This window comes from Rattus rattus, chromosome 1 (genome assembly GCF_011064425.1).
Source record: "Rattus rattus isolate New Zealand chromosome 1, Rrattus_CSIRO_v1, whole genome shotgun sequence".
NCBI classification, from domain to species: domain Eukaryota; kingdom Metazoa; phylum Chordata; class Mammalia; order Rodentia; family Muridae; genus Rattus; species Rattus rattus.
The window spans coordinates 178,437,013-178,500,241 of record NC_046154.1 but is presented as its reverse complement, the minus strand read 5'-3'; the positions used below and the strand labels follow the sequence as shown (position 1 = coordinate 178,500,241).

The 63,229-nt window shown below is 41.5% G+C and overlaps 1 protein-coding gene and 2 pseudogenes across 1 annotated transcript; 2 read left to right on the top strand and 1 right to left on the bottom strand.

Moving 5' to 3' along the window:
• Positions 1-6,678: 6,678 nt before the first annotated feature.
• Positions 6,679-20,188, bottom strand: LOC116913573 (annotated as a pseudogene).
• Positions 20,189-33,195: 13,007 nt separating this feature from the next.
• Positions 33,196-34,107, top strand: LOC116908585 (annotated as a pseudogene).
• Positions 34,108-34,133: 26 nt separating this feature from the next.
• On the top strand, positions 34,134-34,622 carry LOC116913484 (tubulin alpha chain-like). The gene has a single exon (XM_032917720.1). It carries the CDS (start codon positions 34,134-34,136, stop codon positions 34,620-34,622), a length of 489 nt encoding a protein of 162 aa, XP_032773611.1.
• Positions 34,623-63,229: the final 28,607 nt, after the last annotated feature.

Genomic DNA, 63,229 nt, shown 5'->3' with positions numbered 1-63,229 from the left:
CTTATTCTTTAGTGCAGGGCTTAATCTCCCACAAGAGTCTGCTTCCTCTGTTGTAGAACGGAGCTAATAATAGTCCTTCGCTGGCAGAATCCCGGTGCGGACGAAGTTAGATGACGCACTTCAGTGACACCCCACACGATGCTGGGCCCCTAGACCGTAGTGCTTCTCATCCACTCAGACATCTTCCCACAAATTAAAAACCCTGAAGACATAAGCCTGGGGCAACGGAGAAGGTGGAAGTGTAGGCAGCTGAGAGCAGTGTATAAGAACGCGCATGACCGGGTTGGGGATTTAGCTCAGTGGTAGAGCGCATGCCTAGGAAGGGCAAGGCCCTGGGCTCGGACCCCAGCTCCGAAAAAAAGAACCAAAAAAAAAAAAAACAAAAACAAAAACCGCGCATGATTAGTCCAAGCGAACTAAAGCTAACTAACGAGCATAAAACAGAAAAGGCCTCAGACATAGGTCAGAGCACCTCGGCTGCCTTTGCTCAGTGAGATGGACACAGAATACGACTGGGTGACAGCACGAAGGACTTACATTGTACAGAAGGAAGAGATAGCAGGCAGCGGAAGTCGTGGACAATAATGAATCATGTTCAGAGGAAGAACTTAAACCAGAAAGATCGCTTGAGATTATTAATGTATTTACTGCATTACTCTCTTCCTCCCCTCCCTCCAATCCTCCCATACACCCTTCCTTGCTCACTTTCAAGCTTACGGCCTCATTTTCCATTATTTGTTATTGCCTTCATATACATCCCTACGCAGATTCCTGATAAACAGTGTTCGTGAAGGAATGTTCTTTCACGATGCCAGGTTATCCCCGATTTTTTCTGCACATCAACCAACTTTGAGCTAACACACCAAAGAAAAGTGTGAAACTTTAACACCAGGCCAGGGCAGAGCTGCAGACTGAGTATGTAACTTCTTTTGCTGAGTATCTTAGAGATTATCAAGGAAAAGAATCTTTATTATTTGTTACTCCTACTGGGGGTGTTCAGAGGGTGAGGGGTATAAAAACGTCAGAAGCACAAAGACTGAGCTCTAACACTAGCTTATCTCCCTACCACATGAACATGACAATCTCGGCTACATGGTTCATCATTGGCGCCCAATGTATATAGAAGCATCAGCAAAACTCCCGGGAAGGCTGCTGATTCTCTGAATATTACTCTGTCCTCCCGATTGCTCACCTAACCCTATGCAGGTTTGTAGAAACTTAAATGACAAGGACACAGTACATCAGTGGCTAGGATCCATCCAATGGAAGGAGTTTACTCCTCTATCCTGAACAAAGCTGCAGTTTTGTTTTATCTCCAAGTAAAAAATTCACTGACGAAGAAATTCAGTGGATGAAGGGGAGCATGGCCCACTGAGTGCAGAAGGCTCTTACGTAGCTCTCTGCTCAGCAGCCAAGCTAGGAATGTTTGTCCTGTTCGGGTATTCTCTAGAAGGAAACCTCATTTTTGGCTATAAAACTTTCTTACAACTCATCTCGGCACTTGGAAGGTAGAGGAAGGCCCATCTCTTGAGTTTGAGGGCGTCCTGGTCTCTAGAGTGAGTTCCTGGACAGCCAGGACCACACAGAGAAACCTTGCTTTCAAAAACCAAAAACCAAACCAAACAAAACAAAAAAATAAAATAAAATAAAATAAAATAAAATAAAATAAGGACTTCCTTACAACTTCTACAAATTTCTCTTCTTCACTTAGTTATGAACAATTTGAAATGGTTTTTGAACATCCTAGCAAGCTCTATAATTAGGATAAGGCTCACAGACGTAACAAAAAGACCCAAAACACAGAATCTACAATCAAACAAAAATGACTGCTTTTTCATTTCAGTATTTGAGGAATTGATAGGACAGTATGGTAATCCACAAAATATGGCTCCCACCCTAGGATATAGGCAAGTCCATCCAGTAAGAAGGGTGGAAAGTCTAGAAGGACAGCTATACAACCCATAACACTCACACATGCTTTAAATTTCAACCCATTAGCCAAATTTAGTCACACTGCCATATTAGTTACAAGGGAGATTGGGAAATGTAGTGTTGCGCTGGAAAGTCGTCTAGCAGAAGCTCAGAACATGAAACGTGATGGGAGGATGTAGGAGACACTAGCAATGTCTGTGTCACAGAACTGAAGTGGGGAGTGACCTCAATGCCATACAGGTAGCATAGCTCAGAATCTGAAACTTGGTGTGGCATTTACAAATATTACTCAGTGAGTAAAGACCCTGGCAGCATAATTCGAGGCAGCAAAACAAACCTTCTTGTTGACATAAGAGAAATCCAAGTCACTGCGTGGTACTGGGGCCAAGCTACATCTACAAAGATGTTAATATGCTGACCTAGAAGAGTTGGAGTGCAGCTATGTTGGAGGCAGACAGCACTTGGCATCATTCATTTAAAAATTCAAAAGTCATGGGGAGAGTACTCTTAACAAGCCTGAACTAGCCTAAAGAAGAGAGAGGCCCACTATGATTCAGAGTTCATAGCTTATGAAACACCAGGCCAGATGAAGTGATAACACCTCCATTTGACTTCGAGAAACTATTTCTAGGGCCAAAGAATAAGTATTCCTACTTCCTGCCAAGAATGTGTTTACCAGACGCCATCTTGTAACGTCTTACGGAAATCTTTTTCAACCTATTTGAGGAAATGCATTACTTTATTTTATTGTCTTGGCTTCAGATTCTTTATACAAATTCTCTGGATTCAGGGAATCCAGAATGTTTTCTCAGGAAGCAATCACTCGTTCATTAACTTGAAAACATTTACCTTAATCTCAATGTTTTTGTGAATAGTTGGTTCTCTTCTCTAACTGCCTACCTGGAAGGAACTTCTACACTACAAAGCAAAGAAAGGTTCCCCCAGAACAAGAGACTACACCATAATTTCTAGTTCGTTCATGAGCAAGAGGGAAAAAAACAGACACCAAAATACAGAGCTACCAAAGATAAGCCTCAATCATTTGCTTAAAATCAATATAAACAAAAATATTCCCCTTGAACAGCCTCACAGGACAACTGAGAAAACCTGTTACATTAAGCAAGGCACTGTCGACTATAAAAATTCTTGGGAAGGAAAAAAATCTTGATTTTCTGATGCAACAAACTTACACAGACACACACACAAACATATACACTCACTTATACACAGATACACACATACAAACACCCACTTGCACACAGAAACACCGGCTCACACATACACACAAACACACACATATACTCACTCATACACAGACACACCTACTCACACACAGACACATCTATTCACAGACACAAACTCACACTCATACACTCATTAATACAGAGACACACAAATATACACATGTACACTCACACACAGAAACACCCGCTAACACACACACTGAAATGCACACATGCACTCCCTCATACACACAGACACACCTACTCACACACAGACACACAAATATACACACATAGACTCACTCACACACAGATACACAAATATATACACATAGACTCACACATACACACAGTTACACACAAATATACAAACACACATTCATCCACAGATACACACGAACACAAATACACCCAGACACACATACTCACAGACACAGAATCGGAAATGTCAACCCTGTTTCTAGATATGCCCCTTTCCTTACCGCAGAGATGTGGATAAATTCTTTATCTTTGAATTTCAATTTTCTCATTTTTAAAAGAAGGTAAGTTGAAAATACTATTTCGATTAATCAGATCTTTCTCCTTTTAACCATCCATGAGTTTTCAAAACTGATACTAAACAAAATTTTTGTTACAATATCATGAAGAGCACAGAACCATATTTAAAAGATTTCCTACTTCCCATCGAATTTAGTAAATGACATTCTCCCCAACAGTTCAAGAAAGATTCAGGTTCTAAATATCCTTTGCAAAATTAAATTTTATGAAGAATATGGATGAAGCCTCAGGCCTGAGCTCTATCCCATGGGAAGGAGGGGAGGAGTGGGGGAGGACAAAACTAGGTTCTAAGGGACTTTCTGTTTTCATCTTCATCTTCTTTCCACACGCATATGTCACTTTATGGGTTCCTATTCCCTCCAAAGTGACTTTATTTATGATTCATATCCTGCTGACAGTAAAATGTTTATAGCAGATGATCCCACCACTAACGTTAGCTTCAAAGGATTAAAGTCAATTACGGCACTTAGGCTAACTTAGATTTGCTCTAGAACGATACGCCATGAACCCGATGGCTCTAACAGGCCGTGAGATTTCCACGTAGGAACCAAGGATCTTGCTAATGCTCAACTTCCGCCGCTCCACCAGCTCCTGAATGCAGATAAGCTCTGATGCGAGGTTTTGCATGTCCTAGATCCAATACCTAGTAAGTCAGTCCCAGATCTCTTAGTAAAGGAAGAAAAATTCAGTGCACATTCCCAACAGGTCTATCTCTCGTCAGGGATGGTTTCTGAGGCTAGACTGAAAACACAAACAGAAACGATGAGGAAGAAAAATAGTGCCACGTTTCTAGGGAACTCACCTCTGATGACACATTAGATTTCAGGCAACTGTGTAGCAGCCTGGGCTTTCTCCCCCAATTTGCCCCCATCCCACCACCGTCCCTAAGTCCTACATACTCCTTCCTTGTCTCTCCTTACTGTCAGCCTTATAAAACTTGAGCATCTTAAAGTGTTGACTCTTATCTTACCTTCGCCCTCTTCTCCAACTCCCACAGCACATTTTCTCCCCTCTGAGCACATGGTACCCATCCTCACCTCTGTAGCATCCTGTGCTATGACAGGATTCATATCCCCTATTGCATTTTTATTGCCTTGGTTTGAGGGGAATGGGTTTTATGCATATAGCCTCTTTGTGTGAGAAAGTCATCGTTATCTCTACCCTGGTCACGTAGGACAAGGTTCTGTCTCTCTTAACCTGCTTAAAGGAATGTTTGTTTGGTTAGTGTTGAAGTGGTTATAACACTTAAAATCTCTTAACACCAGAAGTTGGTTCGTACCCAACTACATCTCAAAAAGTAAAGATATCCATTTACCTAATTTATTTTTAAAATTAAAGTTTTCCATTTTAAAAGCATAAGGTGTGATATAATTAGTTTGTAAACATTGTGTTATACTCTCTTCCTGTAAATTTCTCTAGTCCTACGTGCTCAAAAGCCTCAGTTTCCCCATAGATCATTATGAAATGAAGAACTGATGTCTACTGACGGAGAAAAATTCAGGTCTGGATCCTGGATGGGGAGTGGTGAGAAAAATCTGTTCTTTTGGGGAGAAGTCATTAGTTTTTAGAGAAAAGGGAGTCCCTGTTTCCAGAGACCATCAATCTAAAGGGACATGAGTCATCTCCTACCATTTATTGAAAACCAAGAATCCGTCAAGGACAGTCTAGCTACATAGCCTAGGCTGGGTACGTGCATAACTGGTCTTCCTAGTGACTTTCAAGCCAGTCAGAGCTACAAAGGAAGGAAAGAAGGGAAAATAAAAGGGAGGGGAGGGAAGGAAAGAGGAGGGGAGAGGAAGTAAGGGAGACTGCATGACTTACGTCTGACGTTTTTAGGCTCTTCTGTAGTGGTACTACAGGACCTATTTTTAGGATTCTTGTAAAGGCTAAATGAGGAAATGTTCATAGCAGAGCCCATACTATACTTCAAATAATTATTGGCTAATATTTATCTCTTAGTTATTAACTACATACGTATTGAGTATTGATTTTGCTGTAATTTTTAAAAGCCTACAAAATAGACCCTATTATATAGCCCTGAAAGCAATTTGAGATTTAAAGAGTTCAAGACTGTTTGTACTATTTGTATGTCAGAACTCCCTGGACAAAACAGAACTAATAGAATGTGTACACGGTTATGAGACTTACTAGATTGGCTTATAAGGGTCAGAGGCTACCTCGTCCCCTAGCCGTCTTTGATGGCTGCTCTTAGTTGTCACCTTGATTGGAGTAAAAGATGTCTAGAACTGATAAAACACATCTGTGTGCCTTGGAGGACATTTTCAGAGAAGATTGACAGGTGAGTCAGAGCCGTGGAGGATGGGGAGTACCCATTCCCCGGGTGAGTAGCCCTGCTCCACAAGCAGCCAGCATGCAAAACAAATGCGAGAGCATATCACTGTGCACTTCTGGCAAGCGCTTCTTTCTGAGTGTGTCTCTTGCCTCTGCTGAGATCCTCTGCTGACACTCCAGCCTCTTCTGCCTAGCAACACGAATTCCATGCCAGTAACCTTGTAGGCTATCAGTGCTGGACTGAGAATGTGGAGTTTCCTGGACTGGGCAATTTCTGGTTTCTCTGCTGCTCCAAATACAGAAAAACATTGTTAGATTACCCAAGTCCTGTCATGTAAGCCATTCTAAATTCCCTCTTTTTTTTTCTCTCATTAAACTTGATTTAATGGGTCTCAAAATTCTATGACAGATTTTTGTTTCTATTAAAAAGTACTGATTTTGAAAACTAATAACTTAAAACTGTCACACACACACACACACACACACACACACACACACACACACACACACACAAATGGTCCACAAAACATTCTTTCGTGCTGAAGGTTTTACAATGCATTGTCATCAATAGTCTTTTACTATTAAACTTAAATGGCCAATTGAGACAAACAGTTCTGAGACCATTCTTCCCCCCATGGATTAAGACTGGGGTGGCAGGTGTTAGGGATAATATTCATTTATATTCATTTAGCCTCTGAGCTTTCTGGGCAGACTTGGTGACTTTGCCACCTCCTGCAGCCTTCTTGTCCACAGCTTTGATGACACCAACAGCACTGTCTGCCTCATGTCACAAACAACCAAACGACCAAGTAGAGGATAGTCAGAGATGCTTTCAGCACACGTGGGTTTGCCAGGGACCATATGGCAGCATCGCCAGACTTCAAAAATTTGGGGCCAGCTTCCAGCTTCTTACCAGAAGGACGATCGATCTTTTCTTTAAGCTCAGCAAACTTGTATGCTATGCAGGCCGTGTGACAATCCAGAACATGAGCATAGCAAACACTAATTTAGCCTGGATGGTTCAGGATAATCACCTGAGCAGTGAAGCCAGCTGCTTCCATTGGTGCGTCATTTTTGCTGTCACCAGCTACATTGCTACGTCTAACGCCTTTGACTGACACATTCTTTACATTGAAGCCCACATCGTCCCCAGGAAGAGCTTCACTCCCATGGTGCATTTCAACAGACTTGACTTCAGTTGTTACATTGACTGGAGCAAAGGTAAACCACCATGCCAGGTTTGAGAACAAGAGTTTCCACTCAGCCCACAGGGACAGTGCCAATGCCTAAATTAGAAATGTTTTGTATAAATAGAGGTCTTATAATACATGAGACATAATTAGTTAAGTCTTACACTTCAAAGAAATTCACTTCAACATTCTACTTAATGTTCTACTTACCCCAATTTTATAGACATCCTGGAGGGGCAGTCTCAGAGACTTGTCAGTTGGAAGAGTTGGTGGCAGGATACAGTCCAAAGCTTCCAACATCATGGTGTCACTGGCACTGCCACCTTTGTGGGTGACTTTCCACCCCTTAAACCATGACATATTAGCACTTGGCTCCAGCATGTTGTCACCGTTTCAACCAGAAATTGGTACAAATGCTACTGTGTCAAGGTTGAAGCCAATTTTCTTAATGTAGATGGTGACTTCCTTAACGATTTCCTCGTATCCCTTCTGACTGTATGGTGGCTCAGTGGAATCCATTTTGTTGACACCATCCATTAGCTGTTTCACACCCAGGATGTAAGCCAGAAGAGCATCCTCATAGGTCTGCCCGTTCTTGGAGATACCAGCTTCAAATTCATCAACACCAGCAGCCACAATAAGGACAACTCAGTCAGCCTGAGAGGTGCCTGTAATCATATTTTTGATGAAGTCTCTGTGTCCTGGGGCATCAATGAGAGTCACATAGTATTTGCTGGTCTCAAATTTCCACAGGGAGATGTCAGTAGTGACACCACACTCACGCTCAGCTTTCAGTTTGTCCAAGACCCAGAAACTCTTGAAGGAGACTTTTCCCATCTCAGCAGTCTCCTTTTCAATGGTTTTTTTGTTGATTCCACCACATTTGTAGATCAGGGGACCGGTGGTGGTGGACTTGCCAGGATCTACGTGTACAATTATTACAATGTTGATGTCTTTTCCTTTCCCATTTTTGCTTTGAATTAGCAGTGGCTTTCACAACACCTGCATTTTGACAGCAAACCCGTTGCAAAAAAGCTAAATTCCCTTTTATAAAATACACGAATACACAAACATAGACGCAAACATACAAACACATACACAGACACATATATACATATATCACACACATCTAGACATATCACATATATAGATATACACATATATACATATAAATATATACACAAATAACACACACATTCTATTTGTTCTGTTCCTCCACAATACGGCTTCTTAAACTTTTTCCACATGTATCCCATCTTGCCTAAAAATATTTTACACAACTTCAAGTGTATAGGTATATGGAATAGGTATTTAAATCAAATATTGACTGATAAGAAATTTGCTTTAAAGCATGTACTTAGTATACATATACATTTGCCATGTATTAAAGAGAAAAGCAAATTCACATGTCAGTGAGATGGATAAACTTATTTTTGTATAAAGAATTAAATCTTAGGTGAATATTTGCTGACTGAAAACTTAAGTTTATAATCAAGACTGCTAAGAAAGCTGCTTCACACACACACACACACACACACACACACACTCACACATACACAGTACATAAGGGAAGAAGTATATTTAGAGCTGTTTGAGACATTGTTGAGATTTCTGTTCTAATCCTAAACCATGGCTTACTTAGTGACTTTTTTTTTTATTGAGCTCAAGTCAGCAACTCAGACAGCAAATTTTTAAATTTAGGATTCGAATGCAATGTAAATGTGTATAATTCGGGCTAAAGAATGGTGGCAGAGGAATGCTAAGTCTTTGTTTTATGTAAATAAATGATTACATTTCAATAACAGCAGAGAACTTTGTATGCACAATAAAATCCCAGAAATTCGTGACACAATAGACTGGACTCTGAACCACTGTATCTCAGTATTTATTACACTGTATAGCATGATGCCACATGTGTGTAATATAAAGTACACACACTGTACATTCAGAACTAAGACTACAATGACGCCATGTAACACAGGTGTCTTAGTTAGGGTCTTATTGCTGTGAACAGACACCATGACCAATGTAAGTCTTATAAAGGGCAACATTTAATTGGGGCTGGCTTACAGGTTCAGAGGTTTGGTCCATTATCATCAAGGCAGGAGCATGGCAGCATCCAGGCAGGCATGGTGCAGGAGGAGCTGAGTTCTACGTCTTCTCCCGAGGGAAGCCAGGAACAGACTGTGCATTCTCAGGAGGGTCTCCAAGCCCACCCCCACAGTAACACACTTCCTCCAATAAGGCCACATCTCCTAATAGTGCCACTCCCTGGGCCAAGCATATGCAAACCGTCACAAGAGGCAAGTACTAAAGATTCATTACCTGTTTGATTTTGAATGAAATTTTGGCTGCTGTACATTCAGAAGACTTTTACCATTGCCAATTTTTTTTATGACTCCTCCTGGCACACTCAGAGTTACATGAGCCCATACGGAATGCCAACCCACAGTTGAAGAAGCTAGGCTCTGGAGAACCATGTGCATTCCAATGGCCATCTACAGGAAGCTAGATGAACCAGTAGCTGTTCAGCCCAAGAAGTTGAGAGCCTCAGAACAAAGGGACCAAATGGTGCAAACCTATCTGAAGTTGAAGGCCTAGCTCTCCAGACAGTTGATGGTGTGAGCCCTTATTCATTGCCTGGGGAAGACGGCGTGTGGGATCTGTGGATTATAGATAGCAGCAGAAACAGAAAACACATTTGCTCAAGAAGAATCAAGCTTGTATATTTTGCTACCTCCCGCTTCTTCTGAAGTTTAGTTACATCGGTGCCCCCACCTTATTGGTCATCACTTTCCACTCTACATTCCCAACAAGCCCAAGTCTCTGAAAACACTCTCACCGACACAGCCAAAATTGTGCTTTACCAATTCCCTAGGCATCTCTCATGGTAGTCAAGCTGGCCCAGGATTGGCCATCTCTCTGTTCCCGTGAATGCCGATAGCTATTCCTCTGGAGCTGAAGCAAGTGGGAAAGGTTTCAGACAGCATGTAAGAGCAGATTTTCCTATTTGTAGAAAAGAGTTCTATTGTCTTCTTATCTTTAGTCCCCCTTATTTTATCATCATTATCCAAAATGATAAGTCTCAAGAATTACCCGGCCCAAAGATACTCCTGTAGCCCTGAATCCTTCCCAATTAAAAGCAATTATGGAATATGAGTATAATTCTAGAATATATCCTTTAAAAGGAAAAGATATATTATTCCTTATTTCTTTTTGTGGTGGCTTGGATATGCTTGGCTCAGGAAGAGGAGTTATTAGGAGGTGTGGCCTTGTTGGAATAGGTGTTGGAATAGGTGTGAAATGTTAACAAGCCCCAGAAAGACCACCAAAGAGCCAATTCTAATGCAATCACATTAGGGTCTCTTCATTTAAGCTGGAGCTTGGGCTCCCCCACCAACCCTGACACAGGAGGAAGGTGGAGAAGCCTTGAACCCTCAGCAGGACAGGGAACAAGTGAGGGGTGCCCAGCCTGGCAAGTATCTAATAGAATGACTATTGTAAGCTGACAAGTGGGTGCTCTGAAGCAAGACCATATACAATCAAAAACAGTCTGAAAATACATCTGAAACAATCAGACTAATCTTTGATTAACTATCGCTAGGAAGTAGCTAGGCAGTAACTCTGGCCAAGGACAAGCCACGGGGTCCTTCCTGGTACTTGGGTATAGCTTGGATTTAGCTGTAGGTGAAGATCTCAGTGCCCCCCTTTTTAAGATGGAGGCCAATCCCAAGATGGAGTAGGTTTGGTTTCTCAAAAGGAAGTAGTCATTATGGGGGTAGGCAATGAGACTCTCCTCCTAACCAGGTGGGAGTCAGTCTTCTGTTGGCCTTCAGAACAAGATGTAGAACTCTCAGCTCCTCCAGTACCATGCACGTCTGCCTTCCTGGACACTGCCATCCTTTCTTCTACGATTACAATGGACTGAACCTCTGAACCTGTATGGTAGCCTTAATTTAATGTTGTCCTTTATAAGAGTTGCCTTGGCCATAGTGTCTCTTCAGAGCAATGGAAACCCTAACTATGACTCCTTGGAATAGAAAAGTGATGTCTGCAACACCAAGTGGAGACACAGCAATGAAAGGCACATCCACGAAACAGTACAGGAGAAGGTTAGAGGCATCCACGTCCCAAATACAAGGAGCAGAGGCCCACCATATCAGCTCTGACTTGCCAACTGCTGGGCTTTCCACGGAGGCAGAAAGAACACTCCTACTTTAAGAAACTGTGAGTCCTATCCCTTCTAAAGTGTAGCACTAGCATCTAAGTGAGGCGTCAAGAGGCAAGCATACACATCCAGGCCAGCAATCTGGAGCCCCGTGTTATATACTAGAACATGTATACTCCCCACACCAACCCAATCTTTGTACCTAGGTCACATGTCATAACAATCGAGCAGGTTGGTTCTTATCCTTCTTCGTCAAGACTTGTGAAAGAGTAGCTGCTTGTGCATCTACTCACTTTCCGAGATGACACTGGACACAGTCTGCTCAGGGCTGCAGCCCACATTCTTGGAGCAGGGTATTACATCTGGAGACTTTCAAGGATGAAAAACTGCTCATTTTCCTTTGCTCTTGCACCGAGCTCTTTATAAAAAGCTTAGCAAGAGAGACATCCCACTTCTACCTTCTGTCTTATGATTTACATGCAGAGTAGGCTCGGGTAAAATCATTTCTGCGAGATGATCCTATCCAAGCCTATTGTGTGCACAGCAGAAGGGTAATTTTGAGGGTTGAACTGTTCCCGTCCTCATTCATGACCATACCTGTGATAAATAACATTGATTGTCAATGTGGAAGGATCTAGATTGCTCGGGGCTTGTGCGTGAAGCAGTTTCTAGACTGTGTCAACTGAGTTAGGAAGCCCCACCCAGAGGAACTGACGCTTTTCCATGGACTTGGGTCCCAGGCTGTATCGAAGACAGAAAGTGTGTGAAACACCGAATTCTTCTCCTTCTGCTTTCTAAATGCAGACACAGTGGGACCAGCTCCCTCACACTCCTGCCATCATGACATCCTCAGCCATGCATCATGCACTCGAACTATAAGCCCCTCCTTCCTAAAATAAACCCTTCCTTCCTTCCTTATATTGCTCTTGCCACGTGTTTTGTCACTGCACTGAGAAGAGTAACTAACACCATGGTATAGCATCTGTATCTCAGAAGGGGACTGGATTTTGAATTAGTGTTTTAAAGATGCAATGAAGTTCAAATGAGGCCACAGGGTAGACCCTCATCCAACATGACTGGTGTTAAAGGAGAAGAAACCAAGTCACAGGCAAACATAGAGTGAAGACGATTTGAACGCCCAGGGAGACATTGGTTTCTACAAGCCAAGAAGCAAAAGCTCAGAGAAAACCTGCAGGCACCTTCATCTTAAATGTCTAAAGAATCTGGGACTCAATGGAAAGAAATCACTGTCTAAGCAGCCTGGTGGACTGATCTTTGTAGGGAAGCTAACACAGTGAGACAAAATGGCAAGCCCAGCTCAAAGAACAAGGATCAGAAAGGGGAAAATCAAAGCCTTAACAGGCACGCACACACACACACACACACACACACACACACACACAGAGAGAGAGACAGAGACAGAGACAGAGACAGAGACACAGAGAGACAGAGACACAGAGACAGAGATAGAGACAGAGAGACAGAGAGAGGCTACCATTGACTTTGTGTGTCAGAGGCACACTCACCAGAAACAAATACATCACATTTATTAATTTGGGGTAGGAATTGAAACAACAAGCCTGGCCTTTCAAAGTCTGTGACCATTCAAGCCCTAAGGCAACCCCTGGAACCCAAATCTTCCACCTACCCAAAAGAGCCTGGGAAAGCAGGCAGTTGCCCAGGACCTGCTTTAGATGTGACCAGAATGGCTAATGCAAGAAGACAGCTCTTCCTTGAAGGTAACATCAACTGCTTCCAGATGCTAAGCAGGAGAGTCTCTCCTCTCCCAGGGACCAGACTTCTTCCTTAATTCTGCTCCAGCAGGACTTGGTGACCGCCAGAGCCCAGCGACTGGACAGACTTTCCCTTGGCTCTTTTTCCAAATGAGAATTTCCCTGGCAGTTATTATGTTGCCGCTGCACTGGAGCATGCTGGGTAACATAGGGCCGGAAGATTACTGAATGGAACAGAACTCTATTCTGACAGAGAACATGCCTCGCATCCAGATGGGGATCATGTTCTCCCTTTTAAGTATGGGAAGAAGGCACAGATATGTTTTCACCTGAATGGAACCTCGTAGAGACTGTTGGGTTATTCTAAATGTCTTTCCCCCTTCTCCTTCCTTATTAGAACTCAAAAATTTAGTCAACTACTCAGCTGCCCAAATTAGAGTCCTACTACAGCCTCTTCTGAAGCCCAGGATGGCCAGCATCATGAGCAGACAAGAGGTAGACTTCTTGAAGGGAGGATATATACCACACCCCCTATTCCTCTCATTTTTTCCCTTAAGGCTAGAGCCTCACTTATCAGGACAAAGGTTCCTCAATAACACAGAAACTTAGAGCTGGGCATCATGGCACATCCTTCTAATACTTGGGAAGTAGAGGCAGGAAAATGAGGAGTTCAAGACTAGCCTTAATACCAGAGTGAGTTCCGGGGTAACTTGAGCTACAAAAGATCCACATCTCAAAAAAAAAAATAATTTTTATAAAGAAAGATAAAAAAAAGTTAAAGGCAACCATGTTCCAAATGGCTGAAAAGCCACAATATGAATGTTTTATATGAAAGAGAAGCAAATATATGTCTTAAGTAAACAAAGGATATTTTTAGATCCCTATTTTTCTCATCGGGACTTGTCTTCTGAGTGAAGACTGGTCTATGTTTCCTTGTATCTGTAAATGTGAAAGAAAAGACTAAGAATAAAGCCAGAAGCACTGAGCAGTGGCCCTCAGGAGAGGAAGAGGCAGGTAGATCTCTGTGAGTTTGAGGCCATCCTGGTCTACAGAGTGAGTTCTAGAACAGCCGAGACTACAGAGAAAACCTGTCATAAAAATAAATAAATATTTATTTCCGGGCAGAAAACTATCATATGATTCTTAATTCTGTTTGGTTTAGGAAATGTGTCCCTTTATATTCCACCCTACCTGTGTTATAAAAGAGCCTCTAAAAAGTAAAGGATACGGAGAGAGAGACAAGAAGGAAGTTGAAAGCAGGAATGGAAGCGATGTCCAATGGCTAGTTGGTGAATGCTGAGAGGCAGACGAGGCTGACGAGGCCTCTCTCAGTGCTGCCAGTGCTGCGCTGACAGAGAGTCAAGAGAAAAGATAACAAAAGATCTGTAGCCTAACATGGCTGCGTGGGTCGTCTTCTCCCTGATCCAGGCTTCATCCATCCATACTCTCAGAGTGCAATGATCAACTGCATAAATTCTCACCTTGGCTCAGGGATAAAGGAAAGAAGAATGGAGTCTTTTCTCAGTGTGTTTTGTACAGACACGCTCACCAAGAGGACAAGATTCTCACCTGCACCGTTCACTCTTCTGCTGATAAGAAGTGATAAAACCCAGGCACCGTATTGCATGTTCTGTGTCTGTGTGTGCATAGGTGTGTGTGCATGCTCACATATTAGGTACACACATGTGTAGATGTGTATGTGTAGTTGGTTTTTCATACGTGAGTGCACGCACGCGCACATGCGCACGCGCATGCGCATGCATGAGGAAACCAAAGGACAACCTCAGGTGTTTGTCCACCATAGCTTGTTTTTAAATGTTTTTGTCTTCAGACGGTGCCTCTCCCAGGCCTGTAGTTTGTGGCTAAGGCTAGGCTGGTTTCAAACCATCCCCAAGGATCTGCCTATCTCTGCCTCCCCAGTGTTAGGACAAGCACTCACCAGCACACCCATCATGTTTTCACAGTGGTTCTAGGGATTGAACCCACATTGCTTTGCTTCCATGGTAAGCACCTTACCAACTAAGCTATAAACTGTGTTATTGAGCGTGTGACCTGGCACAAGGCTTAGAAATCTCTCTTAGGGTCACAATACTGGTGGTACCATCAAAGAATATATGTCCTCATCTAAATTGGACTATACAATCATATACGACAATCCCACCTCCCACCAGTAGGCAAAGCTTTTTCAGTGTTTCATTTGTTAATAGTAACTGAGCCAAGTCAATGTGTGCTTGGCTGTGAATTTAGGGAGTTATACATACAAAGGAAAGAAGTACATATTACTTAAGGGAACTAACTGAATTCAACTAGAAGTCACTCCAGTAGCCCAAATGAATATAATTCTTATTCTAGCCTACTGCATTAACCACAATACTCTCTACCTCTAGCTATAAAGTGGCTTACATCAATATTTAAATCCCTTACATGTACTTCTCTAGTGACTCAACTAAAGAGCGTATGGTTTCAGTCACCTGCTAAACATACGGCATGAGGTATGAATTCACTTATTTGAACCGTAATATTAAAGGATTTTCTTGAATTTCAATCATTCAATACCAGGTTACAATTTCAATCCAAAGCAGACATGCCCTGGAAACTTAAGAGGCCTTTTCAAAGACAAAGAAGGCTTCTAACCTGCTCACAATTAGCCATTACATGCTACTAGGAGCTGTTTAATTGGGACTGCCAGTCTCAATTAACCAACAAGAAGGGAATGAAGACTGCATACGCCAAATGAGGTACACATGTTACCAATTATTCCCATTAAGATTGTAATGAAATTGTGTGCTGCTTTGGTTTTTCTTTCTTTTCTGGGTCCAAGAACTTACATAAATTAAACTAGCGGGGGCGGGAGTGGGGGGATGCTAGGCGTAAGTTTTTCTTTCCAAAGGGTGAAAGAACTTCTTGCATCCAAACTCCTGCTGCCGTAGCAATGGCTTCCACTCCCAACCTCAGCAGTTTATCTGCAGTGAAACTGATCCAAATGCCAATGAGGCTCTCAAGAGATCCAGGTGGGCCTTTGTGAGGTAGCCTGGGCTCACTCCTCTTTTCTTCACTGAGTAATAATGGACAATCCCCCCCATTTTTCGCTTGGAAACAAGGGTACTTGATTCTTGATTTCTTTGCTGTGCTTTGCTAGGTTTCTGGCTGGTGGTCTTTAAAGACTTCATCGTTGGTGCAATGAAAGGAGAAAGAAGAGAATGTCACAGACTTCTTTAAGCCATTGATTCTCAGCCTGTGGGTAGAGGCCCCCATAGGGAGGCAAGTCAAAAGATGGCTTCTTTTTTCTTTCTATCTTTCTTTTTTTTTTTTCTTCAATTTTCTCGTCTCTTGCGTACTATATCCTTATCCCAGTTTTCCCTCCCTCCACTCTTCCCAGTTCTCCCCCCACCTCCGTTTCCCTCAGATCCCCCTCCTCAGGTTTGCCTCAGAGAAGGGCAGGCCTCCCAGAGATATGGATCAAACACTCCATAACAAGATGGAATAAGACTAGGCCCAAACCATATATATATATATATAGAGAGAGATATAGATATAGATAGATAGATAGATAGATAGATAGATAGATACATACATACATACATACATACATACATACATACATACATACATACATATATCAACGCTGGACTAGACAACCCAGTAGGAGGAAAAGGGTTCCAAGAGCAGGCAAAAGAGTCAGAGACACCTCCACTCCCACTGTTAGGAGTCCCACAAAAATACCAAACTACAAAACCATAACATATATGTAGAGGACCTAGCACAGATCCATGCAGGCTCTGTGAATGCCACTTCTGTCTCTGTCAGTGCCTTTGAGCTCTGCTTAGTTGATTCTATGGCTGTGTTCCTCTGGTGTCCTAGACTCCCCCTGGCTTCTATAATCCTTTCTTCCTCTCTTCAGCAGGAGTCCCCAGGCTCACAGGAGTCACCTAAGACCACATACATGTCAGTTACATTATATTCATAACGGTGGCAAAATTAGAGTTGTGAAGTAATAACATGCATAGTTTTATGTCCGGGGGTCCCCACAAAGGAGGAACCGTTTTAAAGGGTCTCAGCATTGGGAAGATTGAGAACCATTGCTTTAAGCTAAAGGATCTGCCACTTCTGTCTGCTCTTGGAGCCAGTCTTATTAGCCATCCTCCAGAATTCCACTTCGCACTTGAATTTCCTGGATCTGACAGCTTTAAATTTTATATTTAGATGTGGGTTTAAATATACACATCTAGACGTGCATCTGTTTAAATATAGGCTATTTTTAAATTTTTACATGGCACCAAGCTTTTGATATAAATTGGTCAGAATCCAAAGCGGACTACAAGGGGAGTACGATCTTGAATGTGTCTCGATGACACTAATCATTAACATATTTGATAATTTCCCTCTGAAGTGAAAGAACTTCAGAAATGCACATGTATCTGGAAATCATAAGCTCTATTCTTGCAAATGTCTCCGCTCCCTCCAGACACCACTAGGACAGCAATGCTCTTTAGGCAGTGTGTCCGCTTGGCTTTAACAGCCTAAAAGAAAAGCCGAGAACCTGTTGGACCTTGCTCACAGAACATGGAAATACTCACATAGGCAGCTGACTTGAAATTCAATAACTTCTACAACTCATCCGTATCAAGAGCACTGTTGAGTTTGAGTCTATGAGCCTAAATGTTTTCTCCTGAGAGCCAGACCTAAAATATATTATTAGGGTTTGTGACACTTGAGGTCACTGGTTGCAACCCTGCCTGTGTGGTGAAAGCAGCCTTGGGCAATAAGTAAGCAAATGAGACTGGCTGTGTTTCAATAAAACAAACTAGGAGTCCAGATTTAGCCTAAGGGGTCACAGTTTGCCCACCCCAACCCCCATCACCCTAAAACTGCCCATTCCTTTTGATCTTCTATTTCACCATCCCAGAAAATGCTTTGATGGGAAGCGACACAAGTTTAGGATTGAATGAAATGATCTGGAAGCATTTGAAGAACTTGATAAAAACATTGATTTGCGTGCCCTTTACCCCGAAGCTTAATTTCGTCCATCGTAGTTTCCAGGAATGTGATTTACTTTCCTCTAAATTTTCCCCCTGATGGATTTTAATTCAAAGATTTGTGATTTCCTCTTGTAGATAATGAGGCCAATTTCTCCAATAGTTTTATAACATCTAGTTATATCGGCTATCTAAATCAGAGTCATAGTGCTAGCTGCTGAGATACTGAACCCTAAATCTCAGGGGCTCAACTCAGTCAGAACTGTGTTTCGGTTTCACATGACTCACCCTCCTGTATTTTATACCTACAACTTCGAGACTCTTGAACAGCAAATGGGGGTGGCATACCCTCTCTCGTTGCCTCTCCTTGCAAAAGAGTGATATGAGGTACTTCTGCAAGGCTTTCATTGGCTGAATAAAATGTGTGAATGTTTCCAACCTAATTGCAAGGGAGACTAGGAAAAGAGAAGGCATGTGATCTGACATATTTGTCAATCAAGACCATGGCTCTCCCTGAGACTCCACAACAAAGCAGATGCCCAAACTGTTTTGGTCATCAGTTAAAGTCAACACTATGTGGAAATAGCTTAATGTCCAAAATTATTACTTACACCTTGCTTTTTGGAAAGGTTAGATCCTTTGAATTATAAAATGTAACAGATTTTCCAAGTTAAATTAGATCTTTTCTGAAAATTAATCAGAAATTATCAGTTTGGTGTGGTGGTACACTCCCCTTTAATCCCAGTACTCAGGGGGCAGAGGCATGCAGATCTCTGAGTTCCAGGCTAGCCTGGTCTACAAAGCAAGTTCCAGGACAACCAAGACTTATTACACAGAGAAACTCTGTCTTATGGGAAAAAAATTAACCAGAGAGTTGTTGCGTAAAGTAAAGGCTGTTGTGATCTTTGGTTTCTAAATTAGATACACACAGATAGGCGTCATGGCAAAAGAAAACAGGGCTGGGTAGATTCACAAATTGTCTTCATGATTGCAGTTGCCAAGGTTGAATGTTAGTTTGTTTATGAAATATTGTGTGTCACCATGACACACCACTTTAGAAGGGCAATCAGAAATATAGAAGTTACTAGTTCTAACTTAGTATAATAAAAATCCACTCCTGAATCTCAGAGGAAGGGATAAGCAGATGAATGTGAGGTGTCTTCTTGAATAGTTAAGAGACATGGACAGCATTTCAAATATTATGACAGTGAAAATTTTAAAAAGAAGGGAGTAGAAACATTTCTGTTGTGGTATTATAGATTTTAAAGTACATATGAGAGAATACACACATACATAGCAGGGAAGAATAATTTTAAAATGATACATTACTTACTTTAAAATAACTGAGAGATAGGATTTAGATGTATTTACTACAAATGATAGACATTTAAGGTGGTAGATATATGAATAGCCTGAGTTCAAATCCCTCTATATATACACGTGTAAAACACCATACTTTATCATGTATATCTATAGATCTTATATCAATAAAAAAAGAAAAAATACCAAGAAGAGGTTTCTACTAAAGCAGAACAGATATTAAGTAGATACTGGGAGAGGTCCTAAATATTTAGGGAGCATGTCTTGTATGGAAACTAGATATCATATAAAACTATTGATTTAGAAAGACTTAAGTTCTGGCAGGCACAAAAAGAGGTACTTACGAAGTCCATAATTTTATTTAGTATTGAAAGGAATGATCTAGAAGGGTAACCTATACTCTATAATTGTCCATATACATTATGATTTTTCAAAGTAAAAAGGTAAAAATAAAAAGGAAATGCCGGTTGACATAGAGTGCTGTCCTTCCATGAGTAGGCCTTGTTTATGACGAGCTATGACCGGAAGCGTTGCACAAGAGTGCATCTCTGATAGACGTGTGTGTGGGTTCCATGTCAAGTTGCTGTTTAAACCCTGCCTCTCAACCTTTCATCTCAGGGCCTGTATCCAACCCCTTTATTTGTTAGCCTGATAGAACTCTCAGCCTACAGCTTACCTTTCCGGGTACTGATCCACTAAACACTTGCTCATCCACTACGCTACTATTCGGCTGTTTCACCATCTCACGGGAGGGATCTGACTTATAGACAACTATAGTTGTGACAAAGCTGACCATTTAACGTCGGCCTCACTATCATAATGCTGAGACTTTTTCAGAACTCTGCAAAGCCACAAAACCTAACCATCAAATAAACCACATTTTTAATATGAAAGGAGTTATTTCTGATCCATTTGCCAAGGAGCTATATCACAAATAACTCTTGCACTGCTATAGTACTATATATAATATAAATATATACTATAGTATATATTTAGTGAGTCCTCGGCATTTCCAGTGCCTTTAAAGAAAACATAAGGATATTTCCAGAGTATTAGTTCAGAAGATTTTTATTTTATTTTATTTTATTTTATTTTTTACCGTTGGGGATGGTGAGGATATTGATGATGATGATGTTGTTGATTATAGTGATGATAATATTCCTTAATTATATATAGATGGTCATTTTACCCCACCCAGAAAATGCTTTCTTTAATAACGGTGACATTTTGAAAGGAAAGGGAATTTTGTTAGACTATTTTTATGTCTATAGACTTTGTATTTCACAGTGACAGAAAGCTTTTGTGTAAGATTGATCCAAAAGAAAATAGGTCAATACTTTACCCTATATAAGTCATTGAAAATGTTAGCAATGATCTAATAGAAGTTCATCAAATTGCTGTTTTTGAATAGTTTATGTGCATATGAAAAGAAAGCAGACATATCAAAGAGCCTCCTTCAAGCATCTCATTATTAGGTGGTTTAGTGCTATTATATTCGTTGATTAAAGCATATTACAAACAACTGACCTTTCACCCAATCATTAGCAAAACACTGGGTGAGATTTTACTACATCGGGGCCTCTAGGTTCACAGGTCACAAACACTGAGAATGGAAGTGATCTGACCTTGAGGGAATCATAAAAAAATTTTTTTAAAAAATTTAAATAAAAAAAAAAAGGCTTTGTTAAATGGATGGCCAGAAAAAGGAAAGAAAATTTGAGACAAGTTTTTCCCAGGGTCTCTTCCTACACCCTCTGTTTCTAGCTGCACAGAAATGGCAAAGGCTGCTCATCCTTGTGTTCTTGGAAGAACTGGGAAGACATTTGAATGATAGACATTCCCAAGGGATGCATGGGTTGTTGGCTTTGAAATGGCATAATTGCTCCTCACAAGAACTGCACAACAACTTTTTGTTCATCTGTTGAACTTTAGTTACCATAAAAATAACCTGTTTCCACATGTCTTTAACTCATGCTTGTTGACAATAGCAGATGACTCATTGAGAAATGAATTTCGGCAGCTTCCGGATTGCCTGGTGGATTTTTATGACTGCCTTTTTACAGGGTCAAGGATCAGCCATGTGTAACCCGTTGGGGCCATTACTGGGTTTAAACTCTGTGGCAATTGCACTTGCTACATCAGTCATTTAATTGGTTCAAGAAAAATGCCAAGGAGACGAAAGTCAACAACTACATTCTCAGTGTGCCTCATCCCTAGCAGTAAAAACAAATGAGGAGGGGCTGGCAAGGGAGGGCACGCAGATAGATGAGCGGTAGAAAGCATTACCAGTGTTATTGCACAGTCCTCAGAACACAAGGGACCTTCCCTTTCATAGCCACTTCTCAAAGCCTGCCTGTGCACTTAAATAAAAAGCTGGAAAATAGATTTATTTGCATCATAACATTGCAGAAGCCAAATGTGTTACTTTCCTGGGAAAAGAAAACCAGGCGGGAAATCACGTGAGCAGTTATCAGATGTCAAAGGAGAGAATCTACTTCTTCAGATACCTAACCTAACAAGCCTTTCCTTGCACTGTTCTCCATCGGACACCTGAAATGGGTCTTCAGAAGATCTTTTATGATGGAGACACTAAATTTCTAGTTGTATTTCCCTCCATTCTTGAGCATTCTCGGGTAAACATACTAGCATAACATCTTTTTCTCTTCACTAAAACAAACAAACAAACAAACAAAAAATTATCATACAGCAGAGCATCAAGACACTGCCATGCTCTGTCATATAAATAATGCCTGAGCCAAAATAGAAATCATTTTTAGACTGGGCTTACAAAGGATGCCCATTTAATTTCATTTTATGTTTTAAAGTTGCTCCCATGGTGATTACATTTTGATTTTTTTTATAATCTTATGCTCCTACTTTGAGAACGATTATGGGGTCTCTCTAAGGAAAAAAAAAAAAAAAAAAAGGAGGGTTTGAGTTTAAGATTACCCTTGAGGTAAAAAGGAAAAGCAACAAGATCAAAGGCAAAATCAGTCCTGAGGGTTTCAGGGTCTCTGAAAAATTTGTTCTCTTCCCCAAACATCAGGTAGAATAAATCTACAGAACAGATCTTTACTTAGCTTGATGCAGTCAAAACAGTGCGAGCGATCACGGATGAGTAGGGATGCTCTGTTCAAACACAGGCTCAAAGGATTCCTTTTTAAAAGGTCCTTAGAACTTCTGTAAGTAAACTTTCAACTTTTCATTTAAAGAAAGCAAGAAGTTAACGCTAGTGTAAGACAATTGTCTACCAAGTCACTCTCCTGGTGGAAAAAATTTTTACATTATTTTTATTTCTTTTTTTTTCCCCCTGGAGCTGGGGACTGAACCTAGGGTCTTGCGCTTGCTAGGCAAGCGCTCTACCACTGAGCTAAATCCCCAACCCCATTTTTATTTCTTTATTCTAGAATTATGCATGTGCTGATCAACAACCTTCCCAACACTGAAAAGATGAACAGAAGGGAGTGTTCTCTTCCAGATAATTACAACACATATGAAACCAAAAGGGGGGTGGACCATATGATCAGGAGGGCTTTAGGTATCTATAGAATTTAAGACGGTCCCAATTAAATATATTACTGAGTCACTTATTGGGCAGGGGAAGAAAGACAGCCTTGTGAAAAGATATGGTTCCTTTGGCTTTATATTGTTAAGAATCACAAAAATGCAAATGAAGCTACACAATGAAAGATTATCCAGACTGCTGAGCTGAACTTACCAAGAAATATATAAGGCAGCAATGGTGGCACATGCCTTTAATCCCAACACGTAGGAGGCAGAAGCAGAGGGATTTCTGTGAGTTCCAGGCCAGCCAGAGTTACATAGTGAGGCCCTGTGTCCAAACAAACAAACAAAAACAAATGCAAACAAACAAAACTAAGACAAACAAACAAAAAAAGTATGACTGCTGGCAAAGATACAAAGAGGTTGACCAGTTGTCCAGTTAGTTACTGTGTTCTTCCTTCAACATTACAATTTCTTCCAAAAGAAAAGAAAACTGACTTTTAGTTAGACATTACTACATGCTATGATAGAGACTCTCCCAACTACAAGCAGCACTTTCAAAACTCAGCACAAGCCTATCATGTATAATTCTCCCCCGTTTTTTTTTTGGGGGGGTGGGGGGTTGTTTTGCTTTTGGTTTTTGGTTGGTTGGTTGGTTTTAGTTTTTCAAGACAGGGTTTCTCTGTCTTATGGACTGTGCCTCCCAGATAGGATTAAAGGTGTGTCTTACTACACCTGGAGAATTCTCCTAGAGAGGAAAAGGGAAACAAGCAAACAATGAATCATCTATGATGTTTCTCATCCAACGTGTAAACATGGGCTAGTTGTTTAAGAATAACCAAAGCTAGGAGACTTTAAAATACCATATTCATGTAAAACCAAAGCAACAATTCTAGTGTATCCTAGGACATTAGGACAAAGAATACCAAAGATAAATTCAACTCCCCAGCTAAATCATCAGTGATTATTGACCATTCATAACCAGTTGTTATGTTTGCATAAAATCATCCAGCATTCTGCACTGTCTGTTACAACCATAGCAATATATAGTAAGTAGTTTACATTTAAAGTTGTGAACACTTCAATAAAATGAAAACTTCACTTCTCCAGTCACAGTGCCTAGATGTTCAGCAGCCCAAGGCCAAATCCACAGTGGCCACAGAGCTGGACAGTAAAGATACTGACCTGTCCATCTTTTCAGATAGCTACTGGGTACTGATGCTGGGTTCCCAACAACCTAAAGTTAACAACAATAACAACAAAAATAAAAACCTTATTTCATAATATTTTGCAAATTAGTACTTTACATTTGTAAAGCCCTTCATGACTTTCCTCCATGATTTTTCCAGCAATTCAAAAAATGTACCTCATTTTTAAGTTAAAACTGTCCCTCTAGTTTGAGGGGAAAAGGTGAAATCTACGAGTTAGGTGACAGAACGATCATGAATTAGCCCCAAAGGTAATAAGAACTCTCCCAGTCTCCAGGCTCAGCATTTTAGGGTACAGCACAAAGGCATACTTAGAAGTCAAAGAGAGCAGCAACCCAACTCTGATCTGTATCACTCAGGATGTGGAACACGTATTTCAGCCTTCGGTTTCATTGTCTAAAAAACTGGGGTGATCATGGCAACCCTACAAAAGTAACACTCAACACCTGACAACACTCAGGTATGAGAACAGCCCTCCTCAATATGGAGCAGGATTCCCATCTATTCCTTTTCATCTTAATTTGAAAAGCAAAGTTTTTTTATTTCAATGTTATTTTCTACAAATAGAATCAACAGACGTGGTTCATAATTTAGGAAGCCGATTTTGAATACGTTGGCATTTTAACTGTTATATACACTCTAGTCCCAGCTGCTATATTTGTGCTACCTCAGAATTTTCAGGATTAAATGGAAATTTAAATAGCATCTAAAATCTGACATGTAGATGTACAATGAATTCAAGCTCTCTCCATCCTTTCTTCTATAACCCAATGCCTTCTAAGTCTCCTTGATGTGTATGTATGGCAAGTCCTGGTCCATCAAGCCTGAATCCTGTTCTAGAATAGGTGACTTAGCAAAATTTATAATGCTACAATGATATGTAATTGCTATAGGACAACTGCTTATAGATTCCAATGGAGAGGAGTACGAAAATAAGATTAGATATTCAGATATTTACTTTACAGGAAGCATCAGCTATAATTGTTTCAATTATTGATTACCTGGCTAATGCAAATGTATATTCTATGCTTTCTTCTATATTATTTAAAAGATCATTACAGGAAGATCTTGAAACAGACTTACTTTCAGAATTATGTTGGATCCAAGATATTAAACTTAATCTACATGCCCTCAGCATATGATTTATAAACTTAGGATGGATCAGAATCTTGGAGGCAATACTATTTTAATTTATTATTATGATTTACAAACATATTTGCATTGTGTTGATCCTCAAAAGAGTTCTGAAAGGAAGAAATGATTAAATAATAACCTCAGAAATGTGGATGCTTTCCCCACCCTCCTCATGGTACTGATTAGCCTAAGAATAAGCTGCAAATGTGAACCTGAAAATGCCAATGCTTTTACCTAAACAGGTAAGTTCAGAGCTTTGTCTACAGGACTTCACCTAAAAGATTCCACTGGAGTCTGATGCAAACACTGTAAGGCCTGAAAGTATGACAGGTATTATATCTCACTTTTTACCACGTGAAAAAATGTGAAATTCCAAGAGATTACAGAACACAGATAATTGTGAAACCAGGACGACAACTCAAGTACCTTTAGCCAGTGACTTTTCTATTACCCAAGCTTACCAAGAGCAAGTGAAGCTCTTATTACAATAGCATCGAAGGTCTCATTTAATATCTTCCACCTATTAAATCAAAGGCAGTATATAAAGCAATGGCTACCAGAAAGCCAGCCACAGAGTACGGAAGCTATCAGAGGGGTTTAAAGGCAGCAAGAAGACAAGTTAGCTACGGTTATCCAGAGCACTACTGCTGAGCTGTGGGATCGCTTGCTACCTTGTGCAGGTTCATCAGTCAGTGGGAATCCAGAAAGAAGTCATACTGAGTTTGCAGATGGCACAAATTAGGGAGGAATGGCAAGAACACTGGGGAACAAAATGAGGATTCAAAGACACTCATTAAGCCCTAAGTCACATCTAACAAAAAGAGCGGATTGATGATATAAATACAACATCCTTGTATTATGGGCTCAAAATTCATATATTGAGGAGTTGAAGTATAACCCCATAAAAGAATACATGCTTGTTTAATATGCAAGAGATACTAAATTCAAGACTCAAACCCTGTACACACACACACACAAACACACACACACACACACACACACACACACACACACACACTGTCTACATGTTAAAGAATTAGCATTAACTCTCAGTCTCTGAGAATGTGACAGCATCTAGTGATTGGCTGCTTGTTCTAGTTTCATTTCTGTGGCTGTGATGAAACATAACAGAATGCAGAGGATATAACAGAAGAGGAAAAGTTTCATTTGGCTTATAATTCCAAGTTGCAGTCCATCCTATTGGGGAAGTCAAGGCATGAACTCTATAGCAGTTAGTAACATCACACCCACAATCAACAGCAAAGTAATAAGAAGCACATCATTGCAGAAATTAATGAAATAGGAGTAAGAAAAGTAATATAAAAATTAGCAAGTCTAAGAGCTTAGTTTTTTGAGATGACAAACAAGATTAACTGAACTGGTTCTACTAACCCAAAGAAAAAGTGATCCAAGTTAACAAAATCAGAGATGAGCAGAGATACATTATCCCACACACCACACACACACACACACACACACACACACACACACACACACACACACACACACACACACACACACACACACACACACATCTTAATCTTATAAGGGAATACTTTAAGGTAGAACTTAAATTATAAAGTTCTAAATAATTGATAAACTTCTAGATTCATCCAAACCCCTAAGGTTTAGTCTAGAAATAAAAACACAACAAATGAGACAGAAACAGTAATAAAAAAAAAAACTCTGACCAAAAAAAAGACCAAGTCTAGATAAGATCTATAGCCAATCTGACCAGTAATAAAAAAAAAAACTCTGACCAAAAAAAAGACCAAGTCTAGATAAGATCTATAGCCAATACTTCTTAAATTATTCAAAAATAGAAACAGAAGGAACACTTCCAAGCTCCTTCTATAGAACCACTAGAACTCTAGTACTAAAACCAAATAAAGGCAAACATACACACACACACACACACACACACACACACACACACACACACACACACCAAAGCCTACCTGCCAATTTTCCTGATGGCTATAGATGCAAACATTCTCAATAAAAACTTTCAAAATAAATTCAGGCATGTATCAAAAAGATCATCTGCTATGATCAAGTTGGCTTTGTCCTAGAAATGCAGGATGATTCAACATACATTAACTTATTAAATGTAATAAATCATATAAAATGGACCTATGACAGAAATCCCACAATCATTTCAATGGATGCAGAAAAGGCCATTCACGAAATTCAAAATGTCCTCATGAAAAAAGTTCTGAGGAGAATAGGACCAGAAGGAACATATCTATACATAATAAAGACTATATAAGACAAACTCATAGTCAGCATCATTCCAAATGGGGACAATCTCAAAGAAGTCCCATTACAATCAAGAAGATAAAGCTGTCCAATATTTTCACTCATTTTCAATATAGTACTTGAAGCACTAATTAGATCAGTAATGCAAGGGAAGGAAATGAATACAAATAGGAAAGAAGAAATCAAATTATCCCTGTTTATAGATGATATGATATGATATGTAAAAGCATAAGAAATTTCAAATAGTCTACCAGAAATCTTCTGGAAATGATCAACACTTTCAGCAAAGTAGCAGAATATAAAACCAACTGGCAAAAATTAGTAGCCTTTCTACACACCAATAGCAAACTCATTGAGAAAGAGACTGTGTACAAACTCCCATCTACAGTCACCTGAAAGAAAATGAAGTCTACTCTCCTTGGTCAAAAGCATTCCATTGGCAAGATTGTCTAATGATATCTGAGGTAGTTTAGTCTTTAGCCCTCCCCCATCTCAAACAATGAAAGAGAGACAGAGAGAGACAGAGAGACAGAGACAGAGACAGAGAGACAGAGACAGAGAGAGAGACAAAGACAGACAGAGAGAGAGAGAGAGAGAGAGAGAGAGAGAGAGAGAGAGATCCATATAATCATTTGCTGTAAAACATTATCTTCAAATACTCATGGTGTAGTCATGAAAGATGACATTGCGGTTCCTAAGACAATGTGTAGATCTCTATCCAGGCACCAGAGGTGCCCAGGCAATAGGACGACTAGAAGATGCAGAAGAGAACAAGAGCTTGCTATTATTGGTGGGATAGCAAAATCAATGACCAGGAAGAAAGTGTAATAGACATTCAACCACAGGGACTGAGATGAAGGATGCTGGTGCCAGAAATGGAGTCCTAGGCAGGGAAAGAAGGAACGCTTTAATAAGATGAACCACACCACAAGCGTTCTGCCTCCTGCACCACAAGAGGAAGGTAACATTTAAAATGAGATGGTTCAGTGGCTTACAGCAGAAAATAATGTACGTAGAAATTTTTGGTCCAGATGTGCGGCTTTGGCCACATTAAATGCTCATTAAATGTTGATTCCTATAAATATCATTCCTAACTGTCGAAAGTTTTCTATTGCTGCAACAAAGTACCATGACCAAAAAAGCAAGTTGGGGAGGAAAGGGAGAACTGGAATTCAAAACAGGGCAGGAACCTGGAAGCAGGAGCTGATGCAGAGGCCACAGAGGGGTGCTGCTTACTGGATTGCTCCCCATAGTTTGCTCAGCCTGCTTTCTTATAGAAGCCAGGACCACCAGACCAGGGATGGCACCACTCACAAAGGGCTCTGCCCTCCTCTAACAATCACTAATTAAGAAAATGCCTTACAGCTGGATCTCATAGAGGCATTTCCTCGACTGAGGCCCATTCCTCTCTGATGACTCTAGCTTGTGTGGAGTTGACACATAAAACCAGCCAGAACACTAACATCTATTTCCAGGATATGGACAGATCCAAGGTTAAACATGTTACTCTCTCAGGAAGACTGTAGCAGGATACAAATGATTTCTGTGAATCTTGGAACTGTCTTTCTTTAAACCTGAGATTATAAGAAACCTTTGCTTCTGAAAACTGAAGCCTACCTATAAAGTTTTCTAAACTTAAGAGAGGGGTTAAGCCTTAAAATGTCCTATTATAGAGAATTTACCTGTGTAGATTAATCCAAAATGCATTTGTGGGTAGCAAAGATTAAGGTCCCGGATTCCACATTATATTGTGCAGATTCAAACTCCAACTGGATCACTAGTGCTAGACTATCTTGCCTACCCGGTATCTCTGACTCTCAGTCCAGTCATTGCAGAACAGGAAAGGGTCATGGCACATACTCCGATAGGTCAATGTAAGAGTTCACATTGTCAAAGAGTTCACAAGGAAGACGCCATCAGTGCCTGTTCTGCAGCAGGTATTGCTTATCACAAGTCTAACATCACCTGGTGTCACACACAGTCAGCAGAGGATGCACAATAATAATTGAACAATGAGTCCTGATCCCTTAGGATCTTCTGAGTTACTGAAGCAGACTGCATCCAAACCAGACCTCCAGACAGGCGTGGTGACACTAGCCATTCATCCCAGGATTCCTGAAGCAGATGTAGACAGATCTCTATGAGTTTGAGACCAATCTGGTTCCAAGCCAGCCAAGGCTATACGATGAGACTCTGACTCAAATGAAAGAAAGCAAAGGGCGGAATTCCAGTAAAATGTATCCACTGCGAAGATGGTAAACCCTGTAGCTGGAGGTAGTGGGGTTGGAGAAGGAAAAGTAGTGGCTAGGCCTAGGACGACTTCCTGGAAGAAGCAATATCTAAGCAAAATCTTCAAGGAGAGTCAGTAGGTGGCAAGGTTTTTACAGTATCCTTGATGTCCCTCAGTTCATTTTTGTGCCTTAGAAGAAAAACCCTTTCTGAAAATCCTAACCTATAAAATAGTAATAATAATACTCAGCTAGAAAATGAAAAGTCAACATTGTCTGCAATGCGCAGTTGCTGTTAACCCAACGATTCACACGAATATGTTTTGGCTGAGAAATTTTGCCCACGTAATTGAAAAGCAAAAAGAATCATTTGGAGGCAGGTGCTAATCCCACGCTGAGTGTTTCAGAGAGGAAAGCGTATACAAATTGGCCAGCTTACACATGGGAAAACAACTCAACAGCTAGCTAAGAAAGTATCTCCAGAGCCCTGCCAGTGAACGGGGGCCTCTTCAGTAGCAAAGAGTATTTCTTACCCTTCCTAGCCCTTTTGCTTTGAGCAGTGCTCGGCAGTAGACATTTGATGAATTAACACATAAAAAATAGAATCAAAGGAATGGCTTCGAGGAAACAGAGAATAAAAATCATCTGGTCACTGGAAATAATGAATACCCACTGCATGTATGCAGTTAGCACTGTACGTGATGATGGCGATCTAGTCTTCAGAACTTCTCTTAATCCCACATTGCATATTTGTCCACCGCTTTAACAGTCACACGGGCACTTGACCTTCCAGGCACCATTCCGGAAGCTTTGGGCAGGCCTGTGAATAAAAAAAGACAAGTCCCTGATCTCACAGAGGGTGCTTTCTAATAAGGGAGACAAACGATAACCACGTGGCATCTGTAAGGAGTGGTTCCAAGACACCCTTGGATACCCAAATCCTTGGATGCTCAACCTCTTGTTTACATGTAGACTACACGTATCTTCTCAAGTATTTCATGTCATCCTTAGGCTATTAACAGTGCCTAATACAATGGGATTCTAGACACATGGTTTTCTTACGTAGGAAATTGTTGCAGGGGGAGTATGGGAGTGGTGGTGATGTATACATGTTAAATACAGTTGCAAACTTTTTTTGTGTGTGTGTGTTCAAATTTTATTTTTACTTGAAATTTCCTCAAAGAAAAACCTATATTTATGTAAAGAATAATTTTCAGGTAATTTGGATTCACACTTTTCATTTTCATGTGGGTGGTGAATGATTTTTTTTTTTTTATTAACTTGAGTATTTCTTATTTACATTTCGATTGTTATTCCCTTTCCCGGTTTCCGGGCAAACATCCCCCTTCCCCCTCCCCTTCCTTATGGGTGTTCCCCTCCCTACCCTCCCCCCATTGCCGCCCTCCCCCCAACAGTCTAGTTCACTAGGGGTTCAGTCTTAGCAGGACCCAGGCCTTCCCCTTCCACTGGTGCTCTTACTAGAATATTCATTGCTACCTATGAGGTCAGAGTCCAGGGTCAGTCCATGTATAGTCTTTAGGTAGTGGCTTAGTCCCTGGAAGCTCTGGTTGGTTGGCATTGTTGTTCATAAGGGGTCTCGAGCCCCTTCAAGCTCTTCCAGTTCTTTCTCTGATTCCTTCAACAGGGGTCCTATTCTCAGTTCACAGTTGCAAACTTTTAAGAAGTGTTTCCCAGTATGATGAGTTGAAGCCATGAATGCAGAAACTTATGGATGTAGAAGGTCATCGAAGCAAAATATGATATTATAATATGTAAAGTGACTTAATGCAACATAAATACTATTTATAATATTGATTATTAATATACATCCTCAAGAAACAGACCATGGAGGATGTTTGTACTAAGACTCAGGCTGAATGAAGCCATTAGCAATGCTATTCAAGTTGTTTACTTGCGCTCTTCCAGCTCTCTAGCGACCAGACCTCACATGCAGGCTGTACTGCCAGGAGTAGGCGCATGACCTTGACTGAGATGACTCTCTTCAGGCAAGGGCAATTGCCTAGTGGGCTGCCAGAGAAAAGCTGTGTCTGGCGACACTCCCAGAGTAGGGGGACGTCCTCCAACCTCAACTCTCACACACATGATTTATTATCAGCCTCTTTCCATGCTTCAATGTCAACTCTACAAGGGCACATGTCTTGTTTTTATTCTAGAGACCTCTAAAAAACCCTTCTCCTGGAAGGCACTTAATGTTTGTTAATTTAATGAATTAATGGTAATTCCTAATTATGCCACAGAACATACTCCCAAACCAAAAGTTCCTAATGGATGAGTCAAGCTACAATACAAGATATTTTTAAATAATTTGAAATGGAACGGGTACAGAACTTTTATAAATATGTTCCTAGACATTTTGGTTAAACTGAATAGTGACTTAATTCTGTCCCCAAGCATAATTTCAATAACTGTTATTATAGGCTAAATTGTATCTGTTCCTGGGAAGTCCATTCCCAGTTGTCAACTTGACCATATCAGGAAATGAAGGGCACACCTGTGCTCCAGATCTTAAGGCTAGAAGACACAGGTTTTTGATCCAGATCTTGAGATACAGTGGTCATAAACTTAGGCCCAAGCAAGGTGGTACGTGCTCTTAATCTCAGCAGGCAGAGGCAAGCAGATCTCTGAGTTCAAGGCCAGCCTGGGACCAAGCAAGTTCCAAGTAAAGAACAGCTTAGGACCAGGCATAGTGGTATACACCTTTAATCTGGGCCATACTGTCTGCTGGAGGCCTACATAAGGACAATGGAAGAAAGGATTCCTTTTTCTCTGCTTGCTTGCACTTACTTCCAGCGCATATGTTGGAACCTAAATCTTCAGGATTCCAGTGTATACACAAGGCCAGCTGAAACACCCAGCCTCGGTGGATTGAGCAACTACTAGATTCTTGGACTTCCCATTCACAGCTGCCCATTGTTGGGTTAGTTGAATTGCAGACTGTAAGTCACTCCAATAAACTCCCTTAGTATATAGGGACATGCTATAAGTTCTGTGACTCTAAAGAACCCTGACTAATACAGTCCCCACCCTCCATTCATGTCGAAGTTCTCAGTAACTCCAAGTATAATTATCGGAGGTAAGACAATGAAGGGGACCATCTATAAGCCAGGAAGACTCCTTGAAAGGAGCAAGCAGAGTGCCAATACCTTGATCTCAGACTTTTAGCCTCAGAGCTGTGGGAGAATAAATGGCTTTTGTTTACTCCATTGTGGTTTATTTGTTCTGGCATTCCTAGTAAATGACATATCTGTAACATCTGAAAAGGTTATGAAGCAAAAGCACAGTACAGCAATTAAATATAAACTTGGGCACTGTCTTCATTGGGGTTATTATTGCTGTGTTGAAACATCATAACCGGCCTCATTGTATTACTTACCTCAACTCTTAGTTGTCAGGAATGGTAACCTGGACCCAGTGCTTCAATCACCCTCGCCATCTAGCCCATAGCAATCATGCGTGAGTGAATCTCCATCCACGTTGGCCAGGCTGGTGTCCAGATCGGCAATGCCTGCTGGGAGCTCTACTGCCTGGAACATGGCATCCAAACTGATGGCCAGATGCCAAGCGACAAGACCATTGGGGGAGGAGATGGACACCTTCGCCACCTTCTTCAGTGAGACAGGAACTGGCAAGCATGTGTCCCAGGCAGTGTTTGTAGACCTGGAACCCACAGTTATTGATGAAGTTCACACTGGCACCTACCGCCAGCTCTTCCACCCAGAGAAGTTCATTACAGGCAAAAAATAAATACTGCCAATAACTATGCCTGTGGCCACTACACCATTGGCAAGGAGATCATTGACCTTGTCTTGGACAGAATTCGCAAGCTGGCTGACCAGAGCACAAGTCTCCAGGGCTTCTTGGATTTCCACAGCTTTGGTGGGGAACTGGCTCTGGGTTCACCTCCCTGCTAATGGAGCACCTCTCTTTTGATTATGGAAAGAAGTCCAAGCTGGAGTTCTCCATTTACCCAGCTCCCCAGGTTTCCATTGCTGTAGGTGAGCCCTACAACTCCATCCTCACCACCCACACCACCCCAGAGCACTCTGATTGTGCCTTCATGATAGACAATGAGGCCATCTATGACGTCTGTCGTAGAAACCTTGACATTGAGTGCCCAATTTACACTAACCTTAACCGCCTTATTAGCCAGATTGTGTCTTCCATCACTGCTTCCCTCAGATTTGATGGAGCCCTGAATATTGATCTGTCAGAATTCCAGACCAACCTGGTGCCCTACCCTTGCATCCATTTCCCTCTGGCCACTTATGCCTCAATCATCTCTGCTGAGAAAGCCTACCACGAGCAGCTTTCTGTAGCAGAGATCACCAATGCCTTCTTTGAGCCAGCCAACCAGATGGTGAAATGTGACCCTCACCATGGTAAATACATGGCTTGCTGCCTGCTGTACAATGGTAATGTGATTCCCAAAGATGTCAATGTCTCCATTGCTACCATCAAGACCAAGCGCAGCATCCAGTTTGTGGACTGGTGCCCCACTGGCTTCAAGGTTGGCATTAATTACCAGCCTCCCACTGTGGTACCTGGTGGTGACCCGGCCAAGATCCAGAGAGCTGTGTGCATGCTGAGCAACACCACAGCCATTGCTGAGGCCTGGGCTTGTCTAGATCACAAGTTTGATCTAATATATGCCAAGTGTGTCTTTGTGCGCTGGTATATGGGTGAGGGCATGGAGGAAGGGGAGTTCTCTGAGACCTGTGAGGACATGGCTGTCCTAGAGAAGGATTATGAGGAGGTTGGTGTAGATTCTGTAGAAGGCGAGGGTGAGGAAGAAGGAGAGGAATACTGGTTCATTCCTCTAGCCCCTGTATCGTGTCAAACTCAAAACTCCAGCTCCAGCACTGGCTGCAGGCATTGATGCTCCTGTGCTGTTCCATTCTGTGATCATGTCTTCTCCATGCGTACCTCTAAGTTTCCCATGATGGCTCAAAGCAAAAGCTTTAAGAAAAGAAAAAAAATCATAACCAACCAGGGTTTCTATTCCTGCCCAAAACATCATGACCAAGAAGCAAGTTAGGGAGGAAAGGGTTTATTCAGCTTACACTTCCACATTGCTGTTCATCACCAAATGAAGTCAGGACAGGAACTCACACAGGGCAGGAACTTGGAGGCAGGAGCTGATCCAGAGGCCATGGAAGGGTGTTGCTTACTGGATTGCTTCCCCTGGCTTGCTCAGCTTGACCACGAGCCCCAGGGATGGCACCTCCCACAATGGGCCCTCCCACCCTTGATCACTAATTGAGAAAATGCCTTACAGTTGGATCTCATGGAGGCCTTTCCTCAAGGGAGGCTTCTTTCTCTGTGATAACTTGAGCTTGTGTCAAGTTGACACACAAAACCAGCCAGTACACCAACATAGGGAGGAAAGTGTTTGTTTGTTTGTTTGTTTGTTGTTTGGCTTATACCTCTATATCACTGTTCAGTATTGAAGGAAGTTGGAATGAGGAACTCAAACAAGGCTGGGACTTGGCGGTAGGAGCTAATTCAGAGGCCATAAAGGGATGCTGCTTACTGACTTGTTCATCAGTGCTTGCTCAGCCTGCTTTCTTATAGAATCCAGGATGAGCAGCCCTGGGGTGGCCCCACCCACAATGGTCTGGGCTCTCCCCCATCAGTCACTAATGAAGAAAATGCCTTTCAGACTTGCCTACAGCCATTTGGAGGCATTTTTTTTTCCAGTTGAGGTTCCCATCTCTCAGATGACTCTAATAGTTTGTGTCACGCTGACATAAAACTAGCGGGCCCAGACACCAATTATCAATGATGGATTTGTCTGTATTTTAAACAATATATTTGATAAGTTGGCTGGTAAAAGAGCTGACTCCATCACTAACTACCTGTCTCTGTCATAAAGCCAAGCAGGCAGACATCCACCCTTGCCATCTTCTTGTTCCCTGTCTGGATCTTTTCTCAACCCAGTATGGATTTAATAGGCATCCATTCAGTTGAAATAAGTATATTCTACTTATAAGTATAAATCTACTGTCTGGGCTCTGTTTCTCATTGCAAAAGTCTGAAAGCAAACAAAAGAGTGGGAACAGTGGCCCATTTCTGCTGCCTTCTGTCTTGTGGGACTCTACTCCCCATCTCAGAAAAACTTCCCCACTCTTCAGGACAGAAAACAGCCTGAGATACAGGACAAAGCAGGGTGTCAATCATTCTACACATCTAGTAAACTTCATTTCCTTCTTTTATTACTGAGCAAAAATAAATCATAGTTGGCAATGTTTTCTCTCTGGACCCCAGTCGATTGTCTGTAACCAACCTTTGGGTGCAGTGAAACCATTCTACTTCAATAAACAAAGAGAACAGCTGTTTCATGAATTACTCCTGAGACAAAAGCCATCTCTGCCCTTGTTTCTATTATGTGTAGAATTATGCAGGCCACAGGTGACCAGGTCACTATGAAGTACTTTTTGAACAATAAATGCCAGCCCTCAGATTCCTTATTCATGGACACTTTCTGTCCTGGGGTTGTACTATCCTGAATACCCTTGATGCCTGCCCCTCTCTAGCACAACCAACATCTCTCAATATTCAACTAGGAACCCCACTACCTGCTATTTCAATCTCCAGTTTCAATTCAAAACATCTAGTTATATAGTTTAGAAGCAAGGTAGTTTCTATTGCCTGTAACTTATCAAAGCTGAGGTCTTTATAAAGGATTTGAGGAACCACATCCTAATGTTTCTGAATAGACGATACTCAAGGATTTCTGTTCTTATCTTTGTTAGGGCATAGGAGAGCTGTGAGGAGGGTGGCTTTGAACTCCTCCTAATCATCCTGCTTGTCACTCCAGCATGCAACTTGGAGACGACCATGTTTGTTCTGTTTTAATCATACAACAAAAAATCCCCCTTGTCTTTGCGGTTTTGAATGGTTAAAATCATCTGTAAATACTTGATTCTGACCTCTTTGTGATTCTTCAAATTGTCCTCTGGCTAACAAGTGAAAGGACCACCTTGTTTTTAATTTTTTCCCCCAATTAACCAAACTTTCCTGAAAGTGTCAATTACCAAATGAGATTGGATAGCTTTTAGTTCACATCTTTAAAACAGGGAGAATAAGCTGGGGGAGGGGGTGGGAACGCACATCTTTAATCCACCATTCTGGAGGCAGAGGCAGGAAGATTTTAGTGAACTCAAGAACAGCATGGTCTCTCTACATAGGGAGCTTTAGGACAGGCAGGGCTACATAGGGAGACCCTGTCTCAATGAAGATAATGATGATGATGGTGGTGGTGGTGGTGGTGGTGGTGTGTCCCCGCCAGCGGGGACCCAGTTATTCAGGGTCCCGAAGAGGCTTTCTACCTGTGGGCCGAAATGGGGGTGAAGAGAAGAAGGAGACCAAGCAAGAGTTCTGTTGTCAAGGTCTCGTTTATTGAGAGGAATGTACAGCATTTAAAGCTCTGAGGCAGGAATAGAAGCAGGAACTGAAGCTTAGGGTGGGGGAGTTTGGGAAGTGCCCAAGGATATAAGGTGAATCACTATACTGCAAGATATCCTCCTATAACAAAGAGGCAAAACAGTCTTCAGGATGTGGAGAAAGGGACATGTTCTTAGAAAAAGGTCGAAAACCCCTTCTCAGGAATCTGCTCAGGGACATCTATGTGTTTTGCTCAACAGGCTGAAACATCCTGTCATTGCTCCCAGGGTCTTCCTGGGAGAGGCTCTTAGTTCAACAATCTCATGTCCGTATGGCAGTCGTCTCAAGGTTAAATCTCTGTGGCCATGCAGCCCAGAGTCAAGTAGCCACCTTGAGCTATGCATTCACAAAGCGGCTAGGCCCAAATCCAATACGGCTCACTGCAGTGGTGGTAATGGTGATGATGATGATGATAATGTCTGCATGTCACAATTATTTTGTGGATTAAATTATACTAATGTAGATGAAATAGCCAAATAAAAGGAAGGGACCATACTTAATTGGAGTTTAATGGCAATGTGTTGATGATAAAGACCACTAAATTATAACTTTTAATTAATATTGTTTTGAGACAGCTCATTTATCTATTCATTGTCAATAGAAATAAAATGGCTAAACACCTTTACTACTTATTAATATAAATTATGTTCTACATGTTTATGAAAAATGGAGAAAAGCTTATATCTACATGCAATGTCTTCTTGGCTACAATTTTTTTTTGCCATTTACTCATTTGAGTCTATATAATATAGCTTCTAAAGTTAATATATATTATTTCTTATTTTTTAAAAATTAGGGGTCAGGGTTGGGGATTTAGCTCAGTGGTAGAGCACTTGCTTAGCAAGCACAAGCGCCTGGGTTCGGTCCTCAGCTCCGAAAAAAAAAATTAGGGGTCAATGTGAACTTCAACAGGTAAAACCTTGCCTGGTGTTTGTTCAGCTAGATTTAAGTCTCCATACTTTGGAAGTTTAAATAAATAAGCATACAGTCTGAATACATTGCTTAACAGACATCTATATTGAGCCCAGGCAGACTCAAAAGAACATCATGGAAGAGGAGATAGAACGAATCGAAGGACCAAAGGGAAAGGAGGAATGTTGTGCAACATGACCTTCTGGGCAAAGTATGGCCATTGAACTGAAGAACTCTGGAAAGCTGTGATTCCCTTCACAAGACCTATAGAAGAAGATGTGACCTATCAGAATTCAGTCACGAATGGTGTTTTAGGGTTTTACTGCTGTGAGCAGACACCATGACCAAGGCAACTCTTATAAGGGCGACATTTAATTAGGGCTGGCTTGTAGGTTCAGAGGTTCAGTCCATTATCATCAAGGTGGGAGCATGGCAGCATCCAGGCAGGCATGGTGCAGGAGATGCTGAGAGTTCTATATCTTCATCTGAAGGCTGCTAGGAGAATATTGACTTTCAGGCATCTAGGATGAGGGTCTTAAAGCCCACCCCCAGTGACACACCCACTCCAACAAGACCACACCTACTCTATCAGGACCACACCTCTTAACAGTGCCACTCCCTGGGCCAAGCATATACAAACCATCATATCTGGTCAAGAGCCCCATAAGGCCTCCCTGGGAAGAAGTTAATGTTCCCTTCAGTGGTATAGTCATTGGTGCTCCTACAAACAACTCCTCACCATGGCCGATGTAAGCAACCCTAATCTAATGCCTTGAACCACAGAAGACGGAGGAAGAGGAGGGAGACGAGGATGAGGAGCGAGGGGAAGGGGAGAAAGAGAAAATTAAGATGCTATAAGTTCTCTCAGTAGATACATTGTTCTGTAACTTACCATGTGGGAGTCTACTGCATTCTCTATTCCATAACTGTCTACTTCAATCAGCAGAAAGCAGAAGTTTGGGCTGCCTTCTCATCAGCCTGATCCTTCCCCTTAGAACAATCAGAAATTCTTCTGCATTGGTTGTCATGCGCAGTTGTATTATGATAATTCCCCAGTGGAGTAAACTTGTAGGAAATCTCAGGGATGCAATGAAGCGCCTGAGAAGCATTCTAAATACTAGGTTTCTCTTATTCTGATTCAACGGATCGGCAGGCTTAAGGTCCAGCTCTTCAGAAAACTGGATGCATCTGTCTGTACAGATGTAGCTGAGGTCCACCATGTTGGTCACAATTCTAACCACTTTAGCTCTGCACCTGGAGCCTGGACAGGTGTCAGAGAGGGAACCTCCTAGAACCACAGCTCCCTGAGTGCTATCCCCAGCCTGCCTATTGTCCCAGGATTTGTCTAGGGCCATCTAGCCTTTGAGACACTGAAGAAGGGAAGGTAGGTAGTCAGGTCCTTGGGTTGGGGACACTTGTCCCAGATTGCTGAGCCAGAGAGAAACCGCATTGTTTGCTCCCAACCGAAACACCCTGCCAACTCCAGCATTAAAGCCATCATGTACAATGATGTTTCCCAAAGGGAAAGAAGCAAACACTGTACCAAGAAAAAAAAATCTCTCTGCTTTTAAACTTCTGACCTTATTAAGTATTAGAGAGAACAAAAACTGTCGACAGTTTTAAACATGTTGAACACAATGAACTCTCAGCGCCAAGGCTTGGCCGACTCACTCAAACGATTTTTCCGATTACTTTTTGCAATGGCCAAGAAGAATAACAAGACTTTCAGTCATTCATCAAGACTTAGAGAGACACAAAGAATTCCTTAAGCAGGAGCAGCTAACATTCTAAACCAACACATTTCGGCCTGTGACTGAGAATTCACAGCATACTGCTAGCAGGAGTATCAGCGTATTTCTTAATTGATGTGATTATTTAATTTCTTCTTTAAAATTTTATTTGATTTATTTCTCTTGGTTTTATTATTTATTTTATCTTATGTATATGAACATTTTTCAGGCATGTATGTATGAGTGTCATGTTCACTCCTGCTCAGAGTGACAGATGTTCGTGAGCCACCACAAGGTGCCGGGAATCGAACCCAGGTCCTCTGCAAGAGGAGCAAGTGGTCTAACCCACTGAGCTGTCTCTCTCCCTAGCTTATGATCTAACTTCTTGCTGAATACTTTATATCATCTTACTTAACTCCCATAGGAAGTTGTCAGGGAGAATCTGGTCATTTCTTCTTTTTTTTTTAAAAAAATTATGAAAACAGTGAAGGTTCACAAAAATATGAAGGCATTTGGCCTACAGTCATAGGCTATTGGCAAATAGAAAAGTAAAAACAAATTAATTACATCTCTCCTGTGTCGATAGGCTACCTTATCTTCTGCACACCAAAGGAAAGAACGCTGCCTATGTGTATGAATATGTTCATGTTCCCTTACATCTATCTATCCAAACTCCAGCAAGTTTATTAATTCCATGTGGGAGGTTTTGATGGCGTTTTGTTTTTGCTATCCTATTAGAAGCTTTTAAAACAATATTTTCGTTTCTGTCTTCGGTTCTATTAATACTCTTCGAAACCCTAATGGCATCCAGTGAGAGGTTCTCATATTAATTAGATAAACAAATTGATTCTAAACCTGAGAAGTACAGTCATAGCTGATTAATATGATGGTTTCATGGGTGGTTCTGATGGTTAATGAGCACTGAGCAAAACAGATCCATCACCGCTAATTGAATTCAACACGAATTAGGGAGTAGAAATTCGCAGTAACCTTCTTCCCCTTCCAGTTCTGATCGCTCTATTTTTCAAGTTGTTCCCCACTTCACTTCAAATACAGTCTTTTTTAGTTTGTGCTTTTTTTTTATTCCTCCCTGCCCCCCCCCATTTTTGCAGGAAAACATAAAGAAAATATCAAGCTGCCTGAGCACTTCCACCTGAGAAATTACAGCAATTTTGTTCCATCTCTAACATTCAAATGTTGTTCCTTCCTGTTTAAGTTGGATGGCTTTTCCTTGCAGGAACTGAATGTAATCCTCCGAGCTCTTCCGCTCACATTCTCCGCCATGTGTGGTCAATTAAATCCCAGCAGTATAGAGGCATTTCCATTGAAACCACTCCACTTCCTGGGACACTGGTGGAGCCTATATCGGGTTTCTAAACCTTGCCACTGTTTGCTGGGTACAAGTTCTTTACAATAGTCTCAGCAGAGAACGCGTCAGAGGTGGACAGCACCCTGCCTCTACTTCATTCGGTGGTGAACGGCTCTTTTAAGAAGCCACACTGTTTTATTAAAGATCGCAGTCACTCCTACTCACCATCGATCGTCTTTATCTTCTGCAAATGCTTTCATGCAAATGTGCACCTGGGTTTTAAAATGAACGCAACATCCAGGAAAGCCTATGTAAAATGGTCTCTAGCAAAATAACACTGAAACACAAAGTTCTGGAGATAATCATGAAAAGGAAAAAAATAAAAAGAGTCAAGTGATATAAAGCTATTTTGTACTTACTGTAATGGGAATTTATATTGTTGCTAATACTGATTTTTAACTCTAAAGCAATTTTTATATATAATAAGATAATATGAGGGGGCAGTAAGGGGAGTGGATGGGGGAAACCCATATGGAGGAGGGGGAGGAGATAGGGGGCTTATGGACAGGAAACCGGGAAAGGGAATAACATTTGAAATGTAAGTAAAGAAATATAATTAAAAAATTTCTAATAAAGAAAACAATATGATACTTTGAGGTTGTTCTTAGAAAATGTTCCTTACCACCTGAGTTTTGACAAAGAAGCCAGAAATACCCACTGGGGTGGGACAGGAGAAGGCATCTTCAATAAATGGTTCTGGTCGAGCTGGATGGCTACAGGTGGAAAAATGCAAATAGATCGGTATTTATCATCCTATGCAAAACACAACTCCAAATGGATCAAAAATATAAGGCCAGATACCCCAAATCTGGTAAAAGAGAATGTGGGGAATAGTTTTGAAGTCATTGAGACAGGAAAATATTTTTTTGAACAGAACACCATTAGTACAGGTAATTAATTAAGGTCAACAATTAATAAATGGGAAGTCATAGAACCAACAAGTTCCTAAATGGCTTTAAACACCATAATTAGGACAAAGCAGCAGGCTACAGAATGGAAAACAATGTTTGCCAATTACGTATCTGATAGAGAGCTAATTTCTAAAATATATAAAGGACAAAAACCAAAAAAAAAAAAAAAAAAAACTAACAGCAGGAAAACAACCCAATTAAAAAAACGGGAACCAGAACTAAACAGAGAATTCTCAAAAGAGGAGGCACCAATGGCTGAGAGACATTCAAAAATGTTCAACCTCCTTAGTCATGAGGAAAATGCAAATCAAAACTGCTTTGAGATTCGCCTTACACCTGTCAGAATGTCAGATCAATAAAACAAATTACAATTCATGCTGGCAAGGATGTGGGGTAGGTAAGGGAGCACTCATCCATTGCTGGTAGGAGTGCAGACTTCCACAGCCACTGTGGAAATCACTGTGGCGGTTCCTCAGAAAGCTGAAAATAATTTACCTCAAGATCCAGTTATACCCAAAAGACTCTTTATATCCTATTACAGAGACATTTGTCCATCCCTCTTCCTTGTTGACCTATTCAAAACAGCAAAAAAAAAAAAAAATCGAACCAGCCTAGATATCCACCAACAGAACGGGTAGATAAGGAAAACATGCTACATTTATACAATGAAATATAAAGAATATCACAAGCTAACAGATGGAGCTAGAAAGAAATTCATCCTGAGTGATGTAACCCAGACCCAAAAGGACAAATATGGAATATATATATTCTTGTGTATATGGATGTTGGCTTTTTAAGCCCTCAATAGTCATGTTGGGAATAGATTAAGGGAATATGAAGAAGAAAAAATGAGTTATGGAGTGACAAGAACAGGAGACTGGAACATGAGGATGAACGGAGAGGGAGATGACAGAGTAGGGTACAGGAGGGAACATGGGAGGGACGGCTAGCACTAAGGGCCATTCGAGAGGCCCTGTGGAAACCTACTACAGAAGCAGCTCCTTAAAATATATGCAAATAGGAAAGAAATCTAAATGGAATCACCAAATAACAGGGACGATAAAGCCCACCCACCAAGTGAAACCTTCAGAGCCAGGAATGAGTTACATCTAAGTTGTTGGCCAAAGGGGCCCTAAGGAAACAACTCAAGCTCTTGCCAAGTGTTATTAGTCGGGGTTCTCTAGAGGAACAGAACCGATGGAATCAATGTGCGTGTGCATGCGTGTGCATGTATATGTCTAAAAGGGATTTATTAGAGTAGCTTACACACTGTGTTCTAGCTAGACCAACAATGGCCGTCTACCAGTGGAAAAACCTGTTCAATCAATAGGGTTGAATGTCTTGGTTGGTCTTCAGTAAATACTGGAATACTGAAGATGTAGGTTCTAATGCTACTGAAGGAATAGATTTGCCAGTGAGTGCAAGGGCAAAGAGCAAAGAGCTTCATCCACATCCTTTACACAGGCCACCATGAGAAGGTGTGGTCCAGATTCAGGTGACTGTTCCCATCTCAAAAGATCCAGATTAAAGGTGGGTCATTCTGCTTCAAATGATTTTAATTAAGAACAGTCCTTCATAGGTGTACCTAGCCACTTGCATTTTAGCTAATTCTAGATGTGGTTATGTTGTCAACCAAGAATAGCCATCATAAGTCCTAATGCCATTATTCTTTGCTTAGCTTGTTGACTTAAGGGCATCAGAAGCCAAAAGTGTCCAAGTTGAAGTCTGAGCTTCCAGTTCAATGGGATGTTTGCTGTATCTCTTGGCAGGAGCTCTCCCTGCTCTGAATCCAGAACTTCTAGGCCAGCAGAACTTAAGGTCATAGGAACAGAAAGTAAAACGACACCAAGGCTATTGGTTGCTAGCTACAGACTGAGGGTAAGGCCCTGTTGAGAGGAAGAAGTGAAGACCACAAGTGCCCATCTCTAGCCAAGAAGAAACTAACTCCAAGTAACAACCACTTGCAAAGGAAAACTTAGTTCCCGCTAATGGGGTCTCATTGGGTATAAACCACACCAAAGTGCAGGCCCCATGCCCAGCAGTAGATAGATGGCCAGCACAAAACAAACTCGATGGTAATTTTGAAGATTTTTTTTTCTGCCTTATATTGCTTTAATTGGGTGTGTTTGTTTTTGTTTATGTTCTTGCTTACTGGTCTTTTGCTTATATATGATGATTTCTGATTTTGTGGTTTTTATGGCTTTGGGGAGGGGTATCCATTTAAATGTTAAATTAGGGTATAAGTTGAGGTACAGAGAGGAATAAAATGCAATTATGGGCCCATTCATTATGAAAATATTAATATATGGCAAGTGTTGATGAAATATAAATCAGATTACAGGGGACATATTGTTCCCTAAATTAAAAAATACAAAATACAAGTGCTGAGGAGATGGCTCAGTAAAGTCCCTGCCACACGAGCATGGGAACTTAGTACCCATTAAATAAAAAAGCCAGATCCACACTCCATGCCTGTAAACCCATCTCTGGAAAGAAGTGGAAATAGGGTTTACTGGCTAACCATGTTCAATGAGAGCCCTTGTCTGTCAAACTCTGCGGCCTCATCCTCCTCCTCCTCCTCCTCCTCCCCTCCTCCTCCCCTCCTCCTCCTCTTCCTCCTCTTCTTCTTCTTCTTTTAATTTTTTATTAGATATATTTCTTTACTTACATTTCAAATGTTATTCCCCTTCCCAGTTTCTTGTCCATAAGCCCCCATTCCCTCCTCCTCCCCCTCCCCCATATGGGTATTCCCCCATCCATCCCCCTTACTGCTCACCCCTCATATTCCCCTGAACTGGAGATCCAACCTTGGCAGGACCAAGGGCTTCCCCTTCCACTGGTGACCCAACAAGGCTATTCTCTGCTACATATGCAGTTGGAGTCCTGGGTCAGTCCATGTACAGTCTTTCTGTAGTGGTTTAGTCCCTGGAAGGTCTGGTTGGTTGGCATTGTTGTTTATATGGAGTTGCAAGCTCCTTCAACTCTTTCAATACTTCCTCTAATTCCCCCTAAGAGGTTCCTATTCTCACTTCAGTGGTTTGCTGCTAGTATTGACCTCTGTATTGGACATGCTCTGGATGTGTCTCTCAGGAGAGATCTATATCCAGTCCCTTTCAGCATGAATTTTTTAGCTTCATCAATCTTATTTAGTTTTGGTGGATATATATATCCACACCTGGGGCAGGCTCAGAATGGCCAAGCCTTGAGTCACTGCTCTAAACTTTGCTTCCATATCCCCTCCTATGGATATTTTTTTCCCCTTTTAAGAAGGAGTGGGAGCATCCACATTTTGGTCATCCTTCTTCTTGAGCTTCCTGTGGTCTGTGGATTGCATCTTGGGTAATTTGAGCTTTTTGACTAATATCCACTTATCAATGAGTACATACTAAGTGTCAAACTCTGCCTTCAATAGCCACATATGTGTGTATACAAGTGCACAAACCACTCTTGCGTGCATGCACACACACACACACACACACACACACACACACACACAAATAAGAACTGTGTGTTTTAGACTTTGGGTCTTGAGCGTGCATATATTTTTGTTTATGTACATTTAACTTCTGTGTTTTATTTGGTTCGTCTATTTGGTTGGTTGGTTGGTTGGTTGGTTGGTTGGTTGGTTGGTTGGTTGGTTTGTTGGTTGGTTGGTTTGGCTTTGGGAAGTATCTCACTGTACACTTCAAACTGAGCTTGAACTTGATGGAAGTCCTTCTGATCAAATGTGGTGTTGTAAGCATGCTCCAATTTGCCTGACTTGTTTATTTCATTTTTTAATCTTTGTAATAAGTGTTGCTGCCATAAGCAAGCTGCGGCAACACAGCCCACACATGACTTGCTAATGTTCCCCAGAGGAATGTAGTTTCCTACAAATTTATGTTTCTATTAGAATCACAAAAGCCCCAGAAACCTTCCCCCTGAAGAGTTCTGACAAGGTCTATGGTACTTGGTTTAAATGTCAAGATACCAAGGAAGAATAAAGTTCAAATAGAAGACAAGATTACCTTTTTATTCAATTCCAAAAGTGGGAGGGGGGACAGGCTATAGGGTGGATACCTTTAATCCCAGCACTGGGGATGCAGAGATATGTAAATCTCTCTCGGAGCTTGAGACCAGCCTAGTCTACAGAGTTTTAGGACAGACAGAGCCACATAGAGAGACCATGTCTAAAAAAACAAAACAAACAAACAAAACAAAACAAAACAAAACCCAAAGCCAAATAGTTTATCCAAAATACAACCATTCCTAACCCTTATACTTAAAACTATTCTGAAATTAAGTCAAATCAAAACTTAAACAATGGCTGTCTAATGGGGCTCTGGGCCTGCTCAATGAAAGGCACATCCTGCCTGATAGTGTAACACTAGCTAACTATCCATAGCAGGGAAGCTCATGGACATGAACGGAGAACCTACTACTTTCCTAAACCTGAATCAGACCTAACTTCATTCTAGATACTTAGCTTTGTACCCACGTGTAAGGGAAGCTCCCATCAAAGAAGCTTCTTTTTGGAGCAAAGAGAGACCATTCCAGAAATCCACAAGTCAAAATGTAGAGGACCACTGATCATCTTACACACCGATACATCTTCCACACAAGCCCTACGCCTAGGCCTCAAGGAACAGCAGAGGAACTGGGGAGAAAGACTGTAAGAGCCAGAGGGCCAGTGGGTCTGCGGTGAGATGGTGTCTTTTATATGACCACGAGTCTTCCAATATGGCCGCCTAAACAAGACCCGCACAATGACATCAGTTGAATGTCAACACAGATGGTCATATCCTAATGTCCCACCCCTAGATGAGAGACTACAGGCAAATAGTAAGTGCACAGAAAGGGAGAATCAGTCTTCTCTCAGGATAAACTCCCTCATAGGTTAGCCAACCCCAGTGGTCATCCTTTAACACTAAATGTCATATTTACATGTTTATATGAGTGAAAAAAATAATTGAGTAAGAGGTTAGATATCTGTAACACTAGCTAACTAGGGGGAGTGGTGGAGACATGGGAAACATTCACTGCAGGAGATCAGAATAGATGCTAATGATGCAAATACAATACTCATGGATGAAATTCTTTTAAAATTTGTTTAATTAAAAAAGAGAATGCAGATCTGAGACATTCTTGCAGTTCTAGCGTATCTCTTGGTATAAAGATATCAAACTAGAGAGAAATGTAGACCTTAGAATGGGTGGGAGGCTATACAATGAGACTACGATGTTCTGTAGGAGAGGAATGTTATACAGAAGGGCAGAACCATGCCCTCAGGGCATTCTCTATCTCACTGGATGTTTTGATGAAATCCAAAAATAACTAGTTGACCCACTAGACATGATGCTATTTTGTGATTAAACTCTGTCTTATATGGAAAAAATGGGGTTCTCAGTGACATATCCACAGTTTTTTGGAACTCAGAAAAGTGGCCATCATTGGTCATAATAAAACATGTTTTTAAAAAGATGTATGCATCCACTCTCTCATCACACAGTTTCCCCTTACATTTCTCAGTGTTTGCTTATTGGATAATTAAATTTATCCAATAAACTTATAGAAGTTGAATATGGAAAAAAAATAGTGGGCATACGGTTCAACTCCAGTCAATTCCTATAAACATGCTCTGATCCACATGCAAAAAAAGAAAACTGATGGACTGAAAATCTCTACTTACCCTTCCAGCTGTTAAATTCTGAGTGGTTGGTAGTGATGACTCTTCTGTCCCATCTACTCCATGTTGTCTGTGTCCTACTAGAAAAGAAGGACTGAGATCTGGGGCTATAGCTCAGGGCAGAACATTTGATTTCCATGCACAATGCCCTAAGTTCAAACCTTACTTCCACCATGAAAGGGAGGAGGAGGAAAAGGAGGAGGAGGAGGAGGAATATGAAATTGCTCTCAAATCCATCAGTTATACATTACATGCATTTTAGTACTTACTTGGGTATGTTTTACCTGGAAAGTAACTGACAAATAATAGCGCAGCCCCCACAGAACTCTCCACAGAAACCAAAGGGGGGTAGAAATTCCTCAGCACCTAACGTTATAACCTCTGGAAAGTAAGTATACTTTTGATGCAAACCTCAGCTTTTGCTGAAGTTCTCATTAACGTGTTATACTTTTACTGTGTAGGTACAAACTGCAGTTAGCAGGAGATTAAGTCAGTCGTGGTAACAGCAGGAATTCTGTGCTTTGGCATTCTCTGCAGTGATGCGATTCGTGGCAGTTGCTTCTCTCTCCTCTCTTTTTCTTTCATTGTTTGTTTGTTTGTTTGTTTGTTTGTGGTTTGGTTTTTGAAGACTGGGTCTCACTATCTGTTTCTGCTTGTTCTGGAACTGACTCTGTAGACCAGGCTGGCCTTGAACTCACAAGATCCACCCTGCCTCTGCCTCCCAAGGGCTGGGATAGAAGGCATGCGCCACCACCACCTGGCTTTCCTCTTATTTTATTCTATCACCTGTGACTTTAGCGGACTACTGCTGTAACAGAAGCTTTGGCTAACACTAAGAATAGCATTAGAGCGTCCCTGTAAAAAGGCCAGGTTACTAGACTGTTGTACTTACGATACCGTCGGCATAGAGCCATTTTTAAAGTTCTGCAGGATGCTTCACTTAAAGGACAGATGCCAGGTATGGCAGCGACGCAAGTGTCCCTCCATTGCTTTCCCCCTAGGTGTGAGACAGCACTTCGCCCTGTTAAACCAAAGCAAATAATGTCTCCGTTGGTTCCAGATTTATAGCTCAATCCAGAAGGTTGCTGCTAACTGAGAAGTCTCCCGAATTGGACCAAATTTTCAATTCAAATGAGGAGAGCAACTACGCATCTCATGCCTCATAGATGTCCAAATTTAACTTGAAGCCTGCTCCGTCCTTCCAGATGGCTCATGTAGTGGGAGTGGGGGACAGAATTAGCAAGCAAACCCAGAGAGACACAGTTCCCTGTATCCAATGCAGCCTCCCTCACAGCCATCTTTTATGGAAGCTATCGTTCCCCAGCAGAATGGCACAGGTGAGCATTAAGTATGCAAAAGTCTTAAACCCTGGGGAATTCCCCCTCACAAAGTTGTTAGACTAGCTTCTGCCCGCCTGGAAAACAAAACCATTAGACATGCGGATAAAAGGAAAAGTCATTGCTCAGAAAGTATCTAGTCTCTCTTTCCTCCCCACCATTTCTCTGAGACAGGGATGAAAGGCGGCCTCCTGGTCCAGCATTTCATTGCAACCCTGGAGCTCTAAGTTAGATCCCTGTCCCCCATAGTCCATCAGGACATTGGTGTCACTTCTTATGAAAGTATTAACTCAAGTCTTCGGGCTTTTACAGATGGCAAATCACTTGCCCTTCTCCCTCAGCATCTCTAGGGGAATAGTGTATTAAATCAGATCAAAAGGTATACAAGGAAAGAACGAATACTACATCATTGACTTCTTCCTCTTGAAATCTCCAAACACTTTAAAAATCAAAAGACTGTTTCAGTCTTCCTGCTCTCTCTCCTGCTGTGATTCCTGAGTCAGAACTAGAAGTTTTCTAGGAGAAGACATCAGAGAAGCAACACCCATAACGCTCATCACCATCGCTTCCACACAAGTCTTAAACAAGGATGATTCCCATAGACAGACTAGCGGGAAATGAGGAAATCCCAGGGGGTCTCAGCCCTAGACAGAGATCTACAGGCAACTAATGAACACGGACACTGGGAGAAATAGTCTTCCCCAGGGAAGAGCACTCGAATTGACTGTCCAATGCCAAGTAGCCAGCCCTGAAATCATAGAGAGAGAATCTCTTGGGCACTGTGTGGAAGCATCATCTGTCAATAAAAAGCTGACGCCAGTACACTGAGGCAGGATTAGAAAGTAAGACATCGGGTTGGGGATTTAAGTGGTAGAGCCTTGCCTAGCAAGCACAGAAGGCCCTGGGTTGGGTCCCCAGCTGGAAAAAAAAAAAGAAAAAAAAAAAAAAGAAAGTAAGACATCCGGTAGAAAGACTGGAACTCTGAGAGATAGAGGCAGGGAGATTTGCCCTGGACTTTGAGGAAGTCTGACACATAAAACTGAGGAGAGGTAGCCTTGTGGCAGACATAGAATACTGTACGTGGGCTATATAAGCTGCAAGCTAGTTGAGGGAGAAGGGGAGCCCAAGCTTGTGGCCTATGCATTTATTTGTGGATTAAATAAGCCTCCGAGTTATTATTGGGGAAGTAGGGCACAGGTGGAAAAGTCTGAAGTTACATATATGCATACAAGTAACAGTATACAGACTAAGCAAGTCGTACTCATATGGATAGCAATATGCACACACTTGTGTGTATCCATGTGAGTGTGTGTGTGTATGTGTGTAACAACAGTTTTAAAATGCAGGTCATAAATTTGAGAAAGTATGGGGAGGGAGGAACATAGGAAGGGTGGGAGGGAGAAAAGGGAAAAGGGAAATGATGTAATGATATCTAAGACAACTTCAAAGACTAGTATATAAATATAAGTATGTGTACATAGGTTTAACTTTTTAAGGTCCTGGAGAGATGGCTTGGTGCCTCTCTTGCAGAGAGCAGGGGTCCAGTTCCCAGCATACATAATGAGAAGGCTCCTAACTGCCTGTAACTCTAGTTCCAAAGGCTCTAATACCCTCCTCTGGCCTCAGCGGGCACCTGCTCACACATTGGTACACACGCAAAGAGGCAGGCAAACACAGACATAAATGAACCAGTATCTAAATCATTTTAACCTTTTTCATGAATATTTTGGTAGATGTGCCCTAGAAATGAGACAGACAATGCAGGAAGTGGAGATACACAAAAGTGTAGGCGACAAGATGTTCTACTGCTGGGGCAGTGTTCTCGAATCTTCAGAGAATGCTCTTTTTCCTCAATTTTACTTCATGTTTTCATCTTGTTACATTTAACCAATTATGCTAGACTTATAATCCAACAAATCAGGATATCAAAGCATTAGAAATTGTCCCCCAAAGGAGTATATTTTGGGACATCTTAGATGACCAAAATACATTCTGGTTCCCTCCACAGACCTGGCAACCTTTGCCCTCTTCCCTTGGCTTCGGTCATGAACCAGGTTGGCTCCAAACTCAAGCTACTCCTGCTCCAGCCTCCAGAGTGCTGAACTTGCAGGCCCGCACCCCACATCCAGCTTTTCTTTCTCGTCCTTCTCTTTGAGTTCAAAACACTGTGCCGTAGGAATAATGTAGCTAATACGAAGATGTGTGTCGAAGCTGACTTGCCCCAAGGTGAAAAGTACATCCCGCATGCGTGTGTATTGCAATTAAAGAATCTGCACTTGTCTGGTTGTTTGCAAGTCGGTGCGACTGCTTTGAAGATTTGTCTCACTGTAACAGTAAGGCTGAGCTTACGTATACTCCATGACCCAGAAGGCTGCATATAGACACACATTCAGAAGAAGGGTAAAGAATCAGGAGAGCCACAGAAGGATTAGCGAGAATCAGGAGGGGCTGGTGTACGTCCCAGAGTCCAGTAGTCTAAAAGCCAGATTCTCCAAAGGTCAGAGCAGAAGAAAATGACATATACGGATTGGAAGCAGTAAATTTGCCCCTCTTCTACTTTGAGTTCTATTTAGGGCCTTAGTAGATTGGACAGTATCTACCTACATTAGTGAAGGCTACTTGTTTCACTCAGGCCAATGATTCAAATTATAGTTTCTCCCAGAAACACCCTTAGAGATATTACCCCAATATTACCAATATTTGGGTCTCCATTAGTCTGTTCAAGTTGTAAGATAAATGAACCATCACTATATATAAACTACATGATTTTATAAAACCATGTTAGCGCCTTTATAAACTTCGTTTCTCCTGGGAATTATTCTCACAGGTTGTGCTTCTTAGAATTTAACTGCTCATCAGAACAATCAAACTAGCATTCAATATAGTACAAATTGTTCCATAATCAGTATTCCCAATGTAAACTTTCTATCCATGTTTTAAAAGGCTTTAAAAAAGTGTAGATTGTTTATGAGGGCTGGGAGTGACGGCTCAGCCGGTCAATGTCTTGCTTCACAGCCATGAGGACCTGAGTTCAAACCTGAAAACTCGCTGTTGTTAGATGTGGTTATTTAACCTTATACATCCCAGCTCTGGGAAGGTGGATCCCCCGAGGGCTCAAAAGCCGGCCAGGACAGTCCAATAGTTCCAAATCAATGAAAGACCTTGTTTCCAAAAAGAAGGTAGATGTTGGGGGCTAGAGAGATGGCTTAGTGGTTAAGAACACTGACTGATCTACCCAAAGGACCCAGGTTCAATTCCCAGCAACCACATGACAGCTCACAACTGTCTGTAACTCCAGTTCCAGGATGAAAGTAGGCAGAACGCCAATGTGAATAAAATAAAAATAAATAAATCTTTAAAAAAAGTAGATGGTCCCTGAGAAAAGACACCAGAGGTTGACATCTGCCTACACAGAGAGAGAGAGAGAGAGAGAGAGAGAGAGAGAGAGTAAATTAATTGATTAATAAGTTAATTAATTAATAGTTTAAGAATGGAATTTAAAGAATTATAAGTGGCCATGAACTAAAGGTTTTAAGTAGAGATCTTGAATTTCCAGCCACAGGCAAGGTGACAAAGCAAGCTTCTGTTTGTAAAACCTTTCAGGCCCTAACGCTTTATTAACACAGCAGGTTCTGATGTAAAAGTATTCACAACTAAGTGTGCTTTCATTGTTTCAGAGTTGTCATGGTGATTCCCTTCGAGCAAATATTTATTAAAACCTGAAATCCCAAGTTATAATAGATTAGAATCTTATACGGAGATTAACAATGACCAAGGCATGCTTCCTATACTCCAAAATATTAGGCAAACATTCATAGGTTCTAGGGCCGTACCTTTGCCACCCCTGGAATATTGGATTTGCTGCAGCCTATAATTGTGCTATTACAACCATATTATTTTCTTTCCTGTCAATCAGCGAGAGGAAAAAAAAAAAAAAAGGAAGGGAATCTCAGGGTTTGCTTTTCCTTCTGTTTCCATGGACACAGGTTTATAATTTTATATGAAAGTCAAAATCTGTCATTCTCATCAAGTCTGTTCTTGGAGATACTTTGCCAATAGCTTAGACTAATGCAGTAAAGTAATTAGGAACCAATGAAGAAGACTCATAGAAAGAAGGGAAGGAAAGGAGCCCTTTCCGAAAGGTGGGAACAATGGGGAAGTAGCGATGGAGTGCATCAGTGTCGGGAGCTAACCAGTAGCTGGAGCTAGGATGAATGGAAGGCCCCAAAGCACTTGCTGAATCTGAGCGCCTTGGAGCATTGATTAACTTCTCACTGTGCAACATGGATATAGTCTCCTTTTACAATCAGAAACAATATAGCTGATGTGCCTTTAAAGATAATTCTGTAATAGCTAACGCTATGGTTCCTGCTGTCCATCACACAGATACCTTGACTCTACCAGCCTGATAGATCCACACCGCTTATCTTCAAAGCATTTACCAGCCCATAGTATTTATAGTCATCTTGGACATAATTGACTTTTCTCTACTCTACTGTTTTGCTGGTCCTGGGTAAACCCTTTCGTACTGTTTATGAAGATTTATTAAGACCATGCTGCATGTGAAAGACAGTGTCAGATAACAACCAGTAAGGGGGGGGGGGGGAACGGGACCTCAAGGGAACTGTTCTCAAATAGTACATTCAAAATTCTAAGTAATATGTAAAAGTCAACGTTAAAGGAAACTATTGAATTATAAGGAATTCTGAAGGATCTACTTCACGGAGGCTATGTGCCTCTAGTAAAATTAAAATGATTAACAAGTCTTGTTAATCATCATCTTTGAAATGTTTGCTGTGGGATCAGCCATGCATTAACTTCTACACGAAGAACGGCCTGCCTGATTATGTTTTATTAGCGCTTATTAGTTGTACCTAATAATTGGAGTCATTGTGGTATTTTCAAACATGTATTTTACGTACTATATTCATACACACCCCCTATTACCCTCAAATTTGCCTCTTCTCCTATCCCAGGTCCTCCCACCACCTCAATTGTCCCCTCCTATTTCCATGATCATGCCCATTCCTGACTCAGTGCGTGAGAGAACGCATGAGATACGCATCTTTCCAAATCTGATTTGTTTCACTTAACATGAATTCTCCTCCTTTTCCTGCAAACAAGTTCATTCCATTCTTTATGGAAAAATACTACCTCATCGTGTATACACATCATATTCCTTTTACCCTTTCATCCATTGATGGAGGCCTACATTGGTTCCAGGTCTGGGCTACTGTGACCTGTGCCACCCTGAACATGAGTGTGCAAGCTGTTTAATGGTCTCCATTTAATAGGGCTGAGTCGACTAATACAAGATCTAGAGTGAATTTACAAAATCCCTTCACTTTTATTATATAACATAACCGAATCAAAGGACTGAAATTCATCATTTTTACAACCTGCCCCAGCAAAAATTGGAGACTATGTGACTACAACCAAGAAGTGAGAACCTTGTCTCCTAACCGTGGGTAAAAACTACATCTTCACTTGACAGACAGATACCAGTAGATTCTTATTGCAATATTGAAGTCACAACTGTATTTAATTAGCAATCCAAACACTCTGCCACAAAAGCATCATTACACATTTCAGCCAGATTTAATAGCTCTCATGCACATAGACTTTAATTAAAGGTAGCCATGGTAACCTGAAATTTCATTACAGTGATTTTCTCCTCTAAGTATCATCCCGGTCTTGAGAAGCTCTGCTTGTAAATTTGTGAGATGTTAGGGATACATATTTGCATGTTTAAATAGAAAGGGTGCTACTTAAAATTAACAACAGCAGACTGTTCACCAAGAGTTTTATGAAGATCAAAAACTGTTCAGACATTGTTGTATAAGAATCACTCTAACAGCTCTTATTTAGAGACTATGAGTGATCGCGTTCTCCACGCGAATACATGTGTGCTTGAATGTCTCTACAGGCAAGGTAGATGTTACTATTGAATCAGACTGAGGGATGATCATCATTGTTCAAGTTGCACAGTTTACCTGTTAAGAATCACCTTTCCACAAATACTCTCGCTGAGATAAAATTTGTTATAAAATCTGCTAGGATGGGATATAGCTTGGCTGTCCAACACTTGTCTAGCACTCAGAAAGCCTGGGTTCTGGTCCAAGTACCATATAATCCCGGTATGGTAATGTATAACTATAGACTTTAGCACTCAAAAGGTGAACACAAGAACAGCATACATCCAAGGTATTCCTTGGTCACATCTCAGTTTGAGGCTGGCCTGAGATCCTTTAGATCCAGTTTTTTAAGAAAGAAAAGGCTGATCAAGTTTTAAAAATTCTCTATTAAAATCGCCAATCAATTTTGCCACGTAGCATCTTAAACATCGGGTGTACAGTTCGTGGGCCATTATTTGGGGGAAACTCCTATATGAAAAAAAACACTTCGTAAACTCTGGAAAATGAGTGGAACCCCATGTTCTAAATGGAGAAGGGTATAAGCAAGCAAATGTATAGGAGACCTACTCACTGTGAAGAAACTCAAACAAGTTGATCTGACGGCATCGAACTAACACCAGAAGAGGTGACTAGAGTTTAGGTGAGACTGTGAGATTCGTGCTCAGAACCAAATGGAGAAAAGAAGTCAGCCAATGAAAAGCTAAGAGCAAGGTATTCCAGGCAAAGGGATCAATCAACAAAGACAAAAACAAACTTGAAAGAAACAGTCTTGCTGTGTTTGGGAATACAAAGAAAGGCAGGCCTTGCTAGACTCAATGAAAGAGGGAAGTGGAGAAAAGCCAGTTTGCTGACCTGACACGGGTTTGTCAAGTCATGCTATGACTGGAGATTTCTTACCATCATCTGACTGAGTTGGGCTGCACTGCTGGAACTGACTCTGACTGTCTATGTAAATGGTATTGACACAGTCTCTTCCACATCCGCTGATTAACACTGAAAAAAAAAAGCACACTCTTGTCCGAGGGAAGCCCTCAGTGAAACGTGTTCCTTAGTTATTTGCCTGCCCATGCCCCAGAGTTGACCAGCAATCACTTGTGTGTGTCAGGTCCTGAGTAGAGTGGAGAGGAGCAGGCATTTCAGAGCCAGGCCACCGAGGCTCGAGCCTATCTCCAGTGCTTATTAACCACGAAATGGGGATAGTAGCAGAATTGTTTCTTGGAACGTTGTTGAAAGCAAATGAACTTTTCTTGATGTGATGGGTACAATGCCTGACATTGATAAGATAAATACTATATAATACTATGTATGCGCTATATAATAGTATATAATACTATATAAATACTATTAAACTATAGCGATTATATATATATGTATATATGTATATGTATATATATATATATAATGTTACAATACACAGTCATACAATTTTTTTTAAAGTTTCCTCCCTAAAAGACTTCAGACTTTACTTAGGGCTCAGGGATGATGGGAGGAATCCCCACTCTGGTATATAGTGAAACATAATGAAGAGAATTCAAGGATATTGCTAAAAGGGAAAAGAAGAAAGCTGAGATACAAAGTCACAGAGCACATCGACTGGAATATATTCCTCAAGTTATGACTTCTAACATTTTAGGAGAGTATCAGCAACTATTTCCATGGTTGGATCATGGGTTATTTTAATAGATATTACTGGAATATAAACTCAAAAATCAGGCAATGGGTACCATGGTGATATTTGGCTTCTTTGGGGTGATACAGAAGTAGGGGATTGTCCTAGCTAAATCTGTTGTTTTTCAACCTTGAGAGACGAGACAGTTGGTCCTTTAGTCAGCCTCTCTCTCTCTCTCTCTCTCTCTCTCTCTCTCTCTCTCTCTCTCTCTCTCTCTCTCTCACACACACACACACACACACACACACACACACCCCTATAAATGGGGAAAGCATTTGGCAGGTAGTTAAGTGGTTGGTACAGTGCATGACTATTTTGGAAAAGTAACGGAATTGTCTCGCACTCAGCAGCTGCCAGTTTCACACACATTAGTCATTGCTAACACTCATCACTGGATGCTCAGCAAACACAATGCTAAAACGTAACCTTGACCCCAGATACGACTTCGCGCTCTGCGACGTTCAAGGTGGTAGAGAGAGTGTATGGACTTAAGCAAAACTTCGTGTCGGTACCCCGGTTTACACTTGCTCGTCACGACTTTGAGATCAGCATTCCCTTTTCACCGATCAATACTCGCATTCATGGAGCAACTCTTCGTGGAACGAGTGCGCTGTTGCACTGAGCAATGCGTGTGAGATGAGTTTGCGCCCAATCCATTTCTTCCAGCCTTGCGCAGAAACGACATTTAGTTTTGCTTATGGTTTCAGAAGGAAACCTAAAACCATGTTTGCCTTTGACTATAAATGGCTCTGGAATAAGCTCAGGTCAAATAAATTCTCCACTGATCCGACGCGAGCCGCTTCTCTGTGACATTTCAATCCCTCCGTGCTCTTTCTGAGCTGTTTGAGTCACGGGGTTTGGGCTTCGGTTATTTTAAAAGCCCAGCTCAGACATTGTCTTTCATTTTGTCGCAATATCAGACGCTATCAGAAGGTAAAGAAAAGCTTCGTTTCTAAGGGTTTTTTCTTTATTAGATAGTTTAGTGTCAGATAATCAGAAACTGGATGGAACGGGGAAAAAACATAGTCTCCTTTTTTCAGTGCTTTTCTCTGCAATCCATTTTTAAAAGAAAAATGTCAAGAAATGTGCCTTTTCAGTGGTGGTGGTGGTGCCCACCTTTGGTGCCAGAGCTTGGGAGGAAGAAGCAGGTGGGTCTCCGTGAGTTCGAGGCTGGCCTGGTCTACAAAGCAAGTAGCAGGACAGCCAGGGCTACACAAACAGATAGAGGGCTTATATCCAAAATATACAAAGAACTCAAGAAGTTAGACCGCAGGGAGACAAATAACCCTATTAAAAAATGGGGTTCAGAGCTAAACAAAGAATTCACAGCTGAGGAATGCCGAATGGCTGAGAAACACCTAAAGAAATGTTCAACATCTTTAGTCATAATGGAAATGCAAATCAAAACAACCCTGAGATTTCACCTCACACCAGTGAGAATGGCTAAGATCAAAAACTCAGGTGACAGCAAATGCTGGCGAGGATGTGGAGAAAGAGGAACACTCCTCCATTGTTGGTGGGATTGCAGACTGGTACAACCATTCTGGAAATCAGTCTGGAGGTTCCTCAGAAAATTGGACATTGAACTACCTGAGGACCCAGCTATACCTCTCTTGGGCATATACCCAAAAGATGCCCCAACATATAACAAGGACACGTGCTCCACTATGTTCATCGCATCCTTATTTATAATAGCCAGAAGCTGGAAAGAACCCAGATGCCCTTCAACAGAGGAATGGATACAGAAAATGTGGTACATCTACACAATGGATTATTACTCAACTATCAAAAACAATGACTTTATGAAAGTCATAGGCAAATGGTTGGAACTGGAAAATATCATCCTGAGTGAGGTAACCCAATCACAGAAAAACACACATGGTATGCACTCATTGATAAGTGGCTATTAGCCCAAATGCTTGAATTACCCTAGATGCCTAGAACACATGAAACTCAAGACTGATGATCAAAATGTGAATGCTTCACTCCTTCTTTAAAGGAGGAACAAGGATACACTTGGCAGGGAAGAGAGAGGCAAAGATTAAAACAGACACAGAAGGAATACCCATTCAGAGTCTGCCCCACATGTGGCCCATGCATATACAGCCATCCAATTAGACAAGATGGATGAAGCAAAGAAGTGCAGACCAACAGGAGCCGGATGTAGATTGCTCCTGAGAGACACAGCCAGAATACAGCAAACACAGAGGCGAATGCCAGCAGCAAACCACTGAACTGAGAACAGGACCCCCGTTGAAGGAATCAGAGAAAGAACTGGAAGAGCTTGAAGGGGTTCGAGACCCCATATGAACAACAATGCCAACCAACCAGAGCTTCCAGGGACTAAGCCACTACCCAAAGACTATACATGGACTGACCCTGGGCTTCAACCTCATAGGTAGCAATGAATAGCCTAGTAAGAGCACCAGTGGAAAGGGAAGCCCTTGGTCCTGCTAAGACTGAACCCCCAGTGAACGTGATTGTTGGGGGCAGGGCGGCAATGGGGGGAGGATGGGGAGGGGAACACCCATAAAGAAGGGGGGAGGGATTAGGGGGATGTTTGCCCGGAAACTGGGAAAGGGAATAACACTCGAAATGTAAATAAGAAACACTCAAGTTAATAAAAAAAAGAAAAGAAAAGAAAAGAAAAGAAACCAATAAACAAATACTCTTCCTCGGGATCAAGATAAAGATTGTTGTCACTGGAACACAGAGGCTACTGAACAAGGCTGGGCAACAGGGACACTGACTTTGAGCATTGAAGGGTGAGAGGAAATGTCTCGAATGGCAAATAATTGCACTGAGAGATTCGAGTCTGAGAGAGGAGTCAGGGATGAGATGAATCTGTATACACAGGCAAGCTATCCAAATGCCTGAAAATCTATCAGCCGAGTAGATGAAACAGTAAATACCACACAAAATGGGAATGTACACACCTCAAAAGAGCCTCAACGGTCTTGTGTTCTAAGCAGTGGGATTTTCTAATGTCTGCTCCCCAGGAGAAAGATTCTTCATCATGCCCAGTCATGAGAATCAGTTCTACTCTAAGAATAGCTTATTCTGTGTACCCCCAAATGAAGTCAATGACCCTACACTGTAGTGGCCCATTTACCTAGTACGTTGTTGCCTCCCCTCTTTTGTCTCTGAGGGAAGAGTGAATGATGAAGCACTGCACTCTTACGTGGCCAGCCAATGAAATGCGGACGGACGTTATACATGACCCTTCCACACAGAAGCCATTGGAGCCAGCAAGAGGTTAGCAGGGTCCCTCTTCCTTCTGCTTCAGTGTGTTCCAGACAGAGCTGTGCCATTAGACAGTAGGGAGCAGAGAGGCAGCCAGGCTAGAAAGCCAGCCCTCTAGAAGACACATCACTCTGTACTTCACTGAGACTTGGGGGCCTTTGGTTGCCACAGCATAGATGTTCCTATCTGGTGCTGAGTTTCGTGTTCACATACCAAGACGTCTAGGGCAGGAGGGATGATGTCAGAGATGCAGGGGCCCTCTCATCCACCTGCAACCTTCTGTCAGTCACAGCCTACCTCGCTCAAGAGGCTCCCTCACAGGTTTCACACGAGGGCTGTGGAGACTAAGTATATTGAATTTTACACACACTCCTTCCATGGCCATGACTAAACAAATTGGTACTAATGACTAACTACTCCATCCAAAAGCAAAAAGGAAAAGAAGAAAGAAAGAAAAATAACAGAGAGAGAAAAAAGGAGAAATCGTGACAGGGGATGTAGGCATCCTGCCTGTGCTCCGTTTTCACAGTCCACGGCTATAAATAATACCATTAGGGGAGCACACATTGCCTTAGATGGAAGGCACAAAGAAAAGCACTCCCTCTGATAGTTTAGCAACATTCAGATTTCATGTCTCAAGGTAAAAATAGGCCTAACAAATGAATTCAATTTAGGAGCTGAGCTGAGGCGAGGAAGGCTGCCATCAAGAAGCACGGAAGAAGCACGCCGTAGGAGGAAGAGAGACTTATAAGGTGCAGTGTTCTCTCTGCTGAGGAACGCAGCAGAAGGGCGAGGGGGAAAGGATTCTCCTGAGAAAGAAAAGTAATTGTGGAGAGTAAGAAATACAAAATACCATGCTTATGAAATTAGTGAGGGAAGCAAATTTGAAAACCGCTTGCCTTTAGTAAAGACAAGAGCCATCTCAGCACCTACGATACTCTCTCCTTTCAACATGGGAGGAGGGAAAAAGGATGCGGAGAAAGTAAACGCTGAAGAACACTTAAAAGGATACAAACTTCCGGTCTGATGGCCCGCGTTTCCGGTTGCTCAGGTCATTTTCTTTAGTTTCTCTTTAAATTTCACTAAAACGCACTCATTTTGATTATGTGATTCACAGCACATTTAATGACCCTAAATGTTTTTAATGCTTCACAGACATGAAGGTAAAATCGAGCCATGGTTATGACTTCCAAAAGATAAAAGTCCATCAATGCCTAAGTTTCTTGATGCTGCTGTCTAAGACACTGTATATCTCTCAACCCACATGCTATATGTGGGAAGAAGGAAAAAAATGTCTTATGTTAAAATATACAGTATTTAAATTAGACATGTAACACATGTCTATAATCCTAACGCTCAAAAGCTGAGTCAGAAGGATTATATATTTGAGGCCATCCCAGGGTAGGTACATAGCTCTGAAGGGAAAAATACTTTTTTTTTTTTTTTGCCTACTGCTTATATCAAAGTATAAGTTTATGATTATCATCAACGTTAAGTTCTTTGAAGAAAACCATCATTTCTTGCTTTCCCTTGTATCTCTCAGAGCTGCCTAGCATGTAGAACCTAATGCCCGGTAGGTATTTAATAATCATGTTTTAATGAAATGCAATGAATTCTCCATCTGTCATTCTTGCTAGATGGCCTCCTAGCAATAAAGTATACAGTTTCCATAGAAATTTTATAAGTTTTGCACCAGGTAAACATCAGTAGACAACAGCCACACATAGCCTGACTCTGCATCTAAATCTGTGACCCTGAAATGTTCCTAAATTACACTGTTGGCAGCATCAATTGAAAGAATAACCCAGTTCAATCATTTCCCCCCAAACAACAGAGAACTGCCTGAAAAATCCTTCAGTGATATACCCAGAACTCATTCCCTGAACTTAGCTCCTGTGGTGGTTTCCAAGAGCTGGGCCCAAGGAGTGACACTAGTAGAAGGTGTGGCCCTGTTAGAGTGGGTGTGGCCTTGTTGGAGTGGGTGTGGCCTTGTTGGGGTAGGCATGTGACTGTGGGTGTGGGCTATAAGACCCACTGCCCAAAGTCAATCTTCCCTTAGAGGCAGGCAGCTGAAGATGTAGAACCCTCAGCTCCTCCTGCACCATGCCTGCCTGGATGCTGCCACATTCCTGCCTTAAGGATACTGAACTGAACCTCAGAACCTGTAAGCCAGCCCCACTTAAGGACTGCCTTGGTCATGGTGTCTGTTCACTAAGCCCTAACTAAGAGAGCTCCCAAACACAGGTGAACCTGTTCCAAGAAAGCCAAATGGTTTAGGCACAACGTTGAGATGACTCACAACCATAATCATCGGGAAGTAGAGGAATTATGTACTCATGGACATGGACCTGGAACAATTTTTCATGGATGTCTCAACAATTCTTGTGGTCAGTCTCTCCAAGCATAGAAAATCTAAGTAATTCACCAACCCACACAGGCAAGGATAGTTGTGTAAATCTTCATCTGCCGTGACAAAAAGAAAAAAAGAACTCCACGATTAAATTGTGCATAGTTCTGCTTTGCTGCCTTAAAACTGAAAAGAATGTCAGGAGCTGGAGGGACATAGCTTTAATATCACAAACTAAAACATTGGCCATAAGAAACTTTCTATTTTGTATTTCTTCAGTTGCTGTCAGAGACTTCCAAGAGCCTAAAACACTGACTCCAGACGTGTCGTTTCCAAACTGGCTATGAAGACGCTCAGAACCAACACAGAAATTAAGACAGGACAGAGCAGACTGGGGTTGAGACTTCTGTTTGTTTGTTTAAGATAAACAGAGCACGACGCATATGATTTTACATGGAATTTGGTGGCCTCAGAACCACTTCTATAAAGTCTACAGGCAAAGCTAAGTTTCAAACTTCCCTTATATTAAACTGACTCAGAAGAGGAGACACTGGTGATGTTCGTTATTTGTCAAGGACAGAACTGAGCACTAAGCTACCATGGAGACCAAACGCATTGGGTGTTATTAAAAGTATTTAGGAAGTGTGGCGAGAGTACTCAATAGAAAAAGAATTTATGGTACAAGCATGAAAATCCGCATTCAGATCTCCAACCCACATTAAGTTAGGTGCGATGACATCTTGAACCCCAGGACTGCTCTGGTGAGATGAGAAGCAGGGACAGAAGAGTCACTGGAAGGTCATAGGCCAACGAGCATGGCACACACAGTAGTGATCAAGAGACCCTGTCTCAAAAAAGGTAGAAGATGAGAATGAAAACTTGAGGTTGTTCATCACTCTTCAGTGTGTGTGTCTACCCTACTGCAGACACACACACAGAGAG

Excerpts from the sequence above, each read along its gene's own strand:
- LOC116913484 (XM_032917720.1), top strand. The coding sequence starts at position 34,134 with ATGGCTTGCTGCCTGCTGTACAATGGTAATGTGATTCCCAAAGATGTC.